The sequence below is a fragment of the Tetrao urogallus genome, assembly GCF_951394365.1.
Source record: "Tetrao urogallus genome assembly, chromosome: 24".
Lineage (NCBI taxonomy): Eukaryota > Metazoa > Chordata > Aves > Galliformes > Phasianidae > Tetrao > Tetrao urogallus.
Genome location: NC_136837.1, coordinates 3823778 through 3886791, shown reverse-complemented (window position 1 = coordinate 3886791; position 63014 = coordinate 3823778). Strand labels below are relative to the sequence as shown.

The following is a 63014-nucleotide window of genomic DNA, read 5'->3' as shown; positions in this document are numbered from 1 at the left end:
CGTCCACCCCACCCTTGGCACCCGTCGGCCTCGTGCGGGGCCTTTCCTTTGGGCGGGTTTAAATCAAAACAAGCGGCCGAGCTTCGGGGGGCGAACGAGGCCGCTCGGCGTCGGCGGTACCTGCTCCGTTCCCGCTGTCTTCCTCTCGCCTTGGATGCGTGACAAGAGCCAACTCGCCTCTGGTGGGCTCTGGGAGCCGCGGGGCTGTAACCCTTTGCAGGAAGTTGGCACGGCTCCCAGGTAGGACTCGACTCCCACATGGCTCCCCCCAGCAGCCGCCGCCGCTGCTCCCTCCCTCCTCTCCCCACCCGGCTCTGCCCCCAGGCCCGGCGTTGCCCCACGCTGTTGCCCATGGGGCTGCCCCACGCGTTGCCGCTCTTGCACACGTACCCGTGAAGGATGACCTGGGCAACACCGAGAACAACAACTTCCTGCTCCGGCTCCCTCCAACGCCTGTTTCCACGCGGTGTGCGGCGAGACGGGGGGAGCTGGGAGGAGGTTTGGGGGTTTGTCGTCATTGAATCATGCTTTTTTTTTTTTTCTTTTTTTTTTTTGACCGTATATATATATATATATATCTATAAATTTTTTTTTGTTTTTTTTTTTTTTTTTGCTGGACCCAACACGAAAGGAAGAAAAATGGGAAGAGAACAGCTCCAAGCCAGCAAGACAATGCATGGAGGACAGGAGATTCGCACAGCTCTCGGGATCCATCTCTCCTGCCCCATTTCGGAACCCCACGCCTCATCCATGCGGTGCTCCTGAACGATTCCAGTCCGCAGTCCGGAGTCCCTCCGAGCTGCCAAGAGCATCGCAACAGGAAAGAAAGAAAGAGCGAGAGGGAGAGCGAGGCAGAGTCCTCACAATCGAGCAGCGAGAAGAGCAAGGAGAAATTAACATCCAATTAGCGCCGTGTTTAACGAGGGAGACAGAGGCGGCTGTTGTTTTATTGCCCTGTTCTTTTCAGGCACATCTGACAGGCAGCGGGGAAGGCACCCCAGCTCGAAGTGACGTCATCATATTTTATTTTTTTTTATATCTTTTCTATTTTTTCCTTTTCCCCCCGTCTTTCCTCCTTCCAAGTTGCAAGGCGAGGTCTCGGCAACGCGGCCAGGGCGACGCGGGGCTTCGAGCCGACGGCTTCGGCCTCCATCCATCCATCCATCCCCCCTCCCCAGCAGCGGCCCTGCAAAACAAACACCAACCCCGGCCCGAAGTCTTTGTTCTTCCAAACAATTAAAAAGAAAAAAAAAAAAAAAGAAGGAAAAAAATAAACATTCAGGTCAAGCCGGAGGGAACCCGGAGGAGGTTCTGCGCTCAGCGTGTCCCTGCGTCCGTCTCGCTGCCGTTCCTCTCCCGAGCCGGCTCTCTCTCGGCTTGTAAAACTTTGCTGCATGTGACGCTGCTCCCAACCTCCTTTGGCAGAGTGACAAGAACCGCGCTGCCGGGATCGGAGAGCGCAGGCGGCTTTTAAGGAAGAAACTCAATTCGCCCAGATTAGAGAATTAGGGATGTTTTAATCAAGGGACAGCGTGGGGCTGCCAGCGGGCGGCCGGGAGGGACGGCAGCGGGGTGAGCGGCCGTGAGGACGGCGATGCCGTGGCCCCGTGTGGGGCTGTGCTGTGGGGAGAGGAGCTGCGCTGCGAACCGGGGAGACTTAATGTCGTGGCCTCGGCTCTCTCCTCCCCCCGGGGCGGGGGGGCCATGCGAGCAGGGTGGGAGGAAGGCCCGACGGGGTCTCGTCGCAGGGAGGAAGCAAGGCTGCGGGGCCCCCGTGCTGCTGGATGGGGGGGGGGGGGGGGGGGGGGGGGGTCGGCTGGGGGGGCGGGCAGAGTTTCCTCCGAATGGCTGTGTGCAAAGCAGGGGGTGTGAAATGCTGCTCGACACCTCGGAGCTGCCCGCAGACTGCGGCTGTGCGTGGGGACACGCGGCTGCATGGAGAGAGGCTGCACCCATCGCTGCCTCTCGTCCTCATCTCCGGCTGGATTTCCCTCTGATCCCTCCCTCTGCCTCTCGCTCTGTGCCCCCAGCAGGTCCCGTTCGATGCTCTCCATCACCTCCCACCTCACTCCTGCCCGCTCTGTGACCATCGTGCCCCAGTCCCAATTCCCCACCCTGAACCCTTCCCAGCAGGACTGGGCTGCACCAGTCGCCTCTCCAGGGGTTACTTTTATTATTAAGGAACTATTTGCCTCTATGGAGCTCCCTGCTGCAGGAGAGCTGCACAAAGAGACTCAGAGGGCAGCACTGCTGCGGGGCATTGCCTCGCTGCCCATATGCCTAACACTGCAGTGACAGCACCAGGAAAGGTGTGCTCAGGTCTTTGTCTTAGCTGAAGGGCTTTTAGCAGCAGAGCTCTGCAGGGGAAAAGGGCCCCAGGGGGGCTCAGGGCTGCCTCGACCTGAGTTTCCCTCTCCCAGCTTCAATCTCTGTCTCCTTTGTCCCCTCGGCAGCTGGGAGCAGATGAGGCCAAAGTCCCGATAATCTCCGCTTTCCACTGGGGAACGATAAACTGCAGGCACAGGGCGGTTGCAAACTCCACCCATCCCATTTTCTGTGCTGGAGAGTCAATATTTAAACACAAGTTTGCTTACTGGCCAGATAGGAGAACGCCAGGGCCGTGCACGGGTCCTCGGCGCCGGACCCAACCCTCCTTCCATCCCACTTCATTTGTTCTCCCAACTGCAGTTTCAGCCCTGAGCTCCTCTGTTGTAGCAGCAGGGCCCCATCCTTGTCACCTGTGCTGCAGGGGCTGGGCGTCCAATTAACAGGCAGCAATTAAAAGGGAGGGGCTGGTGATGTTTTCTCCTTGCCTGTTCCTGGTGCAGCTGCTGTCCCAGTAGAGGGACAGCTCAAAGGAAGCGAGGGACAAGAAGAACCAGAAAGCAGGAGGTAAGGAAGTTAAGGACCGTATGAGTGACAGCCCCTGCTCTGAGGTCAGGCTGGGGTTGTGAATTGCCTCCTGTGTGCTACCTGAAGGCCTCTGAAACCTGGTTTTCATTTAAAATGGGTTGAAAGCTGCATTTAAGAGTTGTTTCGAGCAAAGTTTGTGAGCCACGGTGAATTGAAGAGAGGTGGTTAAAAGAAACAGTGCTTCTCAATTGCAGCCAGGGTGCATGCAAGGTGAAGGTGCTACAGGAGGCTTTACAGAGATGTGAACAGCAGAAGGTGGCCTTTATTTGGAGGATAAAGACCAAGTGCCTGATGTGGGCTGTGCAGCACCTGATGTTGAGATGCACAGGAAATCAGCTCCTGTATTAAAAGAAATGCCTTAAATGGAGACCCTTCCTGAGCAAAGGAGCCCGTTGTACAAAACAGATTCACACTGCCTTAGAAAAGAAAAAGAAACAAGCAAGGAGAGTCGTTTTATAGCTGTATTTTGGAGCATAGTTAAATCCTCTTTAAAACAATTTCTGGTTAGGGGTCAGGGCCATGCATTGAGTGTTGTTACTGTAACACAAACCTTAGGGGAGCAGGGGGGGAGGACAGACAGGACCGACTTCACAACACCAAAGGGAGCTTTTGGGGACAGCAGCCTCCACGTGTGCTGCTGCTGCCCCTGCCTGCAGCCTGCTCAGGGCCCCAAAACCTCTTCCCAGGGAGTGCAGTAACACACTGAACTCTGTGCAAAAGACTGCTTCGTGGGGAACTGAAGTGGGGGAAATCTGCCTGGCTGTGGTAGCAGCACAGACCGGTGGGGGGGGAAGGGGAGGAACAACAGTAATTCTGTGTCTGGGAACTGAGGATAAATCCTGCACTGCTGTCACAGGTGAGCCCTGCTATGCAAGGGCCTGCCGTGTCACTGCATGTGTGAGAAGCCTGTGGCTCTGTTCCCAAGCCTTTGGCTGGCTGAGATTTATTCCTTTGCTTCAGACAGCGATGGGCCTGGTGCCTCTATTGCAAGACAAACCCTCCTGCTTGTAGCAGTTAGCAGATCAACACCTCCAACAGCCCAGCACCATAACGGGACTCTGTGCTTGTCCATCAGTGAGTGGTGATGCCGCCCTGGGGGGGAGATGCTCATGTGATGCAGCATGATCCAGCATGGAAACACTGTACCTGAGCAGGGGCTGATCCAACCAGGGACCAAACCCTTCCCTTAGAAACATGCACGCTGCCTGCAGTACACCCAGCTTCCCTGGGCTGTGAGGTGCATCCTAAATGTGCTCCTCCCAGTGCAAAAAGCTTTCCCACAGCAGACACCGTGTGCCACGCACATCCTGAAGTGCCTTCTCCATCTTCTGATGCTGTCCTGGAGTCAAGTCATACCTTCCTCTTAAGGACACGTGTTGTACTTCATTGTAATGGGACTGTTTCTCTTTTCTGTTTTGAAATTATTACTTCCCTTTCATGCCCAAGGGAGCTGGGCTGCTCCCTAGAGTTTAGATAGCCTGAAGTATGCGTCTCAGTCTTGACTGTTCAGTACAAGCTACCTGCCACACACATCAGCCCTCTCCACGAGACACAAGACAGGAGCTGGTTGTGCTGCTGCTGCTTTTCTCAGCAGGGCAGCCCTGGATCTCTTGCCGCTTCTCAGCTTAGGCAGAACGAAGCAGTCTTTTGTCCCTGCATCCTGGGGCTGGTTTCTTTAGCATCCGGGCATTTTCTGGTTTCACAGGCTTTCCCAGTATCATCAGATTCGCAGCCCAGACCAGAGAAACATCCTTCTGCTCTCTCTCCTATGCGTCCTGATCAAGATAGCCATGAGGAAGGGGCTTTGACTCAGCTGGAGCCTGAAGCCAGATCACTGCAGGCCAGCTGGTGGTTGGCCTTGCTGGAAAGGAGGTGCCTTGTTCTGGCACCACAGACTTTGGATCAAAAAGAACAAATATACATATGGAAACAAGCTTAGGGTTCTTCAAGGAGTCCAAGTTTGTACTTCTCCCTGCAAGCTGGGGTCAGTCGATAGGGAAGCAGGCTGCTTGCATGGGTGCTCTGCGGAAGAGCAGGCTGGAGCCACGGAACAGCTGCCCCTGAGGAGGAAAACAATGGGGTTAGGGCATCCATGCTGAAGTGCTGCTTTGCTGCTAGGTTAGCAGGGAAGGAATGAGACGTGTCTGCTGCAGGGCTGCCAGCCCTGAGCACCCCAGGTTGCTACAGAAGAGAAAGTGGGGCTTCAACCCTGGGAGCATTGGGGTCAGGCACTTCTAACAAGGATGCCTGACAGGGCAGAGCTGTGGGGCTTTGCTCTTATGCAGTGCCTGAGGTTGGAGGCTGCAAGCTAAGGTAACAGGAACACACCAGTACTGCCGTGCCTGGTACCAGTGCCGTAACTGGAAGGATGGAAAGAGTTACAGAGCACATCAGGAATGCAGCACAGGTACCTGAGGGCGGTGCCAGAGCCCTCAGGAAGGAGTGAAGGGAACCCAAAGCACTGTGTGTGCCTTGCTCCCTCACCTGGCTACTGAGATACCTCCAGCAATGGATCCAGGATGTGAATGCAGGAGCATAAGGAGGGAGGCCGGCACGCAACCTGCATGGCAATGAAACATAGCTGAGATGATCTGTACAGCTGTCACAACATCCAGAGATAACACAAGTGTAAGTGAGGACACAGACACAGTGTCTGCACTGGGCTGAAGGCCAAATGACCAGCTTGTTACACTGCAGTGGATCATCTAATTTCATTACCTCAGGAGCGTACAAACAAGGAGTGTTACCTGAATACCTTAAGAGTGCAGGACTGTCTGCTATATCTACACCTTCAAGGAGCAGATATCAAGAGAGCATCACGCCAGTTGGTGAGATCCAAACCCATTCTCATAAGCACACACACAGAAAGACACAGGAAGCAGCAGAACTGGGCAAGCAGGCTAGGTGAAGGAGTTACTGCTGCTTGGTCCTGTTTCTCACCTGTCTCCCTGTGCTGCATTAACAGCTTTGCATTTCTTCATGCCTGTTCCCTTTGATCCCTTCTGCCTCTGGTCTAGTTCAGATCAGGCTGTACCACCACCACTCTCCCAATTATTCCTCCCCATCTGAGCTTTCATTCTGCTTGCCTGCACCCTCTGATCTAACACTGTAAGTAACCTGGGATGGGAAACCAGGTGCCTATGCAAAGTGCCATACAATTTATGGTTCTGCATGAAGGCTTTAGGATGGTAAAGGCTTCAGACAACAAGAGACTGGAGGGAAAGCATCAGATCTCAGTGTGACAGACGTACCCACAGTTGTTCACTGCCATGAGATCTCCCACGAGAAGAAATGGATACGTCAGCATGCTCATTGCAATCTGAAAGCACAGAAGTCTGGTAGCACCTCTCACGTTCACGACAAAAGCAGTATTTCTAGCATGTGAGTTCAATTATCCTTATCTTTGGATGCAGAGACTTCAAACGCACCCGCTTTGCCCCCAGACCACGAGCTCTCACCCCACAGACAGCAGGAGGCAGAGGGATGCTGTGGCAGCTGTCTACGTACCCCCATCACGAATTTCGTGTAGCTCCGGATCACCGACGCCTGGCTGAACTGAAAAGAGAAGCCAAAGGATTACGGAGGAGGTGGATAATACCAGGCTGTCCCTGTCGCTTCGTGACATCCCTCTGAGCCTGACATTAGTCTGTTCCAGTGTTAGTCTCCCCTCCCCGTTGATGCCTTGCAGCTCAAAGTGCTCGGTGCAGATTCCCAAGCCCTTTGCAGGGCAGTTCCACTCACATTATCGTCCACTGCGTAGGTGTTGATGAAGTGAGCCAAGAGATTGCAGCACCAGAGGAAGATGACATCCCCCAGGATGTGAGGGACTAAACCTCTGCAATGGTAAAAACACAGGCGTGAGGTGCAGAAGGATCCAAGCCCCCCCCTTCCCTCTGCCAACACGGAGGAATCCCACTCCCCAGAATGCATCTTTATTTTGGGAGGAGCTGAAAGGAGAAGGGGAGACTTTAGGGAAGGGCTCTCGTGGACCTCAGGGGATCGGTTTTGTTTCCTGCTCTGATTGCTGCAGCAGTAGAAAAGCAGTTGGGAAAACATGCTCTGGAGCAGCCTGTTCCACTTGCTGTTTTATTGTCAAGAGCATTTCAGAGCCCAGAGAACTGGTGCTGGTCTGCTTGCAGCAGGAGATTGCTGCAGATACAGGGGAATCAAGTCAGTCCATCCACTGAAATATCTTCCTCTCTAGCTGGACATGCCCTCAGAGTGAGCGTAGAGGTTGTCAGGCAATGAGAAATAAATGGTCCTCAATGATTGTAAGGGAATTCAGATGGCACTAGGAGCACTGAGAGCAAAACAGCAACAGTTTGGGCCTGCAGACGTAGTTTGTGTTCCCCTTGTGGCAGTGTGATTTCCTAGCGGAGTCGCAGAGCATACAGAACTTCAAAGCCCTCTTGAGACGTTTTACATTGTGTTAAAACCTTTCCTGTGAACCACGAAGTTTAATTAGGCTACCAACAGTGTTTATTTTATTGGAAAGAGGGAACATAGCCAGCTCCTTCCATGGGCTGTTTTTTAGGGAGCTGGAGGAGAGGGGACTGAGGCTGAAGCTCAGGGAGCATCGTGGAGGAAATGGCATTCAGGGGTGATGTGGAGCTGCAGATCCTGCAGAACAGCTGTAGGCTGCAAGTTAGATGTGGTGACACCTGGTTAAGGGGGGTCTCTGTAGACCTCCAGCTCTTTCTCCGTGGGGAAAAATAGTGAGGCACCCTGTTCACCTCTTGCTGATGTGTTCCTGTTTCATCTGAAAGCTCAGATTTTGTGATTCCAGAGCCAAACACATCAGGCCTGAAAGCCCCTCCTGAAATTTCAGAGCTGCCTTTACCATGATTGAAGTAATAAAGCAAGTTACCTCTGCACCAGGAGCAGAGGCAGCAGGAAGCTCTGTCTTACAGATGTGAGAAAAAGTCAAGAAGTGTTAATTAAGAACTGAAGCAAGAAAGTGTCTGCTGGACCTCTGCTTTAGTGATGCTGTCAGTTCACCATGCTTCACACGATGGGGTCTGAGCTCCTTTGGACAAGCTGCTGTGGGCAGCAGTGCCCCTGCACTGTGCAGTGTTCTGCTCCTATCAGATGGGCAAACCTGCTGCCAGCATGAACCACCTGTTCATTACAAGCACCCGTGGTGCTTTTCAGAGGAATGTGCTTCTTATCCAGGCCCTGGCTCTTATTTCAACAAGGAGCCTCATTGTTGCACTTGAACTTGGTGCCTGTTGCACAAACAAATGCTTTAAATGCTTCTTTGCTGAAACACAAAGAAGCACGAGCAGCGTGGGAGGGGTAAAAGCTCAGTAAAAATACTGAGTTTTCCCTGGGCTCTAAAAGTATGATTGAAGATAAGATCAGGGGAAAACTTAATGGTCAAACTGGAGCTCTGTCAAAGGCACAGATTCAAGCTCTGCTCACAGGAGTGATGTGAGAGCCCTGCAGGCAGACAAGGCTACTGGTAGGAGGGAGCTCAGGGGGTCATCAGCACCCATGGGAGAAGATATTCAAACAACTCACGTACACAAAGAATCCCAGGATCCCTTCCTCCTTGAATATCCTGCCAATAGCTCTGAATACACCGCTGCCAAGAAAGGAGGAGAGCTATAAGCATGTGGAGGTTGTCCCTCAGACAGCTTCCCTTTCTATCAGCATTTAAAACAAAAAGGCAGGAATCTCACTGAGTGATCAGCAAGGTGCACTGCAGCCACCAAAACACCCAGTGGCACAAAGCTGAACTGAAAGGGATTCCAGGGGCAGAGTCCAGCCTTCCCACATCCCTTCACCCCGCTGTCATCCACCCTCTAAACACAGCTCAGATTCATTTTTCTGTCTCCCAGACCTCCTGGATTACCACATCCCCCACAGCGTGGGAGCACCAGGCAGGCCTGACTTCAGGACTTGTGTTTTTCTGTGCCCAAACTCTCCACAACTGCAGCCATTCACCTGTATTTGACTTCCCGGCCGACAAACTGGACCATGCAGCGCATAGAGATCACTAAGAGGAAAGAAAGAAAGGAGTTTGGGTTGCAATGGATGCAATGGAGAATGTAACCCAGTCTTTTTTGCCAGCCCTTCATGCAGGTCAGCTCCTCTCAGTGGCCTTCATCAATGCAAGGCACGTTACATACTGGTCCTCTCCCTCAGTATGTAGTTATGGGTCGGTTCCTCACGGCCAAGCTGAATATCAGCCATCTCAACACTGGGACCCACATCTGTTCTGTGGTTTCATACAAAGCCGCTTCTGTTTACGGGATGAGCTTCTCTATCAGAGTTTTGGGGGCTGTGCTCAGTCAGGGCAGGGTTCCTTGGCCTGGGGAGGACGGGCAGAGGGACAGGACTCACCGTGCAGCGGATGTGACACAACCCGGGACACGCACTGCATCATCATCTCGTGAGATGTCTGCAGAGAAAATGGCACGAAAAGTTCCTCCTGTGCAGACTGGGTCCCTTCCCTCAGTGCAGCTCAACCCACTTCAGATCCCAGACCTGCTTTTCAATCTGTTTTTTTTGTGGCAAGCCTCTATTTCTATGAAATATTTCACATCTGCGTACAGTGGCTCCTAAATGCTGCAGCCTTTTTACCTGGAATTCCTCCACAAGTAATTCCACCCACAAGCCACGGTTTAAGCTGCCTCTGCTTTCAAGGCACATCCCCAGTGTGATCTCCCTCATCACTCGCTGACACTGCACAGCCATTTCTCACCTCTTTCACCACTTTCCTAAGGGAAGTCTTCACATCATCCTTGTTAGACACGTGTTCCATGTCCTCCAGTGGAAAGGCCTGAGGAGGAAGAGAAGAAACACAAGGTCAAAACTGATGGAGATGCCGACCTGCAAGCCCTTGACTTCTGAAGAGGAAAACCATGAGCTTCTGTGCTCTAAAATGCATGGGAAAAAAAATCCAGGAAAAAGGAAAGACGGGGGAAGGATGGGTGGAAAGAAAAATGGTTGAAAACCATCATGAAACTGCTTGCCAAAGACAAAAGGCAAATGGTCGCTCAAGTTAAATGAAGATTGCCAATAAAATAAGTTTTGGGGATATGGGTATTTTTTTCCTTTTGTCCTGGAGGACTATTTGGAGCATATGCAGTCATGGCTGGTTGCAAGCATGTGCAGCCTCTGTGGCTCTGCTGCAGTAGCACTGGCTGCCCCGACAAGCTGATTTATGGAGAGAGAAGCCGACCTTTACCTTCTTTACGCTCCCCCTGGTGATGGTTGATAAAGTGCTTGAGATGAGGCGAGGAGTAAGGCCACGGAAGAGGCCTCTCTTCCCATCCACTTTCACAATGTGTCTGGCTGGGTAAGAAAACACCAGGCTGCTGTCAGTTGAGAAGCAGCCGAGCCACAGAGAGCACTCTGCCCTGCCAGAGCACAGGCTGCATGGGTTGGCCACAGGAAGACTCACCGTAGGTGAAGAAGCCAGGCAGGTACAGTACTTTCCTTCCCAGTACATTTCTTCCAACAGTTGGAGGTAGTGGTTCGTGCCCGACCTGCAGAACAAACCCTGTGAGCAGATCCCCAGCTCAGTTCTGGCAGTCCTGAACCTGACAGACCGCGTGGCCTCCATCCCATCTGCCTGAGCTGCTGAATGGCTGCGTCCCCCCCCATCACCCTATGACAGATGGGGGTCTCATGATGCAGGCAGTCCCTTTCCTGTTACACAGGGTTCCTGGGGTTCAGGAGGCCCTCATCCCCCCCATTTTATAAGGGTTTCTATTACAGAGGGGATCTCAGGATGAAAAGGGATGACGACCCGCAGTGTCATATAAAGATTTTCAATCCTTTGTTCTATAGCAATCCCCACTGTGTCAGTATTTTCATCTTCATCCCATTCTGCGGGGTCCTCGCTCCTGTCACATACAGGGCTATGTATGATTTCCTATTCCCTGTTACAGAGCCGCCCCTGATGCAGAAATATCCTCATTCCCCCAGGGCTCCCCAGCTTATAGGCACCTCCATCCTCGCAGTGACAGCTGGGATCTCCGTGACACGGGGACCGTGGTGACAGATTGCCATCCCATCTCACACCCTGTGCCCCCCCCCCCCCCACACACACATACATTATAAGGAGCTCCCATCGCTACATACGGGGCTTCCCTTTGTACGGAGGTCCTCACACCTCATCCCGTAACCCTCTGTAAGGAGGAAGGGGTTCCCCATCGTTACGCAGGCCGTCACCCCATAGAGATGCCCCACTCCCCGGGATGTCCTCATCCCCCCGCACACCGCTGCCAACACCGCAGAGTTCCTCCTTCCTCCCTGCCCCCAAACGGGGGTCTAGGCCCCCACACACCCCCACACACACACCCAGCCCCGGACCTGGACGAGCAGCTTGACGTAGAGCAGCGGGTGGCTGGCGGCGGCGAGCCCGGCACCCAGCGCCACGAACAGCCCTTCGGTGCCCTCGGCCCGGCCCGGCCCGGCCACGGCTCCAGACCCGCCGCCAGGGGGCGCCCGCGCCACCGAGGGCAGCGGTGCTTCGCCCGCCATGGCCCCGCCGCCGCCGCCACTGCGCCTGCGCCGCGCCTTGCGTCGTGCGTCACCGCGCTGCCGGGAGCGGTGGGCGGGACCATAATGCGGGGCTGCGGGGGGGGGTTGGCAGCTGGCAGAGCGCGGGGCGTAAGGCGGCCGTGACGGTGCCTGGCGCGCCGTTGAGATGGCATCTGTGTATGCCCTTGTTCCTGTGAACATTTTATGCTCCCGTTTCATGTTTGCGTTCTATTTAAAATATTGTATTCGTGTAGTCGTAGTCTGGTTCCTCCGCTCGCCCCGGCAGCTCTCGGCCGCGCTTTTAAATTAACCCGGTGCGGGAAAGCAGTAGTGCGATCTATCCGTGCGCGGCGGGAGCAGTAGAGACGCGGTCCTCCGGCTTTCCTAGAGCGGCCGCGTAGGGCGAGTCTTCCAGCATCCCCTGCGCGCTCCCGCCCTGCTCAGCGGCTTCCGGTGCGCGCTGCGACTTCCGGCGGAGTGTGTGGCGGCGGGAGCGTGTGGCGGCGGCGGGCCGGGAGCAGCCATGGCGTACCGCGGGCAGGGCCAGAAGGTGCAGAAGGTGATGGTGCAGCCCATCGTATCCTTCTGCGGCGGGGCGGGGCCGGGGAGGGGTCTGCGGGGCGGGGCCGACGGGGAGCGGAGGGTAGGAGAGGCCCTGCGGGTCCCGCGCCGTACCGCTGAGTCGTTCCGTCCTTAACGCCGCGCTCAGAACCTCATCTTCCGCTACCTGCAGAACGTGAGTACCGCGGGGCGGGGGGTCGCGTTTCGGTTTGTGGCTTTCGGATGAACGGGTGCTGTTCGGGTGCATGAGAAGAGCCGTTCCCCTTTTGCACGGACATCTCCGTACCAGGAGCTGCCCCTGCGGTCGGGCGTGCAGCGGTGTTCCTTTGTGGCTGTTTCAAAATGCGCGTTCTGTGTGTAGCACAGACCCGATAGCCCAGCGCCTACGAGGTTCTGCTTTTGGGAGCTGCTCCTTGGAATGTTTCAGAGCTGTTGGTTGCAAGGATTTCTTGTTGCTAGCAAGGCTTTCTTAATGCACAGAAAGAACAGCATTGCTTGAAGTGTTTGTTTTTGCTCACCCCATCGTTTTGCAGAGGTCCAGGATCCAGGTGTGGCTTTATGAGCAGGTGAACATGCGGATAGAAGGCTGCATCATTGTGAGTACCAACGTGTCCCCATGTTACTGTTGGTTTTCCAACGGATTCTCCCCTTGCTTGCTACCGAGAAAAAGTAGTGCAAGGGAAAAAACTCTTCATGCTTCTCTGATGATTAGTCTTAATGTGCAGCCCGTGTTAGGAAAACCAATGATAGTTTGTACTGCTGTTGCTGAACTGAGTGCTTTTGCTGCTGATTTTTAGGGCTTTGATGAATATATGAACTTGGTGCTGGATGATGCAGAGGAGATTCACTCCAAAACAAAATCAAGGAAGCAATTGGGTATGTGAGCATGTCTGTGTAGCCTGAATGGTGTGTGCTGTGAAGGCTGGTTGGGTGAGCCTTGCTGGTAGCAGCACTTGAAGGTAAAAACACGTGCCAAGTGTTGGTGTGGAAATACAGTGGGCAGGTGCTGGCTCAGTCTTTGTTCCTGCTGTTTTTCAAAGGTGGTGATTTTGTGAATGTAAAGCAGAATCTCTGTGCCTGATACGAGTTGTTATCTTCCAAATGTTGTCTTTGTGCACCTGAGGTGTCTGGAGGAATCGGTCAAAACTCCTTTTGGCTGCTTCTAAACTTGGTAGCCCTGAGCGATTCTCACACCTGCTGGATCAACTCTGAGCCAAAGCAGGAGCCCCTTGGGTAGTGGTGTTTACTATTTACCACTGCTGGCGAAGATTAAAACTGTCTGTGATGAGGGATGCGTTGATTTAGATCAGGATTTTAGCAGGGACAGCATGCTGCTGGAGCAGAGATGGGGAGTGAGAGCTGAGAGTGGGTTGTGAGTGTGGGCCCTGCCGTGCTTTCCATGTGGGGCTGCCAGCAGGAAAGGGGCTCAGTGCAACCCTTCCCTATAACAGGGGCATCTTCTTGCAGGGATCTTCTGTCGTGAGATGTTTTTTGAAAACATGAGGTGATTCTGGGATCTCTCTAATCCCCCATTTCCTTTCTGTGTTGCAGGTCGGATCATGTTGAAAGGGGACAATATCACTCTTCTACAAAGTGTTTCTAACTAGAAGTCGCTGTTCTTAGAGCAGTGATTGCAGTTCGGAGTGGTTTGAGTGAATGAAGAAGGTTCTGGTGGGAGCCTGACCTGCTGGTAGATAGAAAGTTACGTGTAACTGGCATTGCATGCGGAGTTAAAAGTCTCCTCCTTTTGTGGAGTAATTTTTTTGTAGTTTGAAACAATACAGGATGCATTTCCCAAATAAATGTTTTTCACCTTGATTGTTAAATGTAAATCTGCTTGTTTTTATTCTTGTCTTTCTGTGACTGGAGAAGGCAGGAATGTATCCATCAATTGATCTGCTGTAGATCTGATAAGTTCCTGATCATTCTGTGCTTTTTGGGAAGCTATATGTGCAGTATGAGACAGGATGGGCTCTGGTGTCACTGGCAGACTTGAGCTTGCATGATCCTAATTAAGTTTGTTAGAGGTTTTACATGCAGTTGTCACAGCAACTGGTTTCCTTGGGTGCTTTCTGATAAATGAGATTTAATTTCTTGAATGTGTTAATTATGGATCAATCAGTGAAAGCATCTCAGTGGGTTGGTGATGGATTTGAGGCTGTGGTGTAGGGATCCAGCATCACAAATTTATTAATACGTGTACACTGGTAAAATGTGGTTGGAGAGGGCAGCTGGTTGGGATTAAATCTGTAATTTCTTCTTTGGACAGCGTGTCTAGATTAAATCCTTGTGCTGTTAAGGAAGCTGGGATGTCAGCGTGGCTGGGTTTTATCACTTGATTCACTTTTATCATCCTCTGAAGGATCTGTGCTATTTAAGTTTCCATAGGGGAGCTGAGTTTCTCAGTCCATCAGCCAGAGATCAGTTCCCTGGCTTGCTTGGGACGAGCAGCCCCCTCTTGTTTTCCTGATTCAAAAAAAAAAACACCCCAGAAATAGGAAATAGGCTGTGATTGTAACTCAGAAGCTTTGAGTGAGGGATATTTACAATACAGTGCCTGCAAAATTCTCTTGCCTGTGTCTCTTTGTTGTTATGGAAAGGTCGTAGCCTTGAGACTTTTACCTGAAGTTAAACTTGGCAAGAAAAGTGATTAACTCAAGTAATTATGTGGGAAACACCACGCAGGAATGGAGTTGGGAAGAGCTTGTTTAGCAGGGGCTCTGGTGCCTCGTGACACCTGGGTCCAGTTTAGGGCCACTGACGTAGCATTGACTCAGAGCCTGCCAGGGTCTGTCCTTCCTCCACTGTGAGATTTGGGCATTAGGAGAAACAGCTCATTCTTATCAGTAGTGCTGCTGCCAACTCCAAATTGTGCACTTCGAGTCGCTGTAATGCTTCCTAGAGCTCCTCTGCTCTCTGATGTTATCGAATTAGTGCGAATGAACATCAATATAGGAGTAGGCTACTGATGGGAGGAAGGAAGTCCAAGCTAATCGGCTCTGAAGCATCTCATGATAAGGCACCAAAATAGGCAGTAATTGTGTGCAGGGGGGAGTTGCAGAAGAAAATGAGAAGCTCCCAAGCAGGAAGCCACACAAACTGCAGAGAGCCTGCAGGAGAGTCCGAGTGTGTGCGAATGGCCAGGAGGAAATGCAGCCCCATTGTTTGTGCAGTGCTGCAGCCTGAGAACAGCTTCTAGGCATTAGCAGCACACAGATGGGGCTCAAAAACAATTCTGCTTTAGCCGAACTGCCTTCCCAAGAAGCACTTGTCTGTCCTCATAAAAACCACAGGGCTGACTCATCTAAATGCTTGCCGAATTTTTTTTTTTTACTTAAACCCCGAATCCTTTTAGACTCCTGAGCTTTTCCAAGCTGGAGGCAGCCAGAAGGTAATGTTTCATCGGGCAGTGCCAGATGGAGAAGCGACCCGAGCTGGCTGCACAAGAGTGCCTTAGACAGAAGAGGGTGCTGCGGGCTCGGCCAGCTCCCTGCCCCTCCAGCTAAGTGTCATAAGCCTCCGCAGGAACACAGAGTTCCCCAGCATTCAAGCAGCTTCGTTGGCTCCCAGACAATCTGGAAGAAAGCAAACCGGGCTGTCTGGCGTGGAGCTGTGCTCTGTCAGGGCAGCAGGCAGGCAGGGTGCCTTTTCCTTCCCTGCTGGTGCCCTCTCGTCCCTGCTGAGGTTTCCTGCTCCTGGAGGGAATGAGGAGCACGAGGCAGTGAGGAGGAGCAAGGTAGAGTGAATGCTTACAATTGAGCTCTGTGTTTAGAAAGCTCCCGTTGCTTGGCTTTCTGCTGTGTTGAAGCCTGTTGTGTTTGCTTTTGAAAGTGCTTTACTATAATGTGCAAATTCCTTTCCCTCCAGTGCCGGAGCGGGGTGGGACTGGGGGTGGCTGAAGGCCCCTTATGAAGGAGCTTCTGTGAGGTGACGTTACGCGGAGTGCCCCAGCGTGCTGGATTGTTGTGATGTTGTGCTGTGGCAAAAAAAATACCATACAGTAGTGTTCACACATCTCCAGGAAAGAAAATGCCCGTGGTGGAGATGGCCAGAGAAAGTTTTCTCACCACGAACAGCACTCGGGTAGCTGTCAGAAGCAAAACTTGAGCTGATGGTGGGTTCAGATACCACCTCCTCTTCCCTTTCATAGGAATAGAGCTGGTTCTTTAAAAATGAGTAATAGAGACCTGTGTCTGTGCTAACGATGGCACAGGTTGAGTAAGACACAGATCTCTTGGTGCGGCGTTTCATTTTGAGACCATTGCTTTGATTGTGGCAGGCAGATGACGGCCCTCTCAGGTCCAGGTGGGGCTGTGCAATGTTTGCTTTGACTTTTTTTCTTTTTCTTTTAGCTGTTATCGCCTTTAACAGCACTGGAAGGTACCTTGAGTAAATGTTTGCCTGCTGTCTCCGCTGTTGGCTTCAGGGTTCTGGGAAAAAGACTGCATTTCTTCCCTGCTGCACTTGGGAATTGCTTGCCCTGGCCCAGCCCAGTCTTTTCATGGGACTGTGCTTGTGAAACAGCCCCGAGCAGGGAGGCAGAGTGCTCCTGGATTTCTTGAAGTGGAGTTTCTCAGTGGTTCTCTGCTAGGATGTGGGATGATTGTGCTGGAACCTGGATCTCAGAACCAGCCAACGGCCCCAGTGGAGTCACCAGCAGTGCTTCTGTGTGTGCTTTCCCCTGCTCTTGAAGGTCACTGCTGCACTTTGCTCGCTTCCCTCAGGCTTTGTGGAGGTGCTGGGCTCAGTCCCCAGGCAGGACACGGGCCTGGCTTGGCAGGAGGACTGCAGGTGGGACTGGGGATGGGATTTGTATCTGTGTGGGCTTTACAAGGGGGGGGATCACCTTCCCTCCACCCTGCAGCGTCCTTCTCTCAGAGCCTCACCACACTGTGCTTAGTGCACATAATCTGAGAGCGTATTTCAAGTACTGGGATGTTTTAAGGATTGTGTGCCTAAAAATAATAGTATCAAACTGACAACAGTGGAAGGTCAAAGACTCAAATGGCTTAGAAGCTGTACCCTTAGGGCAGCATCTGAATAGGGAAAACTTGTGCGGAGGACAGAGACAGGAGCTCAGGAAGAGCGGCCTGAAATGGTGCTGTCACCCTGAAGTCCCTGCTTGCTGTTCTGGTTCCAGTCCTGCACAGAGGTGGAAGAGTTTGGGACCTCTTTCTCCTTTCTTCTCTATGGGTAATAAAAAACGGTCTTGAAGGCAAGATTGGTATCCGTCCAAAGCAGATCAGATGCCTGGGGAGAGGAGTTTGCTGTGCAGCCATTTCACCCTTCTCCCCCTGAAGTCCCTGCTGAAGGGTTCTCACCGTACACAATGCCAAGAACTGGCTGCAGCAGGTTTTGTTCGCAGCGCTACCCTCCGTTGGCAGCCCACACACAAGGTGCCCAGCATGGCTGCCCCCCCCCCCATCGTGCCTTTTCACATTCATACCCACCAGGGGCATCATTACTATTGTTTGTAACATCTCTTGGAAAAATGAGTCATGGGCATTTTGCCTGCCCTCAGCAGGGACACTCTGCCACATTAGCAGCAGCAACGCCCGCCCCCTGCTCTGCTGCCTCGCATACCAGCGGGCCCCTGCGTGCAAGGAGCTGGACTGGTGTTGCTGAGCTTGCTTGACGCTGCTGCTTTTCTGCCCGCCTAACCTGGGCCCCAGGGAGGGTTTTACTCCCTGCTTTGCATGCATAAGAGTTCAGCACGAGGTGCCGCTTTGCCCTTTTCCTGCAGGTTGTCTTCTCTCCTGTGCCTTGAGCTAGGATATTTAAGCCCAGGTTTCCTGCACTCATCTTTGGGCCGTGCTCCTTACCCAGCGTGTTGTCGTGGTGCCTAATGTTAGGTTTGGTCTCCTGCAGCAGGGATGGGGATGTTTCTTTACAGCTCTGCTTGGTGTGGAATCTCGCTGCAGGACTTGGGGCACGATAAAACAAAGCCATGTGGTCGCTGGAGGTTTGGGCAGTTTGTATTGCTCACACATGAGTGTTCATTACTCACCATAAGACCCAGGATGCCTGGGTCCTATTCCAGATTTTGCTTATTTCACCAGAAAAGTCATATGGGATCAGGTTTGCCCAAGGGCTTGTTTTGTTGCAAGGGCAAGAGCTCCACCAGTAAACTGAACTCACCTCCCTGTCCAGCCCTGATGCTGGCTGCTGCTTTTCGGATTTTGCCCTTATCTGCTGTTCTTCAGTCTCTCATCTTCAAAATAGGAGCAATATCTAATAGCCCCCTGGGGGTGGTGGCTGATGGAGCGATGCGATGTCCTCGGCTGAGCGGAGCAGCACTGCACACCGACCCGCTGTCTCTGCAGCTCTCCTGCTGCCTGCCAATCTGCTTCCCAAATAAATCTGTCTTTTCCGGGGACGCTCTCCTGTGCTCTCAGTTGGATGGGGCTCAGAGCAGAGTTAAGGAGGTGGTTCAAGCGGTGGCTTTGGTGAGCTGAGCTGGTAGCAGGGCCAGCGCCAGCTGGTGGGGCATCGTGCACAGCTTCCAGAGCCGGGCTGCCTTTTGTGCATTAGGATGTTATGAAACAAAGGGGCAGTGAGAGCACCCCAGCTCCCCACAGAGCATTGGAGGTGCTGGCTGCTCCCAGGGCCCCCACTTTGCCCCACGCAGGTGTCAGGGCACCGATGGGCAGCGCTGGTGGCGGGTACCAGCATCCGCTCCTTCAAAGGCTTTGTTCTCACTCGGAGCACAGCAGACCTTGTTGCACCCCTGCCTCCTCCCCGAAGTACAGTGTTTTGGAGCCCATCCCTTTATCGTAAATCAACAACAGAGCTAATATTTCATATCGAGGAAGTGAGATAATATCAGAGCCCAAGGTGGGCTCTGAAATGGGTGCGTGAGACGTGCGCTAGTTTGGGGGGAGAGGGAAAGGGGGGCTGCGGTAGGAACTCTTTATCTGAGAGGAAATTGTTTTATTTGAGGGGCTGAGAGCGCATGCGTGTGTGTCTGTGTTTGTGTAAGTCAGCCTTGCTGGGAGCGTGAGCGAGCTCCTGGTGCAGGATGGGATCACTGCCCAGATCTGTGTGGCACCAGGGCTGGGGATGGTCACTGCCAGCAGTACCCCCTCCCAGCTCTCAGCAGCCTGGGGCTGAGCTGCCTGCGCTGTGCTCAAGCTTTGCTGCTCCCCTGCAATGCGATTGTCCCTTTCTGAGGTGGTGGCAGGGGCTGAGGGTCAGCTGGCACCCAGGCAGCACCAAGGTGCACGTGGGCAGTGGGGAAAGACGCTCGGTGGCAGCTGGTCTGAGCACAGATCTCAGCGTCCTTTCAGCCCTCTGGCACAAAGGCTGCCATCCAGAAGGTGGGGGGGAGCAAAGGGGAGCAGGCTGTGCAAAACAGCTCTTCCAGCTCCTCTGGTTTATCTGGGAAGGTGCACAGACCCCTGAGGAAGGGGGCTCTGCTCTGTGCCTGGTGGCAGAGTATGGCAAAGCTGTTCCAAGCTGATTGAGTTTCTGCAGGGTGATGTCCCTGGCCCTCACCCCAGGCCCACCCTCAGCTCTGTGAGTGAGTCACTCCCTTCCCCAGCTCCTGGAGCAGCCCTTTGCTCTAAGGGTGTCCTGGAGAATGTCTTTCCTGCTCTGCCCATCTCCCACTGTGCTGGGGCAGGCCTGCAGGGCTCAGCCACGGACTGGGGACAATTCCCCAGGATTTCCATCCCCTCCCCAGTTTTGCATGGCGCTCAGATTTATTTTTACATAGGAAGGTGCTATGCAAACAGGTCCCCAGCCTGAGGTGCTGCACAGGCAGCAGAGCAGGGACCCAGGGCTGAGTTGTCCTTTCTCCAGGTACTGTGCTTTGCAGCAGACAGGCAGATGCCCTCTGTGCCGCGTGCTTGGGCAGCGATGGCTTTCTGAGGATGCTGTGGGCTTAAACAGAGATGCTACAAAGTGATCCCGTGTCTCCTGTGGGTTCAGAGGGATCAGCAGCAGCTATTCCCAACAGGGCAGTGGAACACGGCAGGGCAACGGCTGGGACAGCCCCGGTTCCCTCAGCAGCAGCACAGGAGCTTGGTGATGCAGAGAGGGGCTCAGCTCGCCTTGTTTGCATTGGTTTTTGCTCCCTGCTTGGATGGTGGTCCCGCTGCCCCTGCCCACACTGCACCCTGGCCTGGGTGGGTGCTTCAACACATCGTGCCTTTTTAGGAAGGGTGGCAAAGAGAGGGGGGTGGGAAGGGAACATGCCTGCCTCATTATTTAGCGTCCCACACACGGAGCCTGCCTGGCCCTCGGGAAACCTCCATCCACGGCGCGGCTGGGATCTGCAGCGAAAGCAAACAATGGGATCCCCAGAGACAACAATGCCCCATTGTCCTTTGAAGCCCTAACAATGAAACAATGGATCCCAGACCGCCTCGCCGGTTCCCAGGCACGCCCCCCGCGCTCCGCCCGCTGCCCGGTGCTGCCTGGCCTCGGGGCTTTGCGCCGTCCCCGAGGATCCCGCGGCCCCGTTCCCATCCCGCACCCAACCTCTCCCATCTGTCCCCTGTTTGTGGGGTGAGCCCCGGGATCCTGCAGCCTCCCAGCCCCTCGCCGGTTGTTCCTGAGAGCAGAAGGAAGCGGCTTCCAGCGGAGCTTTGATCCTCGGGGTTTCATCAGCGTTAGGGATGGAGCGATCCTGCGAGGTCCCGCCGTGCGAGCCCTGGAGAACAATGCGGCGTTGTTGTTCCTGGGGATGGCCTCTCGTCAGCTCTGAAGGTTTCCTGATACGTCCTCTGCTGGGGCAGAAGCCATCACGATGGCAGTGCCCACCCCAAACCCCCGAGCGCTGCATGGGAGGCAGAGCTGAGGATGGGGTGCAGGGTCCCATTTCCCTGCAGGAGCCCCGGTTCTTCTGCCCTGAGCCGCTCCAGGGCATCTCTGCCCTCTGTCTCTGCTTCCTGGCTGCATCCAGCCAGCCCCAAAGGAGCCGGGCCAGGCCTGCAGCCGCTCTGTGCTCCTGCAGAGCTGCTGGGAGCTGACTGGGAGCAGCGCTGCTCATCCCATAGCTGGCTCCCAAGGCACTCTAAGGTAGCTTTAACCACCAGGGCAGCCTGGCTAGGCTCGGGCATGGTGTGAACAAAGGCTGTGGCATGTGGTCACCATTGTGCATGGTGAGGTCTGCAATCATCCGCTAAGAGAGCAGAGCTGGGGTGACGTTCTGTCTGTGTTCCGTGCCTTTGCCACGTGTCAAAACCCCACTCTGAACCCAGTGCAGGGCAGGGGAACAACAGGACCCCCTTTTGCCCCAAGGCATCGCCGGGCTCAGCCTCCTCCCAGCTTTGGGATGGAGCTCTGAGCCCCCGCTCCTCCCGCTTACCTACCGGCAGCCAAACCCACCTGAATAGGTAATGAATGGAGGAGAGAAAAGAGCCCCGAGCACATTGTGCTTCCAATGGGCCGGGAACAATTGCTAAATACAAATCACACAGAGAAAAAGGAGAGAGAGAGAGACAAAAGAAAGAACCCCGGCACAAAGGAGAGGAATGAAATGGTAAGTAAAGTCAAACAAAAAGGAGCCGGGCTGAGACAAAAGGAGGGAACAATATCCCCGAGGCAATAGGCTCCTGAACAATGGGGACAGTGACAGCGGCACAAAGGCACACTGTTTGCAAGTAGACGTTATCTCACACAGCCACTGGCAGGCCTGGCCGTGGCGCTTCTATTTTCAGGGATGCTTTTGTGCTGCGCTGAACAATATTCCTTGCATGGCTGCAGATAGAGAGATGAGAGGGGGGCTCGTTCTTTTTTTTCTTTCTTTCTTTTTTTTTTTTTTCCTTTGCCTTCCCGGTGCCAGCTCTGTCATAAAAACAGGTTTGGCCCTTCTGAGAGCTGGGCAGGGCAGGCGGGCAGCGCAGACCTCACTGCAGGGCTGCTGGAGCGTCGCCTGGCAGCAATGAGCGTGGCTGCACGGCCGTGGTATGGTCAGCACCCCAGCCTCTCGGGGTGGGGTGTTGGATGGCTCCCATCCAACCCTTATCAGCCCCGTGTGTGCTTGTGAGCCTGAAGGCAGAACCGGGCAGACCAGAAGGATGGCTTTTCCTGGCTGCTGTTGCAACAGAACACTGGAGGTTGAAACACTGGGAGGAATGTGGGACTTCTAGCAGGCTGGGACGCTGCTGTGCCTGTCTCCAGCTCTGTGACCATGGAAGAGGCACCCAGCATGCGATGGCACTGCCTTGAGGGTCGGCCAAGGCTCTGCAGACATCCAGCCTGCAGGTCAGGACGGCCATCAGATGGCTTTTCCCAGCCTTTTCAGGAGGGTTTGTGGATTCTGGTGAATCCGGTCCCGCACTTTTGGTCCCGTTCTCTCATGCGAAACCCTTCTGCAGATGCTCCCAGGTTGTGCCCTTGGCCATGATGCTGGACCGGGGTCACAGCAGCATCCGTCAATGGCACAGGGCTGTCACTGCAGGGCAAAACACCCGACCTGCAGCACCCCATCTGATCAGCCACGGCGTGATGTCCCCCCTGAGAGCTGCTGCCATGCCAAAACAAACCGTGGGGATGTCACTGAGGTACCCCAAAGTGATTTATAGCAGGACAAGTCGGGGTGTTGCGAAGGCAGCGTCAGAGCGAGCTGATATCGGTGCTGATCTGACACCCAGCATTGCAGCTGGGCTCCGGCACTCGCTGCTGATATCCATCATGTTATCTCAGGGTACATCCTGTTGCTAAGTTTGGCTGCTTCCTCCGGTTAACAGCTGTCACTGCTGCGAGATACAGATGTTTAAACGTGTGTTTTGGGGATGGCACAGGGGGTGTGGTGGTGTTTGGTGGGAAGGGACCCCATGGCTGCAGAGCGAGCCCTTTGATGCTGCGGTGAGCAGAGCCGTGCCCTGCAGATCCCGATGGGATCGGCCTCACCGAGGTCTATGGGAGGGGGGGGGGGGGGGGGGAAACATTTGGGGCATTCAATCAAAGCAAAGCAACGGCGCCGCGCATTGAAATCGCTCTCGGAGGAAAACGGTTCCCTGATCCTGGCCGCCCCGTATCTGATTCTGTGGTCGTGTTTGTGCTGTGAGCGCTGCCTCGAGGCGCCGTGCTGCAGCGCTCTCTCGAAATTCAAGCCCTTTGCTGCGTCTTTGCTCACCGTCCGCCCCAGCAGTGGCGTGGCAGCGCTGCTCCTCTCCCAGCCCTGCTTCTTCCCGACGCAGTTCTGCGAAGTCCGAGCTCTCTGCTGCAATTAGCCGGTGCTTAAGCCCTCGCTAACCCTTAACGTGCCGATCACAATCGTAACGATTAGTAAGAGCGCTCCGCGCATCCTGCAGTGCCGCACATCTAAAGATTACACTCGGTAATTAATTAAGCCCGATCCCCCCCTCCCCGCTTCCCTCAGCGAGGAGAAAAAATTGCTGAGAGTCTCTTAAGAAAGGACATAAAGGCAGGGAAACCCGGCACCGACGCAAGACAAATGGGGATTTTGAAGACAATCCGGGCCGGGCCCATGTGACCCGAGAGTGGACGAGGCAGGAGAAAGGATAAAAATGCCAAGCACAGAGCGGGGACAGAAAACAACCGCCAGCTTCAAAACCCGGGGAAAGAAAAGCTCCAAGATGAAGGGAGTGACAAAGCATCAAAGGGACGAGAAACCAAAGGCGTTGGAACAAAGGACAAGCTGGAACAAAGGACCAAAGAGAGGAGAACAAAAGCACAAAATAGAAAACAAAGAGGGGGGGGACAAGAAAAAAACCCCTCTGTCGCTGTGCTGGAGGGTCCGGCCGGTGGGCGGTGGGTGGCACAAGCACAGCCGTGCTCCTACTGGAGCCCAACCGGGAGCGAAGGGCCCCGAGCCCACGGCTGCCTTTGAACCACAGCCGACGGCTTCGGCCCCCAGCGCCGCGTCCCGGGTGGCAGCAGGGAGCCCGGGGACGTGGCTGTGCCACCGCGCTGCCCCCAGCCCTGCCTTCCCGCTGGGTGGTCCAGGCACCCCCTCCCACCCCCTGCGGCTCTGCGGTGCGGCCTGCTCAGCGTCACCCCGCGCTGCCCCAGCCCAGCTTCGGGCTGCCAGGATGGCTGTGTGCTCCCCACCCCACGGCCTTCCCCCAGGAGGGCAGCAGCAGGCTGTGTGTGTGTGGCTTGCTGTGGCCAAGGGGCTGGTTGTGCTTTGGGTGGGGACAAACAGAGGTGTTCAGGTTGGGAACAGAGTGGCAGAGATGCGTCGTGTTTTTGCTCTCCCCATCGATTCCCAGTTTGGAGCTGGAGTTCTGTCGGTGCTTGGAGGGATGCGATGGGTACCCAGGGTTGGGCGGATGGTGATGGTCACAGCACCCAGAGGTGGTGGTGATGGGTGGGGGTGGTGATGGGCAGGAGCCTCTCCAGGGCCCAGGGTGCTCAGAGCTGCACTCTGTCCTCCTGCCTGCGGTGCTTTGGCTGCTTATAGCTGCAATGCATTTGGAAGCATTGGGGGCCCCCTGTGTCTTTCAACAATGCCAATGTGACAGGGTTTTGGGACACCCCAACCCTGGGATGCTGTCTGTGCTTTGGCCCTTTGCCCTGGGTGCCTCTCTGCTCCTGTGTGGGCAAATGCTAGCAAAAGTCACCTGTGGTCAGGGTCTGCACTGGGAGGGGTGGTCCAGGGCACAGTGAGAGCCAGGATTTTAGCTGGCACCTTGTGCATGCCGGCCTGGAGACAGCCTTGACCTTCCTTCTGCTCAGCTCTTTCTGCTCGTGCACTGGCTGAGGTTCACCTGTGCCTTCAGCCCTTTGCCCCCTGCCAGCTCTGCTTTTCTGCAGAACCACAATTTGCTCAATTTTACTTTGGTGTTTTTTTGGTTGTTTCTTTTTCTGTTGAGCTCTCTCTGAATGCTGGTGGAGCTGCTCTCCCTGCAGAGCCATCCCAGAGCATCTTGGTTTTATTACAGCCAGATTAGAGCCTGTAAGGCTGCGGGCAGACTCCCTGCAGGAGCAGAGCAGTGCCTGTGCCGGGGAGGAAGGCAGCATGGAGCTCCAGCACCTCGGGGGAATGGGGTTGGGGGGGGGGGGGACAATCAGCAGGTTGATTCCTGCAGCTCTGCTCAGAGCCTGTGCTGTGATGAGCAGGGGACACGCTGCGGACGTGGGGGGCTTTGGGCACCTCTGTCACAGCAGTCTTCCCCCAGTGCCTACATTGGACTCGATGATCCTGATGGGTCCCTGGGTCCCTTCCTAGTTGGGATATTGGATGTTTTTGTGATGCTGTGTTCCCACTCTCAGCCCCACACCCGGACGCCCTGGCTGCAGGGGACCCTTGGTGTGCCACGTCCCAATGGCCCTCAAGATGCGAATGCAAAGGGGGTGAAGTGAGGACAGCCCTGGAGCTGCCGCTCAGTTTCAAGAGAGTTTGAGCTTCTCCATCAGCGCTGTCATATCAGCTCGGCCCCAATGGGCTGCAGATGTCTGTCTGTCTGTCTGCCCGTGTGTGTGTGCACACCGACACAGTGCAAGCCCACCTTACATGTGCCCCCCTTGGCTGCATGAGGGACTTTTGGGGCAGTGGTTTGGGTCCCGCTGAGGGCAGTGGCAGCAATGTTGCCTGGGTTCCTGTATGGATGGGGAACTGTGTGGTTCACTCCCTGCTCTCAATGGCTTTGCAGCTTTCCCAGGCTGGTGAGGAGCAAAGCACATGCCCAATCCCAAACAATGGGTCCACTTCCGTGCAGGAAGCAAGGTCGGATTTGTTCTCCCTGCTTTGCCCCCTCTGGCCAGTTATAAAGGGGCCAAGCCATTGTCTGAACCATTTCCATGACTCAGGCAACAGCATCCTGAGATCTGGAGGCTGGGACTTGCAGCCAGCACAAAGCTGGAGGCATTGCTCCTGTGGCTGGAGGCCCCGCAGGCTGCATGGAGGGGTGGGGGGGCTTGGGAAAAGGAAGGCGAGTGCTGGCTGTGCCTTTCCCCTCCATGCCCCTTGCACTGGAGGCAGCGAGATCTTTGCCCCCCACCAGCTTTCCTGGTCCCTCCACCCATTGTCCCAGCTTCCTTCTGCTGAGGAAAGCAGAACGCTGCAGGGGGAACCACAGGCATGGAGCTGCCCTGGTTGTGAGCCTGGATGTGGCCAGGTGGGGAGAGATGGAGCTACAGAAGCACCACGTGAGCCCCTCTGGAGGGGTGAGGACCATCTCTGCACCATCGCATCCACCTGATGCCCGTGGTCCTGAGGATGCCATGTGGGTCTTAGGATCCTTGTGATGCTCCATGTGTCCTAGGGGTTGGTCTGTGGATCTTGGGATGCTTTGTGGATACTGGGGCTGCTCCATGGGTCCCGGGGATGTTTTGTGGATCCCAGTGATGCTCTGTGGCTGTTGGTGATGTTCTGTGTGTGCTGGCAGTGCCCTGCAGAAGGTGGAGAGAAGGTGCAGGTGCACCCGGTGTTGCTTGAAGGAGGATGTGACAAGGAGCAGAGCTGGGCTGAGGAGAAGGTCTGTGTGTGGTGACAGCCCCAGCTGGGCCACCTCAGCCCAGCACCCATCTGGGGGTGATGCCTGAGCCAGGGAGCTGCAATGGGCACCCAGTGGAGAAGCCACCGGGGCCACCACGACCACCGCCAGGAAGGAACGGAAAGTGAAAGTCCGTGGCCGCTCCTCCGGGCTGGCTGTTGCCATGGCGACCCGAACAAAGCCTCTTCTCCCTCTTTTGGGTTTAATTGTGTGGGTCCTCAGCCCCTTTGTTAATTGTTTCCCCTTCTGGTTCGCGGGATGCACCTCTGCCTGCTGAGCTGCTGTGGGGTCTGTGGGGCGGCCGGGGGCCATTCCTGCTATGGGACAGGATGGGGGGCTTTGGGAGGGTCGGGGGGCAGCGGATGGGGGAGCTGCTTTTGTATCCCACCCTGCTGCAGGTCTGCAGCTCACTGCACAGCTCCACGTGCATTGCAGGGCTCAGTTTCTCCATCTGTAATACGGGAACGTAGGAGGATGCAGAAGCTCTTTGACATGCGGGGTTCTACTTTTGCTTCCAGACGCTCCCGTGCTTTGTGTTTAATGTTCTGGGTTGATGCCAGGAGCTCTCCCAGGTCACTCCTGACCTCACTTTTCCCTCTGCGTTGTGCTCACAGTGAAGCTGCAGCTCAGCACATTTCTTTCCTCCTTTCCCTGCAACGGTGATGGAGAGGTTTCCCATGGTGAGGGGTGGTCATGGGATGTTGGGGGTCCAATCCCCCCCCCGGAAAGCCCATTTTCCAGTTGCATGGAGTGGGAGGAAGTCCCCGGAGCTGCGGTGTCATGCTCCTGGGGCTGGATGAAAACAAAGCTTGAAAACAAAAAAGAAATTCCCATGGAAGAAAACGATGGTGTGGGGGGAGGAAGTGGCTTCGAGTCAATGGGAATTTTCCCTGTTGGCAAAACGTAAACAGTCCTCCTTGGATGTTGACATAACATTTTAAAGATCTCATTCTGCAAAGCAGAGCGTTTGTCAACACGTGTGTGCCCCAACCAGCCCTGCGCTCCCAGCGTAGCCGCGACCCTCCGCCTTTCATTCCTGGCGGTGGGACGCGGGGTGCGGGCAGGGGTCTCCCAAACTCTGCCCAAGTCCTTGGGGGGTTCCTCCGCCCCCCACCGCCACGAGTCCGGGACGGAGCAGAAGCGGCGTCCCGCGTGGGTCCCCCGTCGGGGCAAAGCAGGGGGTCCCGAGGGGAGGGGACGGGGCAGAGGGGCCGCCCCTCAGCCGGCTGCTGGTTTGCTGGGCCCTCCTCCTCCACCTCCTCCTCCTCCTCCCCTCCTCCCCGCTCCCTCTCTCCGCCCGGCGCCGGGGCAGCTCCCAGCGGAGGCGCCGGGGACATGGAGCGGACCTGAGCCGTGCGAGAGGCGGCGGAGCCCGCACCGGGAGCGGCACCGGAGTGGGACCGGGAGCGGGACCCGGGCGCAGCGCTGCAGCGCGGCGGAGCCGTGAGTGCGGGCGGAACAGGGAGCGCGGCAGAGGCACGGCCATGTGGGGCACTGCGTGGGGGGAGAGGAGAGGGGAGGGCACGGACGCGGCTCTGGGGGCGCTGAGCACCGTCCCGGGTCGTGGTGCCCCCAACCCCGGCTGTGCGGCCGCATGGCAGAACCCCGCCACCCCTTTGCTTAAACGAAATGGGAAAGGGGGAAAGCGGAGCTCCGCGTCCTTCCCCGCGCGGCCCCAGTCCTGTTACAAACTTATGGGGCTGCGAACTCCTCCGAGAGCAGCGCCGGGGAGAGCGAGAGCGCGGCAGGGTAGGGGTTAATCCGCGGCACCCTCCCCCCTCCGCTTCGTGTTCAGTGTGATCCCAATGCAGCCCCTTCCCCAGGACCCCCAGTGGGACGCGTCCCAGCTCCTGTCCGTGCCGTGCGCTCTGTTTTAGGGGCAGCGGGTGTCGGGCTGGCAGCCCCGCCGACGCAGGCGGACGCATTGCACGGCCAGACAGACACCATGTGCCGGCACACACCGCGCACAGCCGGCCTCGGCCACACACGGGGCGTGCGGGGCTGCGTGCGGCTGTGTGGGGCTTCGCAGCTCGGAGGGGTGCAGGGCTGGGGTCCCCATCCTTTGGGTCCCCATCCTTTGGGACCCCGTCCTTTGGGACCCCGTCCCTTCTCCCCCGGGGGATGGATGTGCTGTTGCTGCCTTGTTGGATGGCAGAGGCAATTTACCCGTGTGTATTATCTCTCCAACCCCTCTTACATCCCTGCAGCGCGTCGGGATACCGGCACAAAACACGGGCAGGAAAACTTGCTGGCAGCACCGCGCTGCTGTCTGTCCATCCAACAAAGTGCTCCAACAGTGCAGCAGCGGCGCTGCCACGGGGCACAGCCGGGGTCAGCACAGAGCTGTCTGCTGTCTGAGCCCAAATTACGGCTGATCCGTGTCACTGCATCCCGCAGCCACGTGTTTTGGGGTGGTTCAGGGCAGATTTGGGTCGCTGAGAGGGATCCTGGGGGTCCTACACTGCTGTGATGTGGGGGGGTTTCCATCTGGTGTCACCCCTCGGCTCAGGGATGCGTGTGGTGGGAGCCGGAGGGCAGCTCACACAAAGTTAGTGATGGGAGAGAGGAACCCAGAGCTGTGTCACCCTGAGCTGCAGCTGAGCGGTTGTGAAATGCACAAACAGATGAAAAGCTCTGCTCCTTTCCACCCCAACCTGATTGCCAGTGCTGGACGTGGGGTTGCTCTGGGAAAAATGTCAATCTGTGGCTGCACAGCGCTCAAAGCCGCTCCGTCTCGCGAGGTATTTCCATGGAAATACACCCTGCTTCCAAAGCAGATCTGGAGTAATAGGTTTTAGGAGTGAAAAAGGACCATTAGCTCAGCTAATGTTATTTTCTCCGTGGCGCAGACCAGATCATATCGCTCAGTTACTCCCCTATTGAGCCAATAACCCGCGTTGGTAATCCGCGCAATTTCCTTTTAGTTCAATTGAGTTTTGCACAGAATCCATTCTGTTGACACTGATGCAGCACGGGGTCGATTTTTTTTTTCTTTTTTCTCCTTTGAAAGGCTGCGATTTCGGGGCCGTCGCATGAAAAACAGCCGCTGTCCTTTGGTGGAGGTGGGCAGGTCGGCTTGGCGGCTGCCCCGTTTTTTAGCAGCTCTCATTGCACTGCCAGCCCGTCGCCCCCCAGGAGCTCAGCACCCACCGAGCAGCACCATTAGGTAGGAGCAGAGACCACGAACTTTACAAGTAGATCCCTTTTCCTTCTCCTTGAAGTACATTCGCTGCTCTGGGAGCTTTTTGGTTGGAGCTGTTGGGTGCGCAAAGCACTGCGCATCGCGGCGAGCTTTCCCTGCTGCTGCTTTTGACTCCCAAATCGCAGACCCTGCACAGTCCTCAGAGCTGAGTTTGTTCCAGAGGGTTGAAGTGCCCAGGAGGGGGGAATAACTGAGCTTTTTGAACCCCCCCGATTCTCATGGGGAGCTGCACCCTAGCAGTGAGATGGAGCAGCTCGTAAACTTTGCTATTTGCTGGAGAGGATTTAACCCCGTCCATGGGGTGCTGAGGATGGGCTTTTCCCTCCATGCAGGGCACGCAGCAGAAGCAGCACAGTAAATCTTTCCTTTCAGCACATTTATTTTTACATTTGCTACTTGCTGGAGGGGTTTGCTGCTTGTTGCCTTCCTGGAACCGACGCTGGGCTGGTTTGCTGTCACAGAGGTTGGGGATGGGGGCATCGGTGGCCAACAGTGTGGGTTGCGCTGAGGTGAGTGCTTGGGGATGATGGGGGCTCGGTGCCATGGGGCAGGGATGGCTTTGGGGTCTGGAGTTTGCTGCTGAGCACGTGGGGTGGCTCAGAGCAACCCCGTTGGTGAGGGCGGTCTGTGGGGTGCAGGACGTGGGGTGCTTGGATGGCCATGGAGCCGAGGCAGCTCGGCGATCCCTTGCAACAAAACCCAACAAACTCGGAAGGATTTTGATGCAGTTTGGCTCTGCTCTTGGCTGTCCCTCCCCACGGACCCAGGGCACGCCACCCGATGTGCGCCCAGCTTTGTCTATCCGGCACCATGCTGCACTCCCGCTTGCTCAGCCCCATCCCATTGTGAACACTTAGGGTTGGAGCTGCTTTGTGCGTGTGATTGCAGAGCAGAAAAGCCTTTCTCACCAGATGGACAGCCTTCAACGCGCATCACTACAGCTCTGCTCTGCTTTTACACCCCAAGCGCTCCGCTGTGCTGCTAAAATGCATCACGTTTATTTTCCTACAAACTGTGTATTGAAAGCAAAACAAACCCCCACTCCTGGGCAGGGCAGTCACTCCCTACAGCTCTGGACAACAGCATGGGGAAAACCCATTGGACTCTTTTGTTCTGTTCTGGTTTGGCTGTGTGCTGAGCGCAGCATCACTGCGAAGTGTTGGTGAAATTTGTTTGTTCTCTGCTAGAAAACAGCAGTGTGAGCTGCCTCTTTCTGTGCATCCAGCAGCAGCTGCGCCTGGCCGTGGTCTGATGGGGACTCAGCCCTGGGGGTCTGCAGCCCCGTGGTGTCCCTACAGCTCTGGGACATCCCCAGCTCTGCTGTTGGTTTCTCACCAGCTTTGGAGGTTTGGGTCTCATTGTGCTGCGTGGAGGAGGGGGGAGGGGGAAGATTTGGGCTGCTTCAAAAGTTTGCCGCGATGCATCACCCCATTTCCACCCAGTTTTTTGCACAGCACAAAACAGACAAAAGGGAAATAAATTAGGGCGGCCTGTGACAGTGCTGCTGGGAAAGCGGTCGGTGCCTTCCCCCCGTCCTGTGCCTTTTGGAGAATATTTCAGAGCCAAACCCTCTCCCTCGGGCTGTGCCCTATGCTCAGCATGGGGCTCCCTCAGCCCGGCCGCTCCCAGCAGGAGGAGCGATGGCAAAGGCACCGACTTTTGGAAATGGTTCTGCAGTTGGAAGCTCTCCCTTCCCCCCTCTCTTCTACCACCCCACCTGCTCCAGGGCCATATGTCCAATGCTGGATGTGCTCCAGTCTCAAACAAGGGCACTTGGTGTGGCCGGTGCTGTCGCTTTGGCACTGGGGAGATGCAGGGGGCACTGCTGGTTGGGGTTGAGGCTGCTGGGATGGGTCAGGGAGAAAAGGAACGGGGGGAAATGCAGCGGCCAAATGGGATCCCACAAAGCACTGATGCGAGTCCTGAGCACGTGCTGGAAGTGGAGCTCAGCCCCACCACGCCAGCTGCCTCATCACAGAGGAACAAGGTAATGGGGCTCGTCCTTCCAGCAGCATTTTGGGTGGCCCTGGCTGAGATCTGATGTTCTGAGGCATTGTTTCTTCATTCTGGCTGGTGAAGGGGGCTGACGGCAGTTGGTTGTCTGCTGGGAGGAGATGTATGGCGAAGAGAATTCAAAGGGTGTGGGGTAGCAGAGGGGTATTGGGTCCTCTTTGCCCTTGAGAAATGGAGTTACTGAGGGCTGGGCTGGAGTCTGGAAAGAAGCAAAGGGGTAGAAACGGGCAGAGATACCTGCAGGCATTGCCAGCACTGCACAACAGCGGTGCTGTTCCCTGGCATGGAGAGGGTCAGCCTGGACACATTCCATGTTTAATGAGCAATTACCTGCCCTGGGCTGTCACCTTCTGCTGCTGTTTGGGTGCCCCGTGGGTGCAGCATGCAGCTCTCTGTGCTCTTCCTCTCTTGTATGGGAGCGTTGGTAGCCTTGTTCTGTGAAAGCACAGAAAAAGTGAAGGTGTGGGTGATGGGTTGGGCTGCATGGACACGGCTGGGGGGCCCCAAGCAGTTCCACTGGGCAACCCCCATCCCTGCTGCACTGCCCCATTGCCTGTGGGGTGCATTGAGCCTGCTGTGCCGCGTGCTGTGTGCGGTTAGCAGCACTCATCCTTCCCATAAAGTGGTCCCAGAGAAGAGGAACAGCTCAGGGAGAGGAAAGAATGGGACCAAGGGCTGGAAGGAGGCTGGCGAGGTGCTGGATGCGCAGCTGGACGATGGGGACACGGTGGGGACGTGAGGCTGAAGAAAAGGGGGAGCAAAGCCAAATGCAGAGCTGGGGCAAAGCCTGCAGGGATGGAGCGTGTGTGCAAGGGTGTGCGCGCGTGTCTGTGGAGGTGTGAGCTGGGGGCTGCGCAGGGGCAGGACCTCCTGCAGCCCCTCTCCACCTGTCCCCATGGAGCCCGGGGCAGGGAAGGGCTCGGCCAGTCCCTGCCCTCCGGTTGGGGAATGCCAGAGCCCGGCTTATCTTTTGTCTGGAACAATAGAGGGCTCGGCCCCATTGTTCTACCTTGCACGCCCAGCCGGAAAGCGAGTCCCCTGGGGCAGGGGCTGCACGGAGCCGCCTGTGAGGCTGCTCTGCGTGGGGCTTTGCTGGCAGAGAGGACACGAACCCGGACATGGACATCCCCAGCCCCTGGGGCTCTGCAGGTGAATTCCCCAGTGGATGAGGCTCTGGAGCTTTCCTGCTCACCTTTCTTGCTGTGCATGATACAGGCGCTGGGGAGGGGACTTCGGGAGGGTTTGTGGGAGGGGGTCCCAGGGGCACTTTGTGCCTGTGCAGCTTTGAGACCCCTCTGTACCCCCACAGGCTGCAGCGTAGGCAGAAAGAGGGCAATGTTTGCCTTTCCTGGGGGCTCTTGGGCTGTGGTCTGTGTGTCCACCTGCAGCATCTGCTCTTGGGCTTCCTCTGCCCAGCTCTTCTTGCTGTGTTGCACCAGGTTTGTGGGTCCATCCTGGGAACTGAGCTGGGGAAAGCGTGCTTTTGCAGGGGAAGGTTGCTTGGTGCTGGTTATGGGATGGTGGCTCTCCCAGGTGCAGCCACCAGGTGGGCAGAGCCCAGAGGAGCCCACGGCAGGCTCATGCACCCCTATGGCAAAAAGCAGCGTGCAAAGCAGCAGGGATTGCAAATGCTTGTGCACAGAGCAACTGTGCTTTCCCTCAGCCCTGCTCAGCCACGCAGGAGCCAGCTGGGCACGTAAAGCCCTTCGCTGCAGGGGGATTGGGGACCTGAGGGGATGTGGGGACACAGAGGGGGACAGGTGCCACTGTGGCTGCTTGGGCACAAAGAGCCCCTTGTGTGCTGCAGGACATGGGGGTGGTCAGGGGCAATCGGACACCCCATGGCAGCAGGGAGGGCTGTCTGCAGCTTGCTGGAGAGTCTGCGCCCCTTGTGCAATGAAAATAATCCTGGCGGGCCAGTAGGAGCTTGTCCCCACATCTCTCTGCATGGTTTTCATGGTCTGTGATCTCCTCTGAAATGAGCAGGGGAGGGAAAGAGGTGAACCTGATTGTGTGCGGTGGTCGGGGGTGTGATGTGGTGTCGTTGCTCAGAGGGGTCTGTCCCATAAACAGTCCCAGCACTGGGCTTGGGGTGACCTCCCTGTGCTGGGAGGGACTCTGCTGGAGGGGTACAGGGCAATGAGGAACGAGCTCCTCACTGAGTTCTTAGCACAGGATCTCAGATCTGCCCCATAAATCAGTAGGAAGGGAGCTTGCGGTGATAAGGGAGAGAAATCCAGCTGAGAGTGTTTTCCTTGGGGATCTCCATCCCGACCCACCTGGCTGTGATTGCTGAGATCCAGGTTCCCTCTGCTTTCCAAAGGAAGCTGCCCGTGGTGCCATCAGCTCCTGTCACACCAGCAAAAATCTGTTGTCGAAATGTCAAATGGCCCCAGCAGCTGGGAGGTGGCCGTCACCCCTTTCCCAAGCCCCCCTGGCAGCTGGAGGAGGTGGAGTTCCCCCGGTTCCCTTGAGTTCCATTGATAGAGCCTTTGTGCCCCTGTGGCCAAGCAGCAGTTTGGGTGCATGGGGCTGTTTGCTGCTGTTACAAACCCATACAAGGTGAAGCTGATGGTTTCTGGGGCGATGTGGGTTTCGGAGAGCGGAGCTGGCACGGGCGGAAGCGCGCGGCCGTGGGGTTTGGGGTTTGGTGTTGTCTTCAAGGGGCCCTGAGCTGCTTTGGGTACATGTATGTGAGCCTGGAAACACCAGAATACCATCGGATGGGAGCCCCAAAGAGGAGACCCCAAAGAGAAGCCGCCCCAAGAGAGAGGAGCTCCCAGAGAGAAGCTCCCCGGATAGGAGCCCCCGAAGTTGAGTCCCCTAAAAAAGAGATCCTGAAGAGAAGCCCCCAAAATTGAGGCCTCAAAGAGGAGCTCCCAAAGAAGAAACCCCAATGAGGAGACCTCAAAGAAGAACCCCTCAAAGTTGAGTACCCTCCAGAAAGGAGACCTCCGAAGAGGAGTTCCCCCAAAGAAGAGCCCCCAGAGAGAAACCCCCAAAGAACTCCCAAAGTTGAGTCTCCCAAAGAGGAGCTCCCCAAAAAATCTCAAAGCTTGGGGGGCAACTGGAAAAAAGTGCCACTGATGGAAGGTGTAGAATGGCACGAGGTGCTCAGCAAGGGCTGGGAGAGGGAGGTTCGTGCTTTGGGAAGTGTTTTGCTCCATCCCATCCTTTAGTCCCCAAGTGCTTGGGCTGAGCCTGGCTGAGCTGAGCTCCTTCTTGTTGAGGAGCGGGAGAGGAAAGGGGTCAAATGTCTTCGCCCCTCCGTCATGCGATTGGAAAGTATTGTTTGTGAGCAAACTCTGCCTGGAAACGCTGAGTGAGTGAAACAGCACCAAACCTGCACCCAGATTGGCCTCTGCGATAAACCCGAGGGCTGCTTTGGGGTGAGGAGAAGGCAGAAACTGCAACAAAGGGGACAGAGACGGAGCTCCGTGTGCTCCGGCATCGCCGTGCCGGGTGAGTCGTCCCCGTCCTCATCTCCGTTATGGGAAAGGTTTCCTTTATTTGCTCTTCCTTTGCAAATCGATTGCATTACAAGGGGCAGAGGGTGGGCAGCTGAGCGCTCTGTGGACGGCTGGGGGGAGGGTGGAGGAGCCCAGAGGGCTCCAGGGTCAGGGAAGGGCCCTGAGGACCCCTTGAGGTCCTGATCCGACCACCCCTGGGTGCTCAGCACCTGCAGAACCTTCTGGGCCTTGTGGCCGTTCCCCTCTACCACCCATCCAAAGCCTTCCACGAATGACAAGATTTGCATCAAAAAGTATTTAAAAGAGGAAAAGAGGCGCAGTGGGAAGGGGGACTTGGAAAATATTACAGCTGTGGGGGCTTGCTCTTTTTGCTGTGGTATTTAGAGACCTGCAGGGGTGAAAAAACTCTTGAAGACGTGCAAAGGAGAACGCTTTGAGTGGCCGGCGTGCAAAGCAATGCTGTGCATGGCTGCACGGCTTCCTGCCGCGCTGTGCAGAGCGGGTGAGGAGTCGGGGGGATGCTCAGTGCTGTTTGCTCCCTGCCCAGCACATGGGAACAGGGAGTCACCCAACCCTGGTGTCGCCTTGTCCCCGTGCTGCCCATGTCCCTGCTGTGTCCTGGTTCCCAGCTGGGTGCTTCCAGACCCTTCTCTAAAGACGTTTCCAAATGCAACCTGGGCAGTGAAGCCATCCGGCTGCAGAGCTGGCGGTGCGCAGCGCTTTCCCCTTAGTGATACCAAAAGGGAAAGGGAAAAAAACAACAACCAAAAGAAAAAAAAGAAAGAAATCCTGGCAGGTAACCTCACCCCGAGGCTGGGAAGGGGGAAGGACCACATCTCCCATTGCCTGGGTCCACTCCCTGTGCCCGTTCCTCGGTGGGTCTTCAATAATGCCAACGTGCTGATGAGATCGTTCCCCACCCAATAAATCCCGTGGGCAGGAAGGTCCACCTGATGGTCATTTTGATTTTTCCCCTAATTAAAGCATCCTGTTGCTCGTCCCATCAAAGAAACCCATGCTGGAACCATTGCTGTGGACCTGCATCAGCTGATGCCCTGGGAAGGCTCTTGGTGTTACGTTGGGTTATTTGTTTGGCTCCTGTGCTGCTGCCGGGCGCGTAGTGCATGTGTTACATCTTTGGGGTGAATATGGGTACATTGGATGTGATTTAATGCCTCCAGGGCTGTGCTGTGAGGCTCATTGCCCCCATCTGGATGTGGGGTGCTGGCAGCAGGGAGAGGTCCCGGCTGAGCCCCTGTGCTGGAGAGGGGGGAGGCAGGAAGGCGCCTCGTGGCGGTGATGTGGCCCTCTGCCATCTTGTATGAAACCAGAGCAGCGTGGTAAGGAGCAGCTTAGGAAGCCCTGTGAGAGCAGAATTCACAACCAGCTGGAAATTGTGAGTAAAAAGGGCCACCAAGAACCCGGGGATGTGATGTGGTTGAGACCTCTGCAGGCTGTGCCAGAGGGACCCATGTGCCAGGGATGGCAGCACACGGCGTTCACCTCTCATTGTTATCATGGGGGGCTTTGCTGTCCCGTCCTCACACTGAGCATCCCGCAGCACCACTCTGCTTCTCCAGGACGTCCTCTTGCTTTAGGGTTAAAGCTTCCACGGGCTGTGCAGCAACAGGAGCTGTGCAGCAACAGGAGCCACGCGTTTCTACGCTCCACTTGAGCGATGCAGAATTGCTGCTCCACCCCACCGAGAGCCCCAGCCTGGCAGTGCTGGAGAGCTGAGCACGGCCTCTAGAAGCAAAGGGGGAATCCTCCTCCCTGTGAGATATGGGTCCCAGGCTTGACTAGACTGGGAGTGGAGGGGATGTGGGCGGCAGCAGGTGCTGGGGTGGCACATGGAGGGGCGACCTCCCCTGCGTGCCCATTGCCAGGAGTTTCCATGATGCCAATTCTGTCACCTTGGTGTCACCGCTGCGCTCTGAGCCCACAGGGACGTTTCCGGAGGCCGTCACCCCCCCAGTCAGAGCCACGGGGAGCCTTTGGGGAACAGACAAAGAGCGCCGTGTTCCGTGTGGGCACTGGGAAATCCCAGCTCTCGTTGGAGCTGCGGTTTTGCCCGCGAGCCCCCAAAGTTCTGCCGAAATGAACCGAGAGCAATGCTTTCCAAATCTCTCCCTTTTCGGCACTGATGTTGCAGCTTTTCAGCAACGCCAGTGCTTGGCAGCATGCTGGGAAGGCAGAGGTTGGGGCTTTCTGCAGGTGAGGTGTTGCAGAGGATGTGCAAAGCGTCGGCTCGCCCCAGCACTGAGCGTTTCCGCTGCGGCTCTGCCTGGCTTGGCGGGGACACGTGGAGCTGTGGCTGCCACGAGGTGATGGCAGCTCTGCAGCAGGATGGCTTCAGCCATCCGTGGCTTCTGGGTGACTTCAGTATCCCGACATCCAGGTGTATCTTGGGCTTAAAACCTGCTTTTTCATGGTCCTACACTGGGCGTTTCTGGGCATGAATCCTCAGCTGTTGGGTGTTTGTGAATGGCTCTGTGCAGGAGCCCCGCTGCTGATTCCTGCTTGGCCGGGAGCCACACGGGCTGCACTTCCAGCTCTGCTGCATCCCCAAAGGTCACCGTTTCCTCCTGCTAGTGACAGCACGGCGCTGGGGACAGCAGATATGCCTTAGTGTGGAGTGCCAGAGGTTGGCTGCAATCCCTCGCGAGCTCAAAAAGGTGAGACTTGACCCCATGACCCTCTATTTTTACGCACACCAGAGCCCCGATCCCAGTGTAGGAAGTGCTGCCCTCTCCCTGCCATGCACCCCGCTGTCCCTGCGTCCCCATGGGATGGCAACCTCGTGAAGTTCCCAGCTGTGTCCCTCACCTCAGCCACCCCCCCAGGCCCGCAGTGGCCGTGGCAGGAGGAAACCATCCCTCCTTTTATGTGCGAAGGCACGCTGGGCGGAAACGCTTGGAAAGGGCCCCGAAAGGACATTCCAAGTCTGGCAGGAAAGCAGTCCTCTCGTCTGGCAGGAGACGGGCTATTGTCTGTGCCGGTGACCGGAGGGATTCCTTGAGCCCTGCTTGGAAGGAGAGAACCTGTGTGTGGTTTATTTTTCCCCCTGCTCTCTCTCCTGGGGGTGCTCGCAGCTCGTGCCTGCGGTGCTTTCCCGCTGCTCTGTGCTGTGTGGTGTTTTCCCCTGTTGGATTTTGTGTTTGGCTACGTTTGGTGCTTTTCCCCTGGCTTGCTGCGTGTGTGGGGAGGTGGAAGGGAATCTATGAACTGATATTTTTCTGTGTGGAAAGAGGAAAAGAAAAAAGCCGACGGCCTCTCGGCTCCGCTGGTGCATTTGGTGATGGGCAGATGGAGCTGATCCTAAAAGCCAGGCAATCCAACTCACCCCATCAGCTGCTGGGATGCTCTCCCGTGTCCCATCCCTCAGTGCTGCCATCCCATGGGGTGGAATTGCACTGGACTGAGGAGCAGGAACCCTCAGTTCTGAGCCTGGTGCAGCCTGCAGCACATCTCTGCTGGCTTTTTTCCCCCTTGCTGCTGTGCAGAGGTGAGTGCTGTGTTCTGCAATGCTGGAGACCGGTGAGGGGATGCTCTAAAGGGTCTGGGGGGGGGAGGCCTCGGCAGGAGGCACATTGGCATCACCCATGGTGCCAGGCCGTTGCTGGCTCTGCCCCTGCCCTAACGAGCTGTTCGGCTGTGACACAAATGGGGCAGATAGGATCAGCTCCTAGCCAGGAAGGGTGGCACAGCACAAGGGGAGAATTGCAGGATGTGCCATTGAGGGGTACGAATGGAGAAGGAAAAGCCGGCTGTCGCCATCCCCAAACCTCAGCCCTGGGCTCTGGGCTTTAGCTGGGGCAGCCTGGTTGCAGGTAAGGTGGGCAAAGCGAGGTGTGCTGGGGTGGCAGCCGTAGGGCTTTGCAAAGAAGCCCCATTCGTGCTGATCTTTGGGTACACCTTGTCCCCGTGCTTGCGCTGTTCGCTGTGGCTCTCCAGGCTGGCACTGCTCATCCGTGCTCTGTTCGCTCCATTCCCCTCCGCCCTTCATTAAATAGCAAACATTAAAGGCGAAGATCTCTTACATGAAGATGTATTCCCTGTGCCAAGGCAATTGTTCCCGGCCCTATTGTCTGTGCAACAGAGGAGCCCTTGAGCTGAGCACACCTGAGACAGCCAGCACGGCCCTGCTATGGGAACAAGCCTTGTAACAAGATCACCACTCACTTTTCTCCTTTTTCTTCTCCCTTTTTTTAACATTTTTTTTTTTTTTGTTCAGCAAACCGTATAATAATCCCACAATGAGGCCCCTTTCACACGGACCCCTATTAAAGCACCGGCTGTATTTTAAGAGTAAACTTCCAGTGGCACCGGGAGGTGAAGCACAATGGGAAGGTGACCTGACCGAGCGCTGGCACTTTGCTTTTGTGCTCCTCCAGCCTTGGGCATCGCTCTGTGCTGAGCACTGTGTGGGCATCCTTGGGTTGACTGCATCCCTGCTGGAGGGAGGGAGGGGAAATGATGGCAGGAACGCATGGAGCGGGGCTTTGTGCCTTCAGAAGGGATGGAAGGAGCACCAACCTTGCTTCTTCTCTCCCATACGGAGCTCAGCTTGTTGCTGTTGCAGCCCCATGCATGCGGAGCAGCACTCAGCACCCAAACTCCTCTCTTTACTCCTTCACCAACTCCTGAGCCACAAAAGCACCCGGGGCTGTGCTTTGCTGCCTCATTTTTCCCCACCTGCAGCACTTCAGGCTCTGGGAGACCGCGGGGCACCTGGATGCACACAGCACACTGAGCGCAGCATCCCGCTGGCTGCACGCCGGCTCGGTCCTGCTGCCAGCAGCGCCCATTTCCTCCCCATCCCTCGGGGTGTTTTTATGAGCATCGATCCCGGGTGGGGAGGGGGAGAGAGGGGATGGACTCATTGCCGGGCTGCCCCCCGAGGTGGGCAGGGGGCAGGAAAGGGGAGCGGGCGGTGCTGCAGGATGCGGGCAGATACCGTGCAGGGCTGGAGCTGGGAGGAAACCCAGAGCCCGGAGAGCACCGTGGGTTTGTTCAGAGAAGGGCAGGGAACTGAGATTAAAAAAAGCCCTGCTAAGATCAGAAACTCTGGCGCGCACAGTGCCCCATTGTTGAGCTGTCACACTTCCCTTTACTTTATTGCTTTTGTCCAACACCCTATTGTTCCACTTCCTTTTGTCCCCTATTCAGAGCCCTGGCTTTTCATTACCCAGCCGGCCTTGTTGTTTTCGTTTCTTTTGTTTGAAGTTCCTGAGAGGAAGGTTTTATTTTCAGCAGTTTGATTAATTCGCAGCTTGAGCTGGGCTTTGTTTGTTGTGTCACCGCTGCCCCGATGGTGCAGCCCGGTCCTGTCCTGGGGGCCCCCGGATGGTGGGGTGCAGGCAGGACCCCCTGATGGGTGCAGGGCTGGGGGGTCCCTGCTGGAGGGTGCACACCGTGGCCCCCGTGCCCTTCATCCCGCTGTAAATCCCATCCCTGATGGTCTCCTTCCCCTATTATTCCACCCTGAAAGGTGAAGGTGGGGAGGGGGCATTTGGTGCTGTTGTTGCTGTGTGTTGTGAGGGCTGGTGGTCCGGGGGCTGGGGGAAAATTCCTGCTGGGAGTTTGCAGTGGGATCCCAGCTTGTCCCATTTGGGGACACAAACTGTGCAGGGGACGTGGCTGTGGCACATTGCTTAGGGCACATCCTATGGGGAAAAAAAACTGGTTCTGGCCATGCTTGGTGCCCCACTGGATGCCCTTAGGACATTTCTGAGCCCCATGGTGCCCCGCTGGGGGCTGATCATGGAGAGCCCTTAGAGCACGCAGGGCTCAGCTTCACCACCAGCACAGGGCAAGGCTGGGCAAAGGGGTGCCTCTGATGTGTGGGGGGGAGGGGAGACCCCCATCTCTCTGCTAACAGCCCTGCTGTTCTGCAGGATGTCCATGAGGAGCCCCGTTTCTCCCCACCTGGAGCTCGATGGGGCGGGCAGCATGGTGAACTGCAGCATCAAGACGGAGGAGAAGAAGGAGAGTGGCTATGAGAGCCCACCGGGGGCTGCCCCCAGCACTGAGCCCCATCCCAACGACCCCCCAGGACCACCACCAAGAGAGGGCACAGACCCCCAGGCATTGCCACAGGTGGGTCCCATCACTGTGACCGCCTCTGCTCCTGGCCTTGACCGAGCCCTGGTCCCTTTGGGTTGGCAGTGCACTGCATCCCACCCCAGGCAGACAGAGGTTGTCGTTTCCCTGAGCTTTTATTCCTCATCCTGAGGAAATGAAGCTGAAACCTGAGGTTCCCCTCAGGGTTTTTGGCTGCTGTCAGTGCTCTCGGCTCAGCTCTGGCATTAGCTTTTGGCGCTCAGCTCTCCAGGGCCACCTGCAGACATCTTCCACTGTCCGCGCATGCAGGACCAGGGCCACTCTGTTATTTTCCTGTTTTAATTGCTCTCGAGCTTCCTCTCTCTCTGCCCAATATTCTCAGTCCCCGGGCTTGGAGAAGCAGGGCACTCCAAAGAAATAACAGCAACCTCCTGCAAAGCAGGGCTTGGTCACTGGGATGCTTTCAAGCTGGGGGAGTGCTTCAGGAGCACGTGGTCCAGGATGTCACTGAGCATCTCATCAGCTCCAAACATACCTTCAGTTCCAAGCAACCCATTTGCTCTGGGCACCCCATCAGCTCTGAGCACCCCATCAGCTTGGTGTCTCCTGCTTGGAGACATGTAGATGTCCCTGTCCACGGGTTCTCCACCGAGTGATGCTCTGTGTGTGCAGGAGTCCTGCTCACCCGCTGGTGATGCATTGGAGCCGCGGTGCTCAGCCTTCGAGCCGGCTGTCGGCAGCCAGGAGAAGCTGGACTTCAACAGAAACTTAAAAGAGGGTAAGAAAGGTTTCTGGGACCTCTCTATTTTTGGGAAGATTTGGGATTGGAAGAGCCACGGTGCAGAGCTTCGGGCCGTGCTCACCTGGCTCTCCTCTCCCCACTCTGCTCTGCTGACTGCGGTGCCTGCTGATGGGGACAGTGATGCCGACCATTGAGAAATTACTCTCCAGCGACTGGAAGGAAAGGCTGCTGGGCCGAAATGCTGCTGAGACCAAAGAAGTGAAGGGTGAGGTCCCTTCTGTGCCACCTCGGTGCTCTGTGCCCCCCTCAGGTGCCCGCATGGCTTTGTGTTCCCCCATCAATAGGAGGGGAGGTGTGTCTGCAGCGTCATGTTTTGTGGAGATTTGTAGGTTTTTAGCCAAAATACTCATTACCCAGAACTGGGCTTTCCTGATAAAACCTTGCTCTGATGGCACAGGGGGATTTTTGAACACCCCTCTGACCACAGCCCCCACCCGTGGTGGTGATGCTGCTCCTCAAGCCCCCAACTTTGCTTCTTCCCTATGCAGGAACCCAGGAGAGCCTGGCAGAGAAAGAGCTCCAGCTGCTCGTCATGATCAACCAGCTGTCCACGCTGCGGGATCAGCTCCTGACAGCCCACTCAGAGCAGAAGAACATGGCTGCAATGCTCTTTGAGAAGCAGCAGCAGCAGATGGAGCTGGCGCGGCAGCAGCAGGAGCAGGTGGGCTCCCAGGAGACCTGTGTCCCTTCAGGGCTCACTTTGGTACCTTCTGACTACAGAGGCAGGCCAGAGGGATGGGGTCCAGGGGACAGAACCCCTCTAGAAGTAGGAAGAAGCTCTTTGGTGTCTGCCCAGAAACCTTCCCTGTTTCTGTGCCCATCCCAAGACTTCCCATCCTGCTGCTTGCTATGGGGTGGCTCAGGGTCAAAGCTCTCCATTCCTTATCTACATGTTGAGGATGAATCATAGGAAGTCCTTAACGAGCCCCTTCCTGACTGCCCTCTTCTTTGCTCTTTGAACATTGATTTATTCCTCTTATCCCTAATAGTGTTAAGTGTGGGGATGACATCAGGGTATGGGTGACCCAACGGTGCCAAGTGCAAGGATGGCATCTCTGGCACATGGTGTATGGATGATGGTCTCTCCTATTGCATTTCTCTCCCTGTGGCCCTTGAGACATCTCCTGTGCCAACCACAGGAGGCCACCATGCCCTTGGGAGCATCGCTTTTGGATTTGGGCAGCTCATGCCCCATGGGGGCTCAGGAGCCCCTGTTCCCATTGCTCAGCCCCTCTGTCTCCTTCCTTCCAGATTGCGAAGCAGCAGCAGCAGCTCATCCAGCAGCAGCACAAAATCAACCTGCTGCAGCAACAGATCCAGGTAAAGGTGGGGGACACCCCTGTAGCCACCCGCAGAGCCAGACAGCGGGGACACAGCCCAGCTACGCCATCCCACAACCATTATCCGTGGTGCTCTTTCCTCCAGCAGGTCAACATGCCCTACGTCATGATCCCTGCCTTCACCCCCAGCCATCAGCCCCTTCCTGTGACCCAGGACCCCCAGATAGCGCTGCCCATCCAGCCCATCCCCTGCAAGCCAGGTGAGCCGAGTCCCCAGGGCGTACGGATGCCTGCGGGGTGCCCTCATCCCCCAACACTTCCTCTGTTCCCTGCAGTGGATTACCCCGTGCAGCTGCTGCACAGCCCTCCTCCTCCCACGTTAAAGAGACCCAGTGGCTCTGGCCACCTCCAGATGCAGGTATGGCCCCAAAGTGCCTCTACAGCCCCACAGCACCCACTGTTCCCCTGCACCTGGGTGTGCCAGGGGCTGTACATCACACCCTGCCTTCCTTCTGCCCCAGGAGACCTCGCAGCCGCTGAACTTGACGGCCAAACCCAAAGGCTCCGAGCTCCCCAGTGCCTCCAGCTCACCCAGTTTGAAGATGAGCAGCTGCCAGTCCCTCACACCGAGCCATGGGGCTGTGCGAGACCTGCAGAGCAGCCCGTCCAACCTGCCCTTGGGTGGGTTCCCATCACCTCCACCCGTGGAGGGTCCTAAAGCCTCCCCAACAACACCTCCCAGAGGCAGCAGACAGCTCTGCTCCTTGGTGTCTCACCTTGTTGGGGTGCTCTGGGTGCACCGTGCCGCCCCACAGGGCCACGCTGCCCCAATTTTTGTTGGGTTGGGGATAGGCATTATGGGATTTTGGGGTGCTGACGGGTGCCCCGGGCTGGTTTCCCACCAGGATTCTTGGGCGAGGGCGATGCCATCACCAAAGCCATCCAGGATGCACGGCAGCTGCTGCACGGCCACAGCGGTGCCATGGAGGGAGCGCTGAGCCACCCTTACCGCAAGGTGAGCCGAACCCAGAGTGACCCCCCACCCCTCCATCACTGCACCCCACGATGACTTCATCCACCCTTCCTGCAGGACCACGTTGGCATCGATGCTTCCCCTGTGAAGGAGCGGATGGAGGAGACACCCACACACCGCCTGGATGAGACTCTGCTGAGCTGTGAGATGGACGGTATGGGGACGGTGGGTGCCGTGGGGCAGTGCCACGTTGCTCCTTCCTCCTGCTCTGAGCCAGCCTTTGGGGTCCCTCTCATAGGAACGCGGCACTTCCCCGAGTCCAGGAACAACAACCACATCAAACGGCCCATGAACGCCTTCATGGTGTGGGCGAAGGATGAGAGGAGGAAGATTTTGCAGGCGTTCCCAGATATGCACAACTCCAGCATCAGCAAGATCCTGGGTGAGTGCTTTGCGTCCACCCTGCCTCACCGTGTCAGGGTGGGGGATCCCAACTGTGGTGTGGGATGGAAAGGAGAAGGAAACCCTTCTCTGTACATCCCACAGCACTGGGGGGCACAGCAATGGGGCCATGATTGACAATCAGATTGACAAAGGTGTGCAAAGGGGAACCAGAGGCTGAGGCAGCAGCAGGGGCACAGTGCATGCTCAGGGTGAGGGTGGACCTGGACCCACTGCTGGGTTCCTTGGTTCTGCTCTGAGCAGCAGGTCATGGGCATCCTTTGGGGCAAGGATCTTTGGGGCAAATGCCCCCCTATGCCGGGATCCAGAGCCCAGCACTGTTTCATTGCTATCCTCCACCAAGTGCAGCTCTTTACTTGCCACCCCTTTACCCCCCTGCAATGCTCTCTGCACCCCATGCTGCTGTATCCCCAGCAGGATGATTTTGCACCATCCTCATTTAGCTGGCAGCATCCTCCAGCTCTGTTCCCCAGCTCCCCACCAGCAGCTTGCTGTCACCCCAGCCTTGGGGCAGCCTGTTTCACCCCAGCTATTAAAAGCAATCGGTGTGGTCTCCCAGTAGCCCATCTGAAGGCTCACACGCTTCGCTCCGCCGCCGCCTCGTTTTAGCAGCTCCGCTCGTTAAAAAAGAACCGAAACAACCTCTGGGCTTCTGCATTTGAAAGAGCACGCAGGCAGGATCTGCTCGCAACCGCTGGGGGTCGGAGAGGGGTCTGGGAGCAGACGCGTGTGGTGTTCTGGTTGCTGTCACATTCAATGTCCGTGGCTTTAAATAGCTGGCGCAGTTCTGCATGGGGAGCCGGAGCTGCTCGCTGTTCACTGGGGCAAATTTAACCTGAAGCCGAGGATGCTGGGACTGGTGCTCACCCGAGGCTGGGAGTTTTGGTTGCTGTGTGCTCTCCTGTATGGCTGCTGGGGCTCAGGCAGCACGAGGGGCTGAGCAGGGGGAGGATGTGGGGTGCGTGTGGCTCCGTGCCTTGATTTATTCAGAATGCCCAACTGGTGGAACAGGGGAAGGAGATGAGCTCTAGGGGATGGAGACCTGAGGGAGGGTTTAGGGAATGGGGACAGGGACTCTGGAAGTCTGAGGCCATAAGCATTGCTAGCATCATCCTCAGATGAGGATGCTCAAGGTTCTCTTGTTGACTCTGAGCATCTCTAAGGGTGAAGATCCCACTCCCCTCATGGACTTTCTCCCAGGGCTGCCCCACTCCCAGCAGGATGAATTATTTCCTCATGCCCAGCTGTAAATTGCCTTTCACCTGCTGCCTCTTGTCCTTCAAGGTGCGCCTGTGAGGAGAGCTGGGTTCACTCTTCCCCAGATGCCCTTTAAGCAGTGGAAGCTGCAGTTAAAGCCCCTGCACTTTCTCTTGGGCTGAGCCATCCCAGATTCGCCCCATGGTGCAATTATGTGATCCTTCCAGCGTGATCCTTTCATCACTCCCCAGACCCGGACATGGGTCTGGCTGTAGCCCCTGATCCCATCCCTCCCCTCCCCAGTCAGCAGCCTTGTGCTGTGCTCCCCTTTCCCCTCCTGCCTTGGGTGCAGGTGGAAGTGACAATGCAGGTCAGCCACTGGGGGAATCTGAGTCACACACCAGGACAGCCTATTGCAGCCACAGCACCTATTTGGAGAGGTGCCCCAGAAGGTCAGGGCTGGGGGCCACGCATGGCAGGGATCCCAGGGGTGCCACCAACCCCAACTCTGGCTCCTGTCACACTTGAGGGCCCCACAGTCTGGGGATGCATTGCACTGCTGCAAGTGTAGTGTGCATAGAGCAGCATGTGAACATTCCTAGAACCGCAGAATGGCTTGGCTTAGAAGGAGCCTTAAACATGATCTAAATCCAGCCCCCATGAGCGTGAATCCCCTCTTGCCATGGGGTCGTGCACACGGATCTCCATGGGGAAGCTGCAGTGTGGCAGTGGCTAAGCACACCCTGTGGCTCCTCTGTGCCCAGGCTCCCGCTGGAAATCGATGACAAACCAGGAGAAGCAGCCTTACTACGAGGAACAAGCCCGACTGAGCCGACAGCACTTGGAGAAATATCCCGACTATAAGTACAAACCCCGACCCAAACGCACGTGCATCGTGGAGGGGAAACGGCTGCGCGTGGGGGAATACAAAGCGCTGATGAGGAACCGGCGGCAGGATGCCCGGCAGGGCTATTTGATAGGGTAACACAGAGGGATGCCCTGGGGGCAGCGAGGGGCTCGCCCCGCTCCCGTCCCGCTGATGGCATCCCCCCCCCTCCCCTCCCCCTTATCCCGCAGTCCCCAAGGCAGCCAGCTGCCCCCCGGCTCCTCGGATGTGCTGTACCCTCGGCCGGTGGGCATGCAGCTGCCGTCCCCGCTGATGGAGCATTACCTGCCCCGTGGCGTGGATCCCAGCATGCCCGTCATCGTCAGCGCTCGTAGCCTGAAGGAAGGTGACGGCGGAGGGGACGATGGGCACTCGGTGGCGGATGGTGAGATGTATCGCTACAGCGAGGAGGAGGACTCGGAGGGAGAGGAGAAGAGCGATGGAGAGCTGGTGGTGCTGACAGACTGAAGGGCCGGGCGGGGGGCAGCGGGGCTGGCTGGCACCAGGCGCTGGTGACCCCCGATGCGGCGCGGGTAAAGAGCCAGCAGCCGCAGGGATGAGATGAGATGAGTGGGTGATGGTGGGGGGTTTGGGTACGTGGCGGTGCCGTTGCTGCTGTAGGGAATGGGGCTCTGCAGCTTGGCTGAGAGCTGATGGCTCAGGAACCCTGCAGCCCCCAGTAAGGACCTGGGGGGAATGGGACATGGGAATCTTCCAGCTCTCTATTCCCTACCTATGCCACCTGCCGACGCCTGGCCACGGGGGCATCCATAAGCTCTGCTCAGCCCAGCCCTCCCCGCTCCACTGCAGTTCCCCCCTTGCAGCCTGCCAGTGAATTCCCATGGAGCCTTTTTTTAGCTCTTGCCTGACCCGAGTGCGAGCCGAGGGCACTGAGGAGCCCTTTATGCTCCTGATGCTCTGTCCCACTTTGTAAATAAAGCGGGTGCTGTTCCCTGGCTGTGCCCAGCCCTCAGGCAGCCCCGGTGCACAGCACTGCTGTGGGTCCACGCATCCCCAGGTGCCTCCTTTGCACCGCAGCTCCGCGAGCGCAAGGCTTCACCTCTGTGCATCATGGAAACAGCAGAAGTGGGGGGGGGGGGGGGGGGGAGGGGGAGACGGAGTGGGGGGAGAGGAAAAAATAGCGATTTAAAGGGAAAAAGAAAAAAACCAACAATATCTGGCTCTGCTCAGCACCCGTGCACCCAGCGCAGGGTTTGCATGCAGGTGCAGGAGCAGCACGGAGCACACGCACCGCCGTGTGGCAGCAGCCAGGCACAGCCGTGCTGCGTGCATCACACCTCTGCTAGGGGCTGCAGCAGCACTGCTGCTCCCTCTCACTCCAGGGCCACAGCAGCCGGTGGGGGTCCTTTCTCTTTGCCCACCCCCTTCTCTCTTCCCTTTTTCTCAGTGCTTTATTTATTCCCCCCAAGGCACAGCTCAGGCTGGGGGCTGGATGCGGCCCCGCACCGAAGGAGCAGCTCTTCCTCTCTCTCTCTCTTTCTTTTTTTTTTTTTTTTTTCTTTTTTTTTTTTTTTAAGACTGTAAATATAGATAGAGCTTTATTTTGTTAATAAGACGAGTAACTTAACCTGTATATTTCACATACTTGTTTACAAACTGCCCTCCCCACCCCTTGGCACAATAAAGATGATGTTTTGAACTGAGCTCAGGGCTGAGTCTGGCCAACCCAAGGGATTGGGATCCAGGCTTCCATTGTAGAGATCTGGGGGCTTCCTTCCCCCTTCCCACCCCTCTTCCTTCTCCATACGATGCTTTCTCTGTGCTGGTCCATTGCTCTTTCCCCTGCCCTCCCCTCCCTTCTTACCTGTCTCATCCCCACATTTGGGGATCAGCCTCCTCTGCCCGCTGCTTCCTGCAGCCAAATGCTCCACAGTGCCCTGCCTGGAGCAGGGACACTGCTTTGCCAGGGGGAACCAGCAGCAGCACACCCTGTGATGAGAGGCCCCCTCAGCTCCCGCACCAGCCCAAGTCCTGAAGCAGGCACCACAGATCCATTGGCCCCCGATTTCCAGCTACCAGCAGCTTTTATTGTGCACCAAAACAAACACCAGATGCAACAAAAGTCACAGGTTTTTGCTGGGTTAGGTTCCCGTGCCCTGGCAGAGGGGGCAGATGCTTTGTCCCTTGGCATCTGCCAAGCAGCCAAGGCAAGTGACCGTGTCCCCCAGCCCCCACCTGATGTACCACTGCTGTCATGAGCTGGGCAGTGCTCAGTGGGGTGGGCTCATCCTTGCAGAGGGGACAGCAGCCAAATGCCAGCTGAGGACAAAGCTGTGCCCACTTCTAGGGACAGCACGGCTCCATCCCTCTCCTGCCAGGGCATCTCGTGTGGGCCTGGCTGCACTGATGGGGGGAAGAGTGCAGGGATAGGGCAGCCACACTCCATACCCGTGGCTGCACTGAGCCCCCCATTACTGGGGGACATGGGGGGTGACAGGGCTGGGAGCCCCCCCGCTGCGCTGTAGGATGCTGCAAGTGAAGCTGATGGGGCTGTGGGGAGAAGCAGCCCCAGGTTGAGCACAGAGCAGTGCTTGAAGCACTGCTGAGGATGCTGCCTTCGCTGCCTTGCAGTGCTATGGCTCAGCCTGGAGCCGGATGGCAGCAGCACCCATCCCACTTGGAAAAGGGTCCCCAGCTCTGGGGTGAACACAGACCTACGGAGGGTGGTTTTGAGGGGCGAGAGTACTGAGCAGGCAGGGCAGAAAGGACAGAGGGAACAGTGAAGCCAATAGGCACAGTGTGAGCACGGGGCAGCTAAAGCAACCCAGCAGTGCTCAGTGCTGAATGGATGGATGAGGGGGGTCCCATTTCCTCCCAGTGCCAGGCCCAGCAGCAGCAATGCCAGCAGGACACAGGGCTGCCGGGCAGCAGGGCTGAGCCGGGCTCGCTGTAAGGCGGTGGTGAGATGTCCTTGTGTAGGCAGGGACCTCTCTGTGGTCCTCTCGAGCATCTCATGGTCCAGTCTTGGGTATGTCCAGGGTCTCCTTTAATCGGTGGCTGGGGTAAAGCTCCTCTTCCCCCTTCCCACCGTCGGGACCTGCCCTCACCCCTGGGCAGGGAGGAGGCGAGGGAGGTGCCAGGGCTGTGGATGCAGCAAGGACAAAATAACTCAGGGTCCCAAGGGCCAGAGCCGCTATTTGGAGATCTGCAGGGCTGTGACCACCGGCTTCATCTTGAAGTACTGCCTAAACCTTAGCTTTGCATATCTGCCAAAAGAGGGATGGACGTGAGACACGCACCCAGCCAGGGTTTTGGGATCCATCCAGTATTGAGCACTTGGACATTGGCCCCCTCAGCTCTGCAGAGCTCAGCACGGACTCACCTTAAGAAGTTAAAGTCTATGGTAGAGTATTTATCCTGGATCAGGCCCCAGCATGCCCAGAGGAAATGGGATGCCTGCAACAGACAGAACAGGGATCAGAAGCAGCACAGCCCAGGCGTGGATTTCTATAAGCTCCAAAGGTGGATGGCAGCCCAGGTGAGGAAGGATGCTGAGCAGCAGTGCAGAGCGCTCAGGGTACAGCTTTGCTGCTGGAAATCTCTCCTGACCCCACAGCCAACATGAGAGTTGGCCATGCTGGGATAGGTCCCTGCTGCAGCAAACAGCTCTGCTGGAAGGTGTGAGGGCAGAGCACAGATGTCCCAGCACACAACTCCCTGCCTCAGTTCAAAGGGCTGCAGTTCAGCTGTCAGACCTCTGCTTCAGCCTTCTCTGAAAATCATTTTTGTAAATGTTCCTGGCAAAAGCAAGCTGCTCAGGTTGCCAACTGGGACTCTGCAATCTCAGCGTCCTCACCCAGCACTATCTGTGACCTTGCCCTGGAGCTCAGTAGCTCTGAGCATAGCCAGGCTCTGTTGTGGGTCAGCCCCCAGCAGCACCTGAAGCCTGCGAGTGAAAAGGAGAACACAGGGATCAAGTCAGCTCCTTCCCACCTCCCACCTCCAGCACTCACCAAAGAAAACTTGTTCACTTGCACATAGAGAGCCTCCAGCTCCTTCTCGGACACGGTGACCCCGTTGCCTCCCTGCCCCCCTTGGGTGAGCTGCTTGTAGGCCTGCAGGTAGGAGTGCAGCCACTGCAGCTGGGTCTCCTTGCTGGGGTACAGGCGGTAATCCACCTCCTTCACACCTGCAAGAGGAGAGGGGCTTTAGGTGGCCACAGGGCGGCTCTTTCAGGGCACACTGATGTGGCCGAAGTGTTCTCCCCATGTGAGTGAAACAACTGCAGCTCTGGGCTTGCACAGAGTGTTCAGCCCTCTGATTTGAGGCACCCACGTGGTTCATAGAGCCGAGTTCTTGCAGGCATCACACCTCAACCAGTGGATCAGGGCAAGCAGAGACGCTGCCTCGCACATCACCCAAGGAACTGCGTCCAGATGCAGCTCTCTCCTTCATTCCTCGAGGATGGGGAGATAGTGGGGAGCTGCCCAACCCAGGGGGAGCTTCAGAGCCACGGAGAGGAGCCAGCTCACCTGCAAACTCATTGAAGTGGTTCCCAATGTCGAAAGCCTGGTAGTTGTAGCCAGTGTACTCGTAGTCGATGAAACGGACGTGCTCTGCAAAGCAAAGCAATGGGTTGGGGCTGGAGCCATCAGCACCGGGGAGAGGGGAACAAAGTGACCCCTCTGCTGTTGCCACTGACCTTGAGCTCTGTTGTAGATGATGTTCTTGCAGAGCAGGTCATTGTGGCACAGCACGACGGGGGAGCCCAGCTGTGAGAGTGTGTCCTTCATCCAGGCCAGCTCATGTTCCAGCATCTCCAGGCTGGGCACGTCCTGGTGGAGGCTGGGGAAGGGGAAGGGGAGGAATCACTTCTGCTCACAGGGATCTCCCATAGGAGCAGAGGGGAAGCGTTGCCCCCACTTCCCTCTGTGCATGTTATAAATGAGTTCATTAGTGACACAGAGCAGTTATTGGTAGGGAAGCTCAGCTTCGGTACTTGGTGCATCCTCCATGGTCCCCAGGGCACTTGGCACGGCCTCAGCCATTCCCTTCATCTCTAAGACCAACCCAAAGGTGATGGGAATTCTTTGAATCCTCCAGGCCCCATACTCAGTAACCTCTGCAGCTGTTCCAAGAATGGAGCACGTTAATAATTACCACACTGGCTGTATGTACGGTGCAGCGTTGGGTAAAGCACTGGGAACAGCCCTGCATCCCATCCCAGGGACAGGGTTAATTATTTGCTTGATTTGGGGTTCGTTCACCTCCTTCACCTCTGGGGGCTGCCTGCACCCTTCCACAGAGGGCTGATGTGCCCTCACTCACCTGACACAAACCCGGGCTCCCAGCATGGCATCGCCCTCCCAGCAATGGGATGAAGCGCTTTGAAATGGGGCTGGGCTGCCAGCATCCCTTCCAGCAGTGATAACAGAACCCTGCTGTTCAGATCCCACTGTAAGAAGGGCTTTGGGTTCCATCTTTTTCTAACGATGGCATAAAACACAGGCGAGATTCACAGGGAGGAGGGTGATCACAGCACATGGGTGTCTGTGGTTCAGGTCAGATGCTGCCCAGGTGCTGTGCAACCATAGCACAGCAGGCAGCTGGGGGTGCCTCCATCCCATGAGCACCCCAAGCTCTCAGGGGTTTGTCTACAACCTTGTTCATGGAGGAACCACAACCCACAGGTGGCCAGCACTCCCCAAACCCGTGCTCACAAAGCCCAGACTCCAGCAGAGGCTTTACCTGGAGACCCACGTCCCATAGGAGGAAGACCTACAGATGGGTGGGCAGTGGGTGCCCAAGCCAGAGCCTGGCTCTTTGGGATCCCTCTGCCTTTACCTGGGGTTGGGTACCTTTGGGCTGAGGTCCATCTTCACAAGGGTGAGGTATTTGTGCAGCTTCTGCCAGAGGATGGGTTTGGGGAGGCTCCGTTGGCGTGGATGGTGTGCACCCGGGCCATCTCCTGGGCCACCAGCCTGGAAGTGAGCAGAGGTGTGATTAAAAGTCTGAGCTGGGGAATGGAGCTGACTCAACACAGATGCCCCAAAACACACGCACAGCCCAGCTAACTCCCTGTTCCATGCAAGTCCTGAGCCTCTGAAGGATCTCAAACGCCCATCAGGGACAGCTTCACCTTTCCAGGGTGAGCTCAGACTGAAGCCACGATCCTCATGCAATCCCCTTGCACAAAAAGCTTTAAAATCACAGCTGCCGACTCGGCCCCACCTGGGTGCACAGCACTGGGAATTCCGACCCCATCACCACCCAGATCTGAGCAAGGGAAGGATCGGACTGGAGCACCTCGGGTGCCAGTTCGGAGCAGGTAGAGAACTGAAAACATGGTCCCACTTCCCCCTGCTCCCTCCCTGACCCCATACGACCAGCACTGGGGGTCCCACACACCTGAATATGTGGGGATCCCGCACGTGGTCGGGCCCCAGGGCGATGCCAGGCAGGAACTCATAGCAGAGCCCGTTCTGGAAGGCGCAGTAGAGGTCAGGGGCGCAGCCATGGGCATGCAGCACCTGGAAGTTCCTCAGCTCCGTCTCCCGGTCCACAAAGAGCTCCGTCTTTCTGCCATAGACACGGACCAGCACTGCATCTGCCATGTCCTCGTCCGTGTAGCAGGCCACCAGCTTGTTGGTGATGCCGTCGGTGAAGAGCTGCAGGGGAGAAGGGGCGGCAGAGCGATGCACCGCACGTCCCTGCCATGCGGGGTGGGCACTGGGAACCCCCTTCCTCATGGCACAGATACAGCAGTGGCAGTTATAGGCAATGGGGAAAGGGGAACGCGGAGCAGCAGGACAGCAGGAAAAGCTCCTGTGGGAGGTGGCACAAGATTGCACGGGGTCAGGCACAACCTGCATGGGCACAAGGCTTCAGCTGCACCAAACTGCGAGCGTTTCTGGGGGGAAACTCACTGCTGTTTTTCACCTTGTTGCTCAGGGGCGGTGAGATGTGCTGTGAGCACACCCGGCATCTCAGCGACCCTGGAACAGGTCCCAAAAAAACCTTTTGGCAGAAACCACCAATGGCACAGCAAACAAGGCTGAGCAAACACCACCACCCCATCTCCTCCTCCTGACCCACCCCACGGGCCACGAGTCGCTGATAGGCAGGGACGTCTCTGCTGGGGACGTCTCTTGTCATTGCTCTGATGGTTCCTCACAGATGGAAAGAGAGTTTTGTTCTCCCGGAGCCCCGATTTGGCCGCCTGCCCGCGCACATGCAGGCCCCGTTCCTCCCGCGCCGGGGTCCTCACCCTGCCCTGGGCCGCAGCACGGAGCAGCCGCCATCTCCATGGGTATTACGAGGGGTTTGGGTTCCCATCACAAAGGCAGGATGCTCAGACGCAGTGAGGGGAAGCATCCCCGGTGCGTTCTCCCTTCGTCTTCTCGCTGTTTGGCGAGACGGAGCCGGTGCGATGCTGGAGGGTGCGTGGTAGGGAGCAGCGATGCTCGGGGGTGGGACAGCTAATTTTAGCTGGCTCACTCGGCAACTCACGCTCCTGTGTGGGGTGCCTATATATAGGGCTTCCCTGTGCAGCCTGCCGAGGGAAACTCTGCACTGGAATTACACAGCCAGGCGTAACGGGCTGCGGTGTCCATCATCCTCACACCCGCAGCTGGGCAGGGTGATGCTGCAAGCAACCAAGCTGCAGTTCCTACCCGGCCAATCTGTGTTCCCACCACGATTTCAGCTCTTCTTGCCCTGCCAGGCTCCAGTAATGCAGCATGCAGCACATGCTGCAGCGCTGTGCCAACGTTTGCCAGCTGCACGTGTGCACCTACAGGTGAGCAGCTCCTCCTCGAGGTGCTCAGCGCTGCCTCCATGCCAGGTCCACACGCAGTGCCTTGTTTTGCTGCCTCATGGCCCATCACCCCTTTCAGTGGATTTAATGGGATTACAGAGCCTTATCCCCTTTGAATTCCAGGCCATTGATTTTGGAGACTTGCACGCACATGGCTCGGCAGCAACCTGCATGCCCATGCACGGTGTGTGTGTAAGGGGAAAGCAAGTGCGAGTGCACCAGGAGCTGTGCAGCAGCCCAAGCCTTGTGCAAAGATACTGAAGAGGTGCAGCTCTGTGCCTGCTTGCCCCCTCCTGCAGCCCTGTGTCCCCATGCCCACGCTGGCTCTCCTTGAGCACCCACCACACCACAGCAGCGCTGGCCCTTATTGCAGCAGAGCACCTTGCTGCCAAAGTTAAAGCTAAAACAAATCCTCGGAGGGACAGCAGAGCCCTCTGCCATGCCTGAATCCTTTCAGCGTTGCTGCTTCCCTTCGGAGGTATTTATGCTGGTTGAGTCACTGTGACACCACACCAGCATGGAGATACTGCTGCCCAGGGAGCAGAACCAAAAGGACGAGGAGCAGCACAACATGCAGTGCACGGGGCTGAGGAGCCTGGCAGTTGGATGAGCACCCGGCCTCCTTATTTTCTGCACCCTGTCCCAAGCGCCGGGCGGGTTTTCCATGCTGCAGGCACAGCCTGGTACAGTCCCTGCAGGCAGCTGTGCCCCAACACTGCACACCGAGGCGGTGTGAACCAGGCACTGCTCCAGTCTGCAGAGGGAAGCTAACAGGAACGCTAATAGGAACCAGCTGAGAACAACGCACCGCTCCAATCCTCTCCCAATACCTCTTGCAGAGAGAAATGCAACCGGAGGATTTCCCCTTGATGTCTCCTAAGTTTTCTTTTCTTCTTCTTTTTCTTTTTTTTTTTTTTTTTTTTTCCTGGTCTTTTCTAAATTAAAAACACAACACGCACAAGCTGCTGCTGAACGCAAACTCCTCTCCATTCCTGGGCAGAACCTGGCCACCACAAAGCTGTGCTCCTGCTCCTTTCAGGCTCCCCATAAGCACCACAGAGCTGTGCGAGGTGCTACACAGCGCCTGGGACATTTCCTGCCCTTCCAACTATGCAGCCTGAGGAACTCGAACTCCAAGCTTCCTGTCCCTTACCATCTGCCCTTTCGTATGTATTTTCCTGCAGCTTCTTGGATTTAATTACACTTGGCTATTAATACATTTTTAATGGCACTCCAGGCACACAGGAAGCGTGTGCCTTCAGAGGACATGCATGCACACGTACGCGTGGTTGAGTGCATCCAGCTCTGCTGCCTGCCTGCTCCATGCCAATCCCAAGGCATCCCACGGCGCTGCAGCCCCCAGCTGCCTCCTTTCTGCACCCCACACCTGAGCAGAGGCTTGGAGGAGGAGGACGGGGGCTGCTGATTCCCAGGAACTGCTGTGCCAGCTTGGGACAGGTGAGCCTTGCTCCATGCAGGATGTCAGCACTCATCCCAACTCGCTCTGTGCAAAGGAACCTGGTAAAAGTGCAAGCCTGCTGCTAAGCCACATGAGCCCTGCAACTGTGACGTGTGGTGTCCGGTGGCACTGCCATGCAGTGCAGCACCTGTGGGGTAATGCAGGGGGTTGACAGCACGACCCCCAACCTCCAGCCCCGAGAGACCTTTCTGCATCCGCAGTCCTCATTCCGTGGCTCCCCATGGTGTCCCCAGAGCCTGTGCGTGGGGGGGCTCGGTGTGCAAGAGCTTTGCACACCTGCTCAGCCCCTGAGAGAACGGGGCACCGGTGTGTCGTACCCTCCACGTCAGGCCTTACAGCATCCTACAGCCCCTCCCACGGAACCCCCTCCGTGCACCCCCCGTACCTTGGTCTTCACCCTGGCCGGCTCCCAGCTGGGTCTCAGTTCCCGCATCAACCGCAGCGCTCCGGGCAGCACGTCTCCTTCATCCACCAACACACCGAGCTGAAGCACGCCGGGAACCCCACGACTTCCACCTCCACCTCCACCTCCTCCCCGTTCCGTATCCCAGCAATCCGGGCAGCGGCCGGGCGGTACGGCCATCCCCGGCTCCGAGCGCCCCGATCCGCGGCCCATGTGCCGGGGGCTGCCGCGGGGCCGGCGGCCGCGGGGAGGAGCCGCCCGCCGTTGGGAAGCCATGAGTCACCGGCCCGCCTCCCGCCGCCCGCCTCCCGCACCAGCGCCCGCCCGCATTGTGAGGTCAGCGGGACCCGCACCGGCCCCGCACCGGCCCCGCTCCGAACGCTGCGCTCGCCGCCTCCGGGCATCTCCGCCCCGCGCACCTGCGGGCTGCGTTCCGAAGCCTCTCGGCAGCGCTGACGTTTCTGGGGGATTTGGGCAGCTCGGAGCTTTGCGGCTGGGATTTGGGATCGGGGTTGAGCTTTGGGGCTCAAATGGGGGCTGAAGGAGGTTGGAGCAAGGCTGCGGCGAGGGGTCGGGATGGGGGTGGGAGGGGATGCGGCACCCCGAGGTGCAGGTTGTGCCCTGAGGTAACGGGTGACATCCTATGATTGGTGATGCACAGCCAGGAGTTGGATCCAGGCAGTCTTTTCCAGCTCAAAAGTTGGACTCGGCCATTTGTCTGTGTGCCTTTCAAATCAAGATATTCTGTAATTCTATCGTCTCCACCAGGAGCTGCACTCAGTGGGTCCCATCCAATCCAAAAGCTGACATCTGGGACCCTTCCAAATCAAAAAATCCTATTCTACAATCTTAAAATCTCCACCAGTTCTCTGTGCTGTCCTCTCCGGACCCAGGCAATACATTCACCTCCCATCAACTGGGATTTACTGGCGAGCTGCAGAGAGGTTGAGTGGTTAAAGACAGAGCATCACCCACCCGCCGGCCCCCCGACACCACAGCAGCCTCAGTTCATTATCATAGGAAATAACAACGGCTCCGAGCACAGAATGCCCCCTCCAAAGTTTACAGCTGGCTGCGGCTGCAGCCGACTAAATGGACCATGGAGACTTGGGGAAAATCGTTCAAGGAAGGGGAAGAAAATAAAACAGTTCCCTGCGTTGCTATATATAGAGTGAGCGCTGTCAGTTTTAATAGGATGGCCGTAATTGCTCCGGTCTCTTTGCTGGGCCGAGCGTGGCCTAATTGCTCGCCTGTAACGATCACAAGTGTTAATACGGGGCAGTTGCGGGTTAGCAGTGCCTTGCAGCCAGCTCTGCACAGCAGGCACTAGGAAATGGCCCTGGCACAGGCTATTAGAGGTGTTAATGGGCAGGCTGAAGGGCCAGCAGCAGCCCAAACGTTTTTCTCTCCTGCTGCTCCGAGCCACTGCGCTGAAAAGGAGCAGAACCAGACCCAAAGGTGCGTCCTGTCTCAGATGGGCCCCACAGCTTTCAAGCATCTCCCTGTGGCTGTAAGGCTGTGGCTCCAGAGCTGATCCGTGTAGACCCTCCCCCCCGCGGCTGCCTCTCCCCATTCCCTGGGTTTCCTGTGCTGCAGGGCAGCTGAATGCTGTGACAGTGCTCAGGAAGCACCGGGTGAGAGCGGGTGGGGAGGGGGGTCACTTCCATCTGCCCCCCCAGAGAGCCATCCTCACCATTCTCCCCACCTCACAGTGCTGCAGAAGGGGATGGAAAGCAGTGAGAAGCACCCAGGGTGCCTTTCCCATCCCAGGGATGCACAGCTTGATGCTAAGAGGTTTAAATACTCAAGCTTGGCTACAAGCTGCCCAACACCCTGCCAAGGGCAAAAACTGGCAGCTTGGCCACTGCTCAGAGCCAGGGCCTTGCAGGAAAGGAGGCTGGCAAGGCTGCAGCCTGGCTGGCAGCATCCCATGCTGTGCTGGAAGGGGAATTGCTCCCAACCATCGCCGGGATTCACTCTGGGAAATCAGCAGCCATTGCTGGTGGCAGGGTGAGGAGGAGAAGCTCCTGCAGCACAGTGCTGTGTTCATTACAGGTGTGTTCCCAGGGCTCAGCTGTGCTCACAACCAGGGGGAGATGAGAGCATTGCCAACTGCTTGGCTTTGGGGTGGGCTCAGATTTGCAGCTGGTTCTCAGCTCTCTGACACAACAGGGAAGAGCAGCCTGCAGCGCTGCCTGCTTAAAGCACAGCGGTGGATCCCAGCAGAGAACACTTCTTCCCCAGTTCCTGTAAGGGAACTTTTCCTCATTTCTCCCTCCTTGCAGAACGCTCAGCTTCCTGCTGCTCTGGGGTTGTTTAATATTAAATTGCAGAGAGGGGCAGGGTTAACAGCAGCTGAAAGAACCATCGCTGTAAGCAGCCTAATGACACCAATTAACTTGCCTCCCATCTAAGAACAGCAACCAAACATCGCTCCACAGCGTCTGCAACCTGCAGAGCTCCTCTGCCCCAGCCAGCAGCAACGCACATCACCCTGCAAAGCCCCCGGAGGTGCATCTCCAGCTGCAGGATCCCACTTTGATTCCTCAGCGCGATGCTCCCGGGCTCCGCTCTCCCCCCCGTGGCAGCGGAGGCTCTCGGGAAGCAGAGCGGGGGTTTTGGAGTGGGAGAACGCGAGGATTTGCAGTTGCTTCAGTGCAGAGAGGAGGTGGCTGTGCTTTAAGGAAGCGCTGCTCTCGTTTGCGTGTCGAATCGCTCTCTCCCCGGCGATGCTCCCTGCTTCCCAGCTGCCTCCCAGCCCCCCCCCGGCGGTCAGCGGGCGGTGGCGAAGCCGATGCGGTTGTTGCGACGGTCGAATTTGGTGTAGTAGTGCCCGATGAAGCTGGCACCCAGGATCCAGAGGGGTCCAGCCGGGGGTGGGACGTCCAGCCCTGAGAGAGCCACCACGCAGATGTCCTCCCCGTACTGGGTTTGCTGCAGAGAGGAGCAGACTCTACGGTAGAAGAGGTGGCAGGAGGGAGATTTCCAGCTCAACGCGTGCCCTGTGCTTGGCTTTGATTTCCCTTCTACCACAGAGGGTTACCCCTGCCTGGCTCTGCTGGCTCCATATATCCCCCAACCCAAGGAAGCAGCAGTGGGCTGCTCTGCCTCACCTGGGCATCTCTGCTGCACGTGAGAGCGTGGAGAAACAGCGAGCAGCATCGCTCTGTGACTGCTTGCAGGGATGCAGGGAGAAGTGCATCCCCACCAGCGTCCCATCCCTGCCCTCACGCAGGGACACAGCTTACCCTGAGGACGTAGGCTGAGCCACTGAGTGTGTATGCCTTCCCACCCAGGTGGAAGGAGATGTTGGGCAGCTGGGGGACCTTCTCACAGTCAACCACGTACTGCAGGAGGAGGAGGAGGCAGCACTGAGCCTGAGGATGGGCTGGGGAGAACGTGGGGATGCAGCTGGGCTTTGCTCACCTCTCCTTCAGTCATCTCTGCTGCTCCAATGGCTTTCATCAGCACAGACACAGGGCCGGCTGGGCCAGTGATGTAGGATGCTCCGGTGTCAATGGCCACTGAGCAGCCCTCCTTGCAGAACAAGATTTCAGCCCCTACAGACACCCTGGGACAGAGGGGAATCCTGAACTCTCGTGATGTTTGCAGCTCAGAAGCAGCAGCTGGGCAGAGCACATGCTGATCCCAGTGCCTCCAGCACACAACTCCTCTGGGATCGCTCCCTTCAAGTTCCTCAGATGTGAAAGCAAGGCTTCATCATGTATCTTTTGTTGGTCTCGGTGGTGGTATTTTATTTTATTATTATTTTTTTTTCAAGCTAAACAAAGCAGAATTGTTTCAGCATCTCACGCTGCTCCTGCAGGCTGACAGGGGTTAAATTCTTCCACCGCAGCTTCCAAGGGAAATCAACCCACAGTGCCTCCCCCTCTGCATTCCCCAGCACTGTGAGATGAGCTGAACATCATCATAGTGCAGCTCTGTGCTGGAAGAACCGACCCCACTCCCTTTCCCTCCTAGAGTACAAAGCATCCCACTGCCCACAGCCCCATTCTCCCAAGCCCACCTTTATGTGCCCAGGGCAGTATTTGGATGATGTGCCCCATATCCTCACCCCTTCATGCTGATCTGCCAGTACCCATTCCTGCTGATGCTCAGGTAGTGGAAGTCCCCAGTGTAGTAGGCTGGGTCGGTGCCCCCCAGGATGATTTCCCCACCGGGTTTCAGAGGAGAATTCCTAGGGTGCAAAGCACAGCGGGGTGACCCTCCTTCACTTGGGATTCCTGGGGCAGGGAGCATGCAGTGCTGTCAGCCTGGTGAGCAGTGGCAAAGCAGGAGCCATCCTGGTTCAGTGAGGGGGATGTGAGACCACAGGGGTGAGGATTGGGGCAGGTGGGTACTGAGGACAGGTGAGGGCAGAGCCCAGGGCTGGAGCTCCTAGGAGCCAGCACTGGGGTCTGTGGTGCTGGCAGTGGGTGCTGCCTCCAGAGAGCTCACGCTTTTCATCTTCTTACTTTGAAGCTCTGCAAAGAGAGAAACGTTCTGTGAGCCTGTGGTCTGTGGGTGGCTGCATCCCAGAGTGCCAAGGGCACTGAAACAGCAACCAGACCAGGCTGCAATGGCAGCTAGCATCCTTGGGACTCATTCATTATTAAAGAATCCATCTTTAGATGGGATAAAGAACTACAGACGTGCATCTGCCTCCTGTGCTGCCTCATTCCAGCCCATCTCCTGCAGGCAAATTCCACCCAGCCTGGGTCCCACAACCCCAGCCGTAGCTTCTTCACAGTCCCAAGCTGCATCCCCAGCACACTGAGGCTGCAATGCCCAGCCCTGCAAAGCAACCCCCTCCCCACCTTGAAACCCACCGGTTGTAGTAGACAGAGAACACGTCCTCCTTGAGGATCTGCTGGGAGAGGATCCGGTCGAAGACAGGGGTGATGCCATCGATGGCCTGGCTGGGGTAACCCATGCCCAGGACCCCATCAAACCTGGCAAAGATGAAGGGGAATGCAGGCAGCACCGTGGCCTCAGCAAAGACCTGGATGATGGGGATGTCCGATACCTGGGGAGGGCACAAGGGTCTCCACATTGGGAGACTGTGGGGTAAAACCCAGCAGAGCTCCCATACTTTCAGGTAAATGGTTGTGCTCATAAGGGGAGCAGAGCCAACTGCTCCAAAATTCAGGGTGTGCTCTCACCATGACCACATCCTGGCTGAGGAAGCCTTTGACACTGCCTGTCCCGTAGCGGATGGAGAAGCCTGTACCATTGGCTATGTATGTCCGTGACTTGGAGGAGTCATAGCGGCTGTGGGAAACTGGGGAGAGGCAGGAAGGCATCAGAAACAGCAAGGGAGGGGGCAGCAGGGCCAGCTAGAGCTCCGTGCATCCCTTGAGATGAAAGGATTTGCCCACATCCACTGGAAAACCAAAGGGTGAGGATGGAGAGTGTCCCCTCCCACCCCCAGCACTCACTGCAGGCGCTGTAGAGTGGGGAGCACTTGCAGGACGGCACCCACAGGTTGGCTGAGCCCGTGTCAAAGACCACCTTGAAGGTCTGCGAGGGGGTGCCGATGCTGATCTCACCGTAATACTGCGTCTGGAAGAAGCACAGCGCCGGCAGAATGACTCGGGCTGGGTCCTCCTGCGGCTGATAGAACCCGTGAGGTGGGGCAACAAACATTCCGTGCGTGGGGAGGGGCTCACATCCAGGTAGTTGGTGAGGAGGGTGGGAGCCGTTCCGTTTTGGGGGCCGCCCGCCCCGCCTCGCCTTTGCCGCAGCTCGGGAAACACGTCGGCCACCTTCACGCCCATCTCCTGCAGCGTCTGCCGGATGGAAGGCATCCTCCGCAGAGCGATCCTGCGGGCAGGGGAGGGGGCTGTGGGACACCCCCAGGAGGCAGCATCTCCCTGCCCTGGAAGATCCGAGCTCTAGGTGGCAGCAGCTGCCCGCCGGGTCCCGGCCCAGCGGAGGGATGAGCGGATACGGGGATGGGACACGGTGCTGTAGGGTTGCCCCGCACACAACGGGGGGTTCGTGATGTGCTGAGGCTCAGCTCGTTGGTTTTGCAAGTGGAAAGCGTCGTGCTGGCTTCGGAGGTTGGAATGGAAGGAGAGGTGCTGCTGTGCCATGCAGCGCTCAGAGGGAGAGGGGAAGAGAAGCAAGGAGGGTGAGGTGTGCTCAGTGCCAGAGAGAGGAGGAGGAGGAGGAGGAGGAGAAGAAGGGAAGGTGTTTCTCAGCAGCCTGGAGGAGCAGAGAAGAGAGCTCTGTGGTCTCAACACCAAAAAACAAGCAAACAAGGAGATGGCAAAACCCAGCACATGGTGCTCCTTTAGCAACAACTCTACCTCTGCAAAGCCAGGGCTGGTGAGTGGAAGAAGCCGGCACTCCATGCAATGGCCACGACGAGCAGACACTGCTGCAGCCTCCTGCTGCCTCCTGCCAGCATCTCGTGCTCCCAGCGCAGCCTTCTCCTTCACCAGAGACTTCTCCACATCCCCAAGGAGAGAATGTTTTATAGGCTGCCTTTCTGCCTCCCTGGGGGTTTCTCCTCCCAGTTGGCTGAGGGCAGCATGATTGTAGGTGGGCACAGCCAGTTATCAGGGCTAACAAGGGCAGCTGTGAATAGCTGGGAGCTGATAACCTCCCCTCCATTCTCTGCAGTTGA

At 56.8% G+C, this 63014-nt stretch overlaps 6 protein-coding genes across 6 annotated transcripts in view; 2 read left to right on the top strand and 4 right to left on the bottom strand.

Annotated features, from left to right (window-relative positions):
* The window catches only part of LOC306955219 (mitochondrial carrier homolog 1-like), a gene marked incomplete at both ends in the record, with an annotated part of 7621 nt that extends 5531 nt beyond the window's left edge, over positions 1-2090 (bottom strand). Inside the window, 2 exon segments of the mRNA XM_079546466.1 lie at positions 391-488; positions 1888-2090. Coding sequence (XP_079402592.1) covers positions 391-488; positions 1888-2090 — 301 coding nt within the window.
* A 2808-nt stretch (positions 2091-4898) lies between these two features.
* On the bottom strand, positions 4899-11625 carry LOC306955035 (mitochondrial carrier homolog 1-like; the record flags this gene model as incomplete). Its single annotated transcript, XM_079546266.1, is given in 14 exon segments — positions 4899-4973; positions 5398-5473; positions 6165-6232; positions 6421-6468; positions 6655-6748; positions 8438-8497; positions 8860-8911; positions 9259-9316; positions 9620-9697; positions 10106-10212; positions 10322-10406; positions 11236-11514; positions 11516-11574; positions 11577-11625. Coding segments are annotated over 14 exon segments (1188 nt in total).
* A 304-nt stretch (positions 11626-11929) lies between these two features.
* SNRPE (small nuclear ribonucleoprotein polypeptide E) lies at positions 11930-13574 on the top strand (the record flags this gene model as incomplete). Its single annotated transcript, XM_079546419.1, has 5 exons — positions 11930-11983; positions 12116-12142; positions 12501-12563; positions 12765-12843; positions 13519-13574. The coding sequence occupies 5 exons, from the start codon at positions 11930-11932 to the stop codon at positions 13572-13574; spliced, it is 279 nt and encodes a 92-aa protein (XP_079402545.1).
* Positions 13575-40958: 27384 nt separating this feature from the next.
* SOX13 (SRY-box transcription factor 13) lies at positions 40959-47191 on the top strand (the record flags this gene model as incomplete). The annotated part of the gene is made up of 13 exons (XM_079546557.1): positions 40959-41159; positions 41796-41901; positions 42044-42130; positions 42414-42586; positions 43177-43245; positions 43351-43465; positions 43541-43623; positions 43727-43886; positions 44111-44220; positions 44296-44392; positions 44477-44620; positions 46602-46818; positions 46915-47191. 13 exons carry the CDS (start codon positions 40959-40961, stop codon positions 47189-47191), a joined length of 1839 nt encoding a protein of 612 aa, XP_079402683.1.
* A 2686-nt stretch (positions 47192-49877) lies between these two features.
* Positions 49878-56596, bottom strand: ETNK2 (ethanolamine kinase 2; the record flags this gene model as incomplete). The annotated part of the gene is given in 9 exon segments (XM_079546348.1): positions 49878-49950; positions 50067-50140; positions 50698-50873; positions 51217-51300; positions 51387-51529; positions 52529-52616; positions 52619-52665; positions 53093-53352; positions 56366-56596. Coding segments are annotated over 9 exon segments (1176 nt in total).
* Positions 56597-59155: 2559 nt separating this feature from the next.
* Positions 59156-62795, bottom strand: REN (renin; the record flags this gene model as incomplete). The annotated part of the gene is made up of 9 exons (XM_079546380.1): positions 59156-59317; positions 59632-59730; positions 59810-59954; positions 60459-60581; positions 61201-61409; positions 61546-61664; positions 61822-61945; positions 62053-62206; positions 62695-62795. 9 exons carry the CDS (start codon positions 62793-62795, stop codon positions 59156-59158), a joined length of 1236 nt encoding a protein of 411 aa, XP_079402506.1.
* Between the last annotated feature and the right edge of the window lie 219 nt (positions 62796-63014).